The following is a 72089-nucleotide window of genomic DNA, read 5'->3' as shown; positions in this document are numbered from 1 at the left end:
GGATGATGGCCTGGAGATAAGTCTGTCTGAGGACACTTCAAAGTTGTAAAGGTATTATTCTCACATGGAGTTATTTCTCAGTGGGTGTGAACAAAGCTACTCATCAAGCTGGTGTAGTGTGAAATAGAGTTTCCTGAAAAATGATGTGCAGACATATGCAGCAAGCCACATGCTTAGTACATGCACAGACTGCCTGCCTAGCTTCCAAGTGTGGGAATAGTTGCCACAAGAGGAGCTACAAACGCAGAAGTCCCTATCGTAAGTAGCCGGGGAGAGGCCCGGCTTGGAGTCACCACCTATACGTTGGGTTCCAGGCACGCACGTGTTGGAGAATAAAGAGGGAGCGGAGCAGCTGCATCGGAGGAATAGGAGGGATCTGGTTTTACACAAGACATTGGAAGTCTTTCTATTAATGCTTGAGGACCTACCACTGCGAGGAAAACAATGTTGTTCATCCTGCCATGCACGGTGTCGCAATTTGGGGGTCACAGCCAGGTTTTATTCATCTCCGCTGCTGAATGAAGAGATACACGTGCAGAGGGACACCCACGCCCGCTGTGCTGTGTGTCTGCCGAGCAAGTATGTGTCCCAGGTCACACGTGGCTCCCCAGGCCCAATGCATTTGTATTAGATTTGTCTGCACCTCTTCTCCAGATAGCTCAGGCGCTGCACACAGACCTTTACATGAATATTTTTCTCAGCTGCCTGGCTCTCAGTTCGGGGAGTGGCTAGCATGACGTATGATTTTGAATAAGACATAAATAAAGCGATCTACCTGGAATGGGGGTGGGGCTTGGGAAAAAAATCCAAGTGTTTATGTATTTATTTTACCCCACACGTTTAAAAAAGTTTTCGAGTGGCTTACCAAAAAAAAAAAAAAGGTTATGTATGCCATAAGGCCTATGCAAATACAAACAGAAAATACAAATTTTGAGGAGGTAGACTCAAATATGCTAACCACGAGGGTTAATGAGAATAACGATGACTCATCTCACTACACAGATGGAGGTTTACTTCTGTGGTTTGGTTGGCAGGTGTGCCGACTCCTTGGTGTTAATCTCCAGGTTTATCGTGTGGGAGGCCCTAGTCAACTCTTTCCTTCAGTTAGAAAAGACCCAGAGAAAGAGATGCAACTCGGTAGGAATCCTGAAACTGGGCAGGTTGGGGGTCAGCTGTTGCTTCATATTCTAGAGTTGTCACTTGCTGTTCTGCGAGGCTTTGATTGCCGGGCGACAAGAGGCGGCTGACCAAAAAAGTATATACCGGGGCAGTGTTTCTCATTCTCGTTGGCATTCGTTTATTTTTTTAAATAGCTTTTAAATTATTGAAGTAACACATGTTCCTTGCGTAAGCCCAAACAAAAGTACAAAGATGAGAATAAAGATCTGTAAAGCACTTAGTCAGCAGCCACCCTGTTATCTGGGGGGACGCGTCTCTTGTGCTTGGGGCTTCTCGTATGCGCACGCACCTGCTTAATAAAAACCTCTTTGACTCTTCACTTTCTCTCGCACCCAATATCCAATGTATCCTGCTTTCTTGACCTTCATTATTCATAGACTTGGAGCACTTTTTCCCACCCCCGTGCTGCTAGCACCTGCTCTGAGCCATCATCGGCCCTGCCCCAATGTACCCTGCCATAGTCTCTCTTCAACGCTACGTCAGAGCGAGGCTTTGAAGATGCAAGTCAAATCCTGTCTCTCCCATGCTCAAAAATCTCCAATGACTTGCTAATTCATGCAGAGAAAAAGCCCAAATTCTGCGTTATTGTAGCCTTCTAGGTCCTACACTATCTGGTCTACCCCACCCATTCCCAGCTGGCATTCCATTGTATTTTCATTATCGGTGACATAGTATTCCAGTTAACAACTGTGCCATAGTTTAGTTAACCAACTGCCTATTCATTAATAGCCTCGCTTCTAACTTTTTTCCTGATATAAACAAGGCTGAAACAAACATATTGGCGTGCACCTGATTGCACAATTCTGCAGTTTTGCCTCCCTTTGTAGAAACTTTATACCAGTTGCACTGCTCCCAACCTGCTTCTTTTAGAAGCCGACTCTGGTTATAGTTCAGCATCTCTGGCGGCCAGGGCAGACTAAGCAAGTCTTGGAATTTTGCATCTGAATTCCTATTTTGATGGTGGTGAGATTTTGAACTACTGTTGGCATCGAATTCAGTGCCAGTCTTCCTGCTTTGCCTTGTCAAATTGGACAGGGAGACGGCTGTCTTGCAAAAGTGGAATTGTCACTAATTGGCCACAGAGGAAAGATTCAAAATCTTGCCAAAAGTCTTCTGCCTTCTAAGGGAATAAAATCCTCCATAAAACTTTCCCTCTCATTAAAAAGAAACCAACCCACTATGAAAAGCACTTTGTAAACTCGCAGGTAGCATAGAAATGCAAGGCATTGATATTCTCATTGAGGTGCCGCTGGTACAGCCCCTGTGTGAGGAATGCTAGTGGGGCTCACGAATGCACAGATCAGGAGGCCTGTCTGTCCAGGTTTCCCTTTTTTTTTTTACCAGCTTGTTATGTCCTGTTAAGAAATGTCAAGGAAGAAGCAACAGTAAATAACTTTTGACTTCACTTTGGCGTTTACGTTTAGATTAAAGCTGAGCATTTCAGGTGCAGTCTACATGCAAAATGCATGCTCTATAAAATGTTTTGTCACTTGTAATGTTTGGAATTCAGGTTGGTTTTCTTTATCATGACAAAATGAATTTAGCGAGAGGTAAACATCGCTTCATACTGAGAATGACAATGACTTATTTGTGTCCACTGAGTAGATATGGTGGAAAAATTCAGGTTCCATAAGAAATAGAGTTAAATCATTAATTCTTGCTCCTAAGTAGCATGAATTCGGTAGTATTTTATTAAAAACGTTACATATAATTTATAAAAATCAGGCCAGATGATACTCTCTTGAATATTTCAGAGAACCGGATTTTAACAAATCTATTTCTGTTTAAATTTAAAAGAATGCAAATATGTTTACAAGTTGAGAAATATGTATGTTGGAGTTTAAAATGTGATTGAATAAATTTTCAGGAGTTAAACCACTTATTTTTAGAATTTAAAGTAGGTTTTAATTTTAGATTTTCCTAAAAGGAAACAAAAGACAAATGCTGCCTTTATAAGATGTCAGAGTTTGGGGGGGATAGTTAATCTTTGAATTATTCACTGAGATAATAATTTATATTAATATATAAATTCCTTGCTTTTGTCTTATTAAAAAAATTTTATGGCAACTCTGACTTTGACTTTGGATATCTCTTGGCTACACCTAGCAGGGTATCCAGCTTACCACAGTCCATTCTTTTCAACTTCCCAACATCAAAACTGGAAAAGGAAGGGATGAAAAAAAATAAGTGAAACATATGGGAAGGATAAACCATGACATTTGTTTTGGATTAATACATATTCCTAGTCCAATAGTTATGATTTAAATAACATGCAAGATTGCTAAAGATCCCTCTCCCCATTGTTTCATTGTCAAGTTTTTGCGTGCAACCGTAAATAATCTTACTTTGGAGAATTCTGAAAAGTTCGTTTAAAAAGTAGTTTGAAATTTTAGATTAAAATAAAATAAATCTTTTGTTTTACTTCATGAGCCTTTAGAGATCAGAAGAATCTTAAAATAACCCATTCTGAGTTTCTGCCTGATTAAACTCAACTGTCCATCCCTCCCAGCCTGGGCCAAGGGAGCTGAAAGTTGATGGAGGAAATGACACCATCAGGATAGCTGAAATCACCTTAACTTCATGGCCATGAATATCAACTAGGCACTCAGCACTGCCAGAAATTACACTTCCCACCGCCACCACCACAACAAGACAATGACCTCCCTCTCGCCAAAGACAAGGTTCGATACTCTCTTGTTCGTTCAACAGCAGATGTTGGCCCTCTCTTCTTGGAATGCATTCTTATATCCAGAACTAGGAGACAGCACATGCCTCTTCTCTTCTTTTCTACCGAATTCTCTCTCCACTTCCTTTGCATCTTTTGCTCATGCTCTCTTCTAGACCTGCATGTTGGCAAGTGTTAGTATTTCTCTTCAGCTCTTTTATTTTCTCTGCATTCACTCTTTTTCTAGTCAAAGCCATTTAACTCCATGGCTTTTTCTATCAACATTCTGATGGTTCACAAGAGGAGACAGACTCAAGAGGTGATTCCCAGACTCTCCCATGAGCTCTAGACTTATCGAATCCACTGCCCCCTTCGCATCTCCATTCAGATGTCCAGTGATGGCTCAGTCTTAAGGCTGAAACCTCTGCAGTCAAATCCACACCCTTGCCCAAGCCTCTCCCACCTGTGTTCGTCCAGTGACTCAGGTTCAATGCTTAGCGATCATTCTTGATGAATTTCTTTTCTTCACTCTCTACATCTAATGTGCTGGTGATTCATTTTGGCTGTACCTCCAAGACATACCTGACTTACTTCATTTCACTGCCATAACACTGCCCAAACCATTGCATCGCTCACCTGTACTATAGAAGTATCTTCCTAAATGGCTTTTCAGCTTCTGCCCCCTTTAACAAAATCCCTCCTCCATATGGCAACCAGGTTGAACTTTCTAAAGTATACAGCAAATTATGTCAACTGCCTAAAATGCTGTGATGTTTTTGTGTTGCAGCAGAATAAAATTCAAACTCCTGCAAAGCCCCGTGTAACGTGCTGCCTGCTCGTGTCTCTGACCTCATCCTTCCCCTCCCCCACCTTGTCACTCGGTCTCAGTCACTGCTGTCTCCTTCATCCTCTTTGAACACACCCAGAGCATTCCCGCTGTAGTGTTTTTGATGTTTCTTCCCCTTGGAACGTGGATACAAAGTTTGCCTCTGTGTCCAGTTCTGTTCTCAACTGATGTTTCCCTTCCTTGGAGAGGTCTTGCCCTTCTACCTGGGCTGAAGTATCCTCCCTCCCTCATCACTATCTACAGTATCACTTATTTTATTTTCATCATGGCATTTCCCAATAGTATCTGAAATCGGTTTCTGTTCATAGATTTATTGTCTGTTTATTCTTTCTCTCCTTTCTAGTGGGGATGTAAGGAAAAGGGGGCAAAACTCTAGTCCTGTTCACCAGTCTAAAACAGGGTGGAGAATAGTGCATGAAAATATAACTGTAACTAACCATTCCATCTCCTAATTTTAAAGAGCAGAAAACCAAGACCAACAGAAGTAATTTGCCCAAATTAGTGAACAGAGCTGTTATTTAAACACATAAGTAAATTATTGATTCAAATAGAATTCGAATAGAATAGAGAGAGAGGTGAAGTTCCGTGGGCACTCAGGGTGAGGAGGCATTGCTGAGTCTGGCGGGACAGGAAATATGTGTTGATGAAAACTGCAGGAAGAGAGGCCACGTGAGCTGTCACGAGGTTGAGGAGGGTGTTACAGGCAGGAGGTACAGCCTGTGCACAAGCCCGATGAATTGAGGTGTATGGGTCCTAGAAGAATGGCACATACTCTAGTGGTTTTCATTTAAGAGAGTGACATGATCAGAGCTGTATTGTAGACAGATAAGCTTGGGGCATAAGAGCTTTTCAAGATGTCAAAGAAGACAAACGCTATGAACTTTATTCTTATGTGTGACGACAGGACGTTTTAGAGCCTTCATGGAAAATACTGGTCACCTAGCAGGTACAGGGAAGAAATACGCACATTGTGCCTTGATAGCTGGGCAGGATGAGGACGGACGCTCTCCTCCTCAAGGACGTGCTCTTCTAGCTGCTGTGAATATACATCTTCATTCTGGAATCTCTTTGGATATAACAAAGAGTAACCTCATCTTTGACTGAGTATTGCATTCAAAGGCAGGGCCACCCAACAGCAGAGCCCAGGCAAGTCCTGTTGGATTTACACCCTGGGCAGTTTGGATCTGGGTCAGCCCCACCATGACCGGGTAGAACTCATTTCACGTTCCTGATCTGTCTTCTGTAAGCAGTCATATAGCAATTGTCTTCCAGGCCAACTTATTGAATGTATATTTCTCCCTTTCTGCATAATTTAGTGCTTATCTGAAATTAGAAAGGAACCCACAAAGAGAGGTCCTCAGGAGTGCTGAGGGATTTGTCTACCTGCTCTGATTGAAGTCAAGAGAGTTACTTTTCCTCTTTGATTCAGGGGGCAACGCATCGTCTTTTATCATCTGAAAGGGAGCTGCGTTGAGAACCTCTGCCAGTTCTTTCTTTCCAAGAACCTGTCATCACTAAACCTCCCTTAATGAGAGTCTGTGTGTAAATTTCTCAAATTTTTACTTTTATAAATTCCAACCACAATGCAAATTATACATTATATATATCGTACACATTCATGCCTTGATATAGTATTATCACATTTATTTTTACTTTAGATAATTTGTCATATGTTTTTTGTTATCTTAATTGTCAAGTGTTTAAAAAAACCTTTGTGAAGATTCTATACAAAATATTCTTCTGTCCTACAACATATGTACTTTACTCAAGAACCTGGGGTCTGTGTAGGCAAGAAAGACTTAAGTATCCCACAGATTTATACTTTGACTTTGAATATGTTTTGGCACAAAAGGAGCATATAAGATTGAAAGTAATTTTGGCTTCCACACTTGATTTATATTTGTTTGTGAACTATGGTTCCATTGGCTGAAATGCTTTGAAAACTGATGCTAATGAGATTCAAGTCCCTGTGAAATCTGATTCTCAGATGTCATCATGTTCTAGAGTGTGATTTTTCTTTCGATTCTTCAATTTTTATTTTGAAAATAATTATCTTAATCTATTTCCAACAATCCAAAAGAGGCTACTAGCTTTAATTCCATAACTCTTTATAAGACAGGCAAGAAGCAAGCATAATTAACCCTTAATTACTGTCTTAGAGAAATGGAGCAAAGATCAATAAAAGACTTTTCCAAGTGAAGTATAATATATACATATCTACAAGCAGCGTTAATAGGTGATCATTCTAATAGATAATGTTCTCTTTCACCTTTAATATAGAAAATGACCAGGTAGTTGTACCATATCTTCGTGTCCGTGCTTCTGAGACTTTCAATGGACAGACATTTTGGAGAATTGTCAATTCTATATCTTTTGAAGCTGCATTAAAAATAACAACTTAGGGGCTTCCCTGGTGGCACAGTGGTTGAGAGTCCGCCTGCCGATGCAGGGGTTGCGGGTTCGTGCCCCGGTCCGGAAAGATCCCACTGCCGCAGAGCGGCTTGGCCCGTGAGCCACGGCCGGTGAGCCTGTGCGTCCGGAGCCTGTGCTCCGCAACGGGAGAGGCCACAACAGTGAGAGGCCCACGTACTGCCAAAAAAAAAAAAAAACTTAAGTAAACATCTTGTCTAACCAACAAGACAAATTTTGACATGCTGAGTTTTTGTTTATTCAAGAAATACTTATTAAATATTTATTATATGCTTGCCTGTTCTAGCCAATGGGAGCAGAGTAGCAAACTAAACAAAATTTTACCCAGAGTTTATGTGTTTTGTTTTTTTTTTTTTTTTTTTTTTGCGGTATGCAGGCCTCTCACTGCTGTGGCCTCTCCCGTTGCGGAGCACAGGCTCCGGACACGCAGGCTCAGCGGCCATGGCTCACAGGCCCAGCCGCTCCGCGGCATGCGGGATCCTCCCGTACCGGGGCACGAACCCGTGTCCCCTGCATCGACAGGCGGACCCTCAACCACTGTGCCACCAGGGAAGCCCGAGTTTATGTGTTTATATCTAACCAGATCTCCTTCCCTCACCCTTCCCTCCACAATTATTTGTTTGTTCAGCTATGTCTCATGCTGAGCATGTAAAATCAAATAAACATGAAGTAAAAACTGTCTTGTTTTGTGAATTCTTACTCTCTATTTCCCTTTTCCAGCTTATACCTTCCAAGTTACATGTGAATTGAATTACACTTTTATGATGATATCTTCCAAGGCTAATTTTAGACCATAAAATACTCTTTCTTATCCTTTTTCAAGATGGCATCTTTAGAACAGATATAAAGCAATCCCTAATCTAGAACTTACATGACTGTATCCACCTTTTATTTATTTTGTTTACTTAAAATATACAGTTTCGGGCCATATCTGAGGCAGCCCTGATACCACATACCCCTAAATTCAGATCTGAATGTTGGGACTTTCATTTTGCTGCCCGTCCTGTTTGGCTTGAGATGTTTTGGGCAATAGGATATTTGACTGCTAGGGACTCAGAATTGACTACCATCTTCACGGTCACTCTTAAGAGAACCAGAATTTGTATCTAGAATCATAGAAATAAAAGACAAACATGTAAACCCAAGGAAACAGTTAGCTTCCCATTACAACATTTTATCATCCAGTCCTGTGTAGGTCTGTGTCAACACAGATTGACAGAGTCGTAGAATTTTATTAGACAATGTGAAAACTCATTTGCGAATTTTATGGCCGTCCGTCACTGCTGGCATTCACAGTCCAGAGGCTCTCCATTGTGGTGAATAACAATTGGGAGCAATGGCTGGCTATGGCCAACCTAGATGTTGCGATTTCTCACCGCCAGGTGTTCTTTCCTAATTGCCTCCGTTAGTTCCTGTTTATTGCAAGACTCCATGTCCTGATTCGTATTCTCTTTACCGAACACCAAACCAGAACTAACAGCTCCAATGTGCAGTGAGACAGTCATCCTCCCACCCTCCACGGACTGTTTCAGTCCAGGGGTCGTTGTCAACAGGACTGTCCTGAGTGTATGGTCTGATGCCTAGTTTTCTAACCTGGGCAGGACTTAAGGCTGCAGGGAAAAATGCTGCCAGTGGAAAGTCAAACCAAGAAGTCTGTAATCTGTGAAAAGTGCTAATGAAAAAAGACACATTCTTTGGAGGGGGTGGGTTTGAGCTGAATGTCCTAGAAAGCCAGACCTTCACTGCCACTCAACAAGAGCAAACAGCAGTTGTCTTGGGGTGCAGATTCTGCAGGTCATCTCAAGGCGATGCTTTTCCTAAGTATTCGAGCAAGAAAGCATGGCTTGTTTCTTGGATATTTGTTCAATAAGCAGAGGCCTTTAACAGTATTTAAAGTACCATTTTTATAAATCATATTTATTTATATAAATTTTGCATTGTATATACTGCTTTCAAACATATTATATAACTGCTTCCCTATGAGTTCCTATCTACTTTTCTCCCTCCCTTCCTTCCTTGTCTTGTTTTTTCCTCCTTTTTTTTCTTCCTTCTCCTCCTTTGTTAACAGATAAGGAAAGCTGAGGGTCCTGTAGGTCAATTCATTTGCCTGAGGCTATACAACTTTTAAGTAGATGAGCTGGGACTAAAATCCAGCCCGCTAGATTCCAAAGACTATACTTTTTCTGCGGTCCCATAGGTCCTATTCCATAGAATGTTTATCAAGGAAATGATGACAGCAAACATACAGCCTGTAACCTTCATGTATCTAAGTTCTTGAGTATCTGTTACTACACAAGGGAAGCATAGAAGTGACTGACTATATTTTTTATTTTCCTGTGAACAGGGTCTGAATTTGATCAGTCTTAAGTGTTATACTCATGTATAAGGCTAAGTGCTATACTCTTACTGAAGTTCTACATCTTTTTCTTTTCTTATCCAAGGGTACCATTTCTTCAGCCATGGCCCTGCTCTTTTAGGAAGTAGGTCAAGGAGAATTACAAGATGAAGCACAAAGGACTAAAAAAGTGAAAGTCAGGTTTCAACAAGGAGTCAGACATCACAGTATATTGGGGTCAGAAATTTAAAGTGCCAGTGTTTGGAGGTGTTTTGATGTTACCATCGCAAAGGAAAATGCTATTTATTCAGAGCAGTTGGAGGGGGCAGAGGTGTACAAGTGGCATGGTTGAGTCTTTGGCAGTGGCTTCTCAAGGTCATGTCGAAGACATTGCTCATTCTGGGACCATGAGTTTTTAGGCTTTGCAATATAACTCTCATATTAAGTTACCGTACTGCTATATTTTGCTGTTTTTATTCTCTTGGTATTAAAAAAAAAAGTCTGGTGCTGTGTGCTTACCTGAGCTGCCACAGAACAAAATTCATTATGTCTAAATCAGTGATTAGCTTAAAATGGGATGTGGAGTCAGGCTAGCAGGGGGAAAAGAATTATAGCAGGGAGTGGCAGGATGTGAGCGTGTGAATGTCTGTTTCTCTACCTTTGACTTATGTGTCGCAAGACCAGAAGTCTTTGCTGTTCCAGCAGTAATGTCCTTTCAGTTCCAGTACTATTCCTTACAACTGCTATGACTCCTTTTTGCTTGTGTGGGGAACATTAAATGGATATAAATAGTGCACATAGTAGAGTGGGTTGCCTGCGGGATGTCCTCTCTTAAGGCGGCTTCTTTCCCTTTCTCATGCTTCCTTTCATGATGCTACCATCCTCCCCAGCTTCTCTTACTGCCTGACATTATCCTAGTTCCTCCACTACTGCTCTGGTCCCCTCTGTGATCAGCCTACATCACAGAATAGCTCCCACAGAGAAGTCCTCTAGTTAGTTTAACCACCTGCAGAAAAACTCTACTGTTTTCTCTACTGGTAAGCTTGTTATGTTCTGGTTTATAACTTCAAAAATATTTAGAATTGTTTAAAGGAGGCTCAGCCCCTTTAAAAAGCCGCTTCAGCAAGCAGGATGACACAGGCAGTGATGAAAACCAAAGCTGTTGAGAGCTACAGCTGTCTGGTCCTTTCGTATGCAGATTTATGGAACGAGGAGGGGGGTTTGAGAAGGAGATGAGGGAAGACTCACAAGAGAGTCGGCAAACACACAGTGAAGAACAGGGGCTCGGGCTTCAGTCTTCCAGGAAATGCAGGCAGACTCAGGGAACCAATAGTGTTTACCGTTGGACAGGACTTTTATAATCCCAATAATGTGATCTAGTCCAATCTCCTTATTTTACGGAAAGGGCAAATGTTTTGCTGAAGGTCACAGAGCTAGCAAACACAACTTCAGGAAGCTTCTGAGGCCAAGTGTCCTGTTCTTTTCACTCTCTCTCGCCCTGTGCTGGACACATAGTAGGTTGTCAGTATTTATGTGTCTAATGGATCAGTGATTGGATAAAAGCATTTATGATAACCAATGGGTGTCTTAAACATCTGGCATCCTCCTGTACAATTTTAAACAAGTTAGGCATTGAGCTGAGAAAAGGTAGACAAGTAAGTCTTGTGGCATTGGCATTTTTGTCTAGATAAAGTCACATTTATTTGATGGTTTCATTAATTAAAAACCGGGAGGGTTGACTTCCCTGGTGGAGCAGTGGTTGAGAGTCCGCCTGCCGATGCAGGGGACACGGTTTTGTGCCCTGGTCCAGGAAGATCCCACATGCCGCGGAGCGGCTCGGCCCGTGAGCCATGGCCGCTGAGCCTGCACGTCCGGAGCCTGCGCTCCACAACGGGACAGGCCGCAGCAGTATGAATGTGAATAAAGGTAAGCAAGCAACTCCAGGTTAAAGTAAAAAGATTTTTATAAATATGCTTCCCCAAAGCCACACGGTTCTTTGATTTTAGATACCTTTAAGATGGCACCGCATTTTTTTTTCTTTCCTGATGGAGTAAAATGTCTTACTTATAATCATGTCCTGCTTATTTCTCAACTTGATCATTGCAATGCACTTCTGATGCCAACTACCCAGAGTTAGGACAGAAGTCTCCTCACTTCAAACACCAGCTTTAAATTCAGGGGTTCCCAGGCCACTCACATTTCAGACCAACTGGTTACAGATTTGGGTGTTTCCATTACCCCTTCAGGTTTGTTAATTTACTAGAATGACTCACAGAACTCAAGAATTCAGGATTACAGCTTTGTGGGGTTTTTTTTTTTTTTTTTTTTTTGCTTTAAACAGCAGAAATTTATTTCTCACAGTTCTGGAAGTTGGTAAGTCTGAGATCAAGGTGCCAGCAGATTTGGTGTCTGGTGAGAACCCATGTCCTGGTTCATAGATGGCCATCCTCTTGGTGTGTCCTCACATGTTAGAAGGGACAAAGGAGTTCTCTGGAGTCTCTTATATATAGGCACTAATCCCATTCATGTGGGATCCACCCTAGGATTACAGTCTTATTATAAAGGTTATAAATGCAGACTAGTCAAAAGAAGAAGTCTGGCAGCATCCCAAATATGAAGCTTTCATGACGTCAGGCTGCATCTCCTTCCCAGAACATCAACATGTATCACCAACCAGGAAACTCATCTGAGCTTCAGTGTCCAGAGTTTTTATTTGTTGTCTCACTATGATGACATAAATGACTGAATCATTGGCCACATGTTTGAACTCAATCTCCATCTGCCCTCCCCTCCTGGAGGCTGGGCTGATCTCATGTGGCTCAAAGCCACACCCTCCAATCACATGATCGGTCTTTCTGATGTGGCCAGCCCTCATCCTGAGTCACCTCATTAACATAAACTGCCTGGGCCCGTTATGAATAAGAAAGACACCCTTATCACTGGGGAAAGTCCAAAAACTTAGAGGGTACCTCCCAGGAACAAATTCTTTATTATACAATAGTCATGTTAGTCTGTCAGTACAATATTAAAAAATACTTTGTTTAGAAAGAGGAAAAAATAAATCTGTGTCAGTAATGGTCCTGACCCGCAGCCCTTTGAAAGGGAAGACTGGCCACTTGCTGTGCTGCCCGTTAAGGCAGTTCTGCTCTCTAGTCCCAATCGTTGGAATTTATAGACACCAGATCCCTTGATTATTAGAAAATGTGGGGCCCGTGCCTTGCTGACTCACCACTGCAAATGACAAAATACCATGGTACCAGCTGGAAGATTTGGTACTGCAGCTGGGAGAAGAGGGGGTTCCAGGAGAAGAGGGGGTTTTACACCTCCAGCCGCAATGCTCTTGTACTTCTCTGGCATTCTCTTCCTGTCCTAGGTTAACTCTTACACAGCCCATTTCATCAGCTTTGTAAAATAAACAATAAAGTTATCAAATTCTGCAACTGTTACAAAGAGCTGACATTTATTATTCACTTACTCTGCGTAAGCTTCTGTGCTAAGTTCAGCATATACTTTAGCACATTTAATCCTCAAAGCATCCTTCTGAGATGAGGACTACTCTTATCCTTATTTGGCAGATGGAGAAGTGCGTGTCTCCAGAACTTAGGAAAAGGGACCCAGGTCCCTGAGGTAGTAAGTAGCAGAGCTGCCAGGGACCCAAGTTCTCATCTGGCTGATGCCAGGAATCTATTAACCATGTACTATACTGCCTTCAAGAGACTGTACTGGGAGGCCATATAAGAGTGTAAATCATATGTAAGAGACAAATTTTACACAAAAACGCTACTCACTTTGGTTATTATCTATTTCAAGTTTCTATAGTTATTTCTAACTGTTAGTCCTAATTCACCTTTACTGCTAAGGGCATTATAGTGTACTAATTAAGAGCAAGGACTCTACTACCAGATTATTTGGCTTTACTTAATAGCTGTGTGACTTTGAGCAATGTTCTTAACCTCTCTGTACCTTAATTTTCCATCTGTAACGGCATAATAGTAATATTTGTTACATAAGGTTGGTGTGAGAAAATTTGATGAGCTCTTAAATGTAAAAAACATAGACCAGAATCTGGCAGAGTAAACACTATGGAATTGTTAGCTATTGTTATTTTTTCTCCAACATTCCAAGGTGGGACTATGTAACTTTAATATTTTATAACTTTATGTTTCTAAGCATTTTGACTTTTAAGAGGAAATCATTTTTTCCTTGTCCAGAGCCAGAATGTTGTGTTAAACCTCTCTCCTCAAAACTATCCCCACTACTCCATCTTTTCTGTTAATAAATTCCTTTTCAGTCTTTCAAAATCCAACTCAACTGTCATCTTCTGTAAAGCCTTCCAGACTTTTCTGCTACCCCTGAAGTCCCACACAGAATGCATTCCACCCTCTACCAGTCACACAGCTCTTTGAACACTCACTATTCCTGTACTTGTCATGACGTATTTCTCATCGATGTTGGTTTATAATCTGCCTCTGCCAATGGAATACAGGCTCCAAGAGCCAGATCGTATGTAATGCGTGCCTCCAAGTCTTCAAGGCTGAACACGATAAGGAGCACGAAGTAGATTCACAATTAAATTCACAAAGTTTCGTCTAAAAATATGGCCTAAATTAGACTCATCTTTGGGCAAAGGGTTCTCTGCTCTGTGAGGCTACTATAGCTCTAATACTTTTTGCTCCCCGATTATCTCTCTTTGATTAATCTCACCTTCTATTTCATATTCAGTTGTAACACATATTTATTGAGTTCCTAATCTAGAGGGCTAACAGGGGAGCCTAAGTATTCACATCCTGGAATGAAAGGATGGTCTCCTAACCTGTGGGCATAATGACCTCTCCGATAAAGTATGTAGTATCAGCAGCAAAAGGCCTAGAAGTGATCAAGGAGGAAAGGGGATGCTGATTTTTTTTCCCCATCCAAGTGTATAAAACAAAAAGTGACACATACTTTGGATCCAGTGGTGATGTGCCAGACTGGAGGGGTGTTTTATATTATATATATATATTTATATATATATATAAAACACCCAGTTTTCTTCATTATTAACAATATGTCAGATACTGGACATTTGTCTCTCTCCTGAATTGCCATATTCCCAGTGTAGAAAAGTGAAAGCATCATAAGGATTTAGAATCAGGCAGACCTTGTGTCTTAGTTTAGGTTAGTTCTGAAGTAGACTCTGAGACAAGCAGTTTATTTGCAAGGGGATCCCAGGAAACCCTGGTTGGGGTGGGGCACAGTTTTGGAGAGTAAAGGTATCCAATGAAGGGTATGCTATCAAGTAAGTTATCACTATGGGAAACAAGTTTGATTCCACTAGGGAAACCTGGGAGCCAGTGTTATTCCCCACAAGAGTGAGAGAGCTGGGGTATTTGTATACCAATTCCCGTTCGTTGTTGGTCGAAAGCTGATCCAGAGGGGAGTTATTTCCCAGGCAATTCTGGCCTGTGTCAAGAGCTGGTAAAGCAGGGAACAGAGGGAAGAGAAATCATCAGGAAAAGAAATGCAGTTGTGGGTTGGAAGCTGGAAGTCAATGATAGGATTAAGAGGATATCAACAAGGCGCCAACAGCCTTTACTACAACTAAGTTTGAATCCTGGTTCTGCCACTTATGACTTTGGACAAGTTAGTTAATACCTCTGTGTCCCGGGTCCTTGCTTGTAAAAATGGGGATGAGAACATCTGTGTTACAGCAGTGTTTGTTAGGATTAAATGGGATCCTGGGTGTAAATTACCAGGCATATAGTGAAGCCTCAGAAGTCATATGGTCTTATTAAATCAGTGTTTGATGTGTGAGTATTTCATTAATTGCCTGAGTAGTTCATTCACTTATCAATTACCTGCTTTTCCAGGAGGATTATTACCGAGCAGCATAAATATTTCAATAGTTTTAGGCTTTAGGCTTTGGGTGTCAAGTTCTGGAGCCCTGGAACATTGTGATGTTTAGTTTGGAGTGACGGATGGTGTGGCACCATCCCCCGTACTTGAGGGGCATGTAGCAGGCGTCACCTGGGACGTTTGGGATCTGATTTCAGTTGTAGGCTTGGGTAGAAATATGTTTTCCCCAATTTTCAGGCTAACATCGCTTATTGGTCATTTTTTTCCCACTGATTGCTAGGCCCACATTGTTAAGATTTTGCCACCTCAAGAGGTATCTGAATTTAAAGGAAGAATTACTTCAGCTTTCCTCATTTCCTGGGCAAAAAGAATGCCAAGAAAGAGCAATTTACCTGGAATCCCCTCGGAGAAAAACTTTTCTATAGCCAAGTTATAATTACAAACAGAATTTAGTAACATAATCTCAAATGGCTTATTGAAGATTGGAGGGTCAGTGATGACCTTGAAATGCTAAATTGTGGGAACTCTATGTTGACTTTTGTGACTACTAATCTAATTTACTATAACTTTATAAACATTGAACACTAAATATTGAAAACATTAAGAAAAATGAGCCACATGACAAATTGTCTTTGCTAGTCATCCCAATTAGCAAGGTCCTGAAAGTAATTAGTCTAGGCTGAACAGAAATCAGGCAACAGGGGAGTGAAATTTTTAATCAAACTTGAAATTCTGACCTATTAAACTAGAACAGGTTTAAAACCTCTGATTGTGCTACTTTTCACTTTGGAGCCTATTTACTTGAATAGACCTGCTAAATTTTGCAGTGAATAGATTTTTAGACGGCAGAGTTTTCCATTCCATGCAATTGGTTTCGGTGCCCATTCTGTATCGTAGAGTCTGTCCCATAGATGCAGACTGCAAAATCTTGACATATTTTGGAGCTTTAAATGAAACAACTCACCCCCAGCAATTCCTGTAGCCTGTGATTAGTCACCCCTGGTAACTTTAAATTTCTTCCTTCTAAGTTTTCTTTTTAAATTTGTTTTCCTCTCCTTTACAAAGGAATTTCACTGTTGCTGGACTATATAACCTCTCAGTAATTCTGTTTGTAGAAACAGAAATATTTCTGAAAAATGAAACAATAGAAATTGAGCTATAAACATGGTAAATGAATGAAAAATCCTTGTTAATCTTAGTGCTATTTATTTAGTTATGTTTCATTTTTTTAAATTTTTATAATTTTCATGAGATTTTCAAACCTATATAAAATTAGAGAGCATAGTATAGTGAATTCTCTTTTACCCAACACCAAATTTCAACAAGATGTATTTTAAATGTGAAAAGAGCCTCTGTAAATTTTCATCTCCATCTCCCAAAAGTAAAAGCCTGCAATTACATTTTTCAACCCTATAAAAATTTCTTAATTCTTAGAGATATTACATTTTCAATTTGTTAATTGTCTATGGATGTGTTAGAATCTTATTTATTATTTTTTTCCTGGGTCAAATACCATCTGTGTCTCTGCTTCTATGGCTTCCTCTCTCTCTCTCTTGTTGGCTGGTTCAGTCTTATACACCTGGGGCTTTCCATGGATTAGAAATGGCCTAGAACACATTACCTTCTCCTGACCCATGGAATGCTCCAAATCCCCCTTGATATGAAGACAGCAGCTGGTCAAGAAGAAATGACCAGAATGGCCAACAACCTGGGACAGATTTCCAAGGTCACTGAGGAGAGAACCGTATCTCTTCAAACTTCGCTTAACTCGAGGGGGAAAGGTTTCCAGATCAGTGAAGAGTTTCCATTAGAGGCTGGAGATGACTCTTCGCTTCTTTGGGGTAGTTTAGCCATTTGCCCATCAGAATATGTGTTTATTGTGAGTCATGAATGAGAGAAAAGGAGTTGGGGACGCCAGAATATTATTCTTGTATTTCACTGGAACTATTTATGCTGAGCTGCTTTCACTTACTACCTCCTGCGCTGCCACCTGCCAGAAGCAGCCTGCCTCATCGGAGCGCCGTCTGCTATTGCTGGAGCATGAGGGCCTTGGCCTCCCTGCGAAGGTGCTGTATGTTGGCACCGCGGGCCAGCAACCCCTCATGCTTGAACGTAGTTGGCACCCACAGGATGAACAGGAGTCATTTATTTTCTGGTCCAAGTATTCTAGCTAAACCATATCTACTTACTATGAAATCACAGAGTGATAGACAAAATATGCAGCCTTTTCTGAAATGAATATATCTCGCTATTTAGAGAGTAATGTGTAATTTATTGGTGAGCTAGCATAGGGCTATAATGTGTGTGTCTGTGTGTGTGATAATGGCAGCTTTATTTTTACTTCTATCAAAATGTATTTAAGTGTATTTTGGAGACAGAGTGAAAGGGACTTTGAAAAGCATCTTCCCAGTCTTTTGAGGCAAATTAGTAGAAGGTGGAGAGAAGAGCTATAGGTGAAAACAGGAATAAAATAGGTTTTCTGATACATTTTGACAGCTACTCTGGTTAGGTCTAGACAAACTTCAGCCTCAACAGTGAGCCTATGGCAGTTTGGAAAAGTTAACTGTATTCAGTTACTCCCCAGCTTTGGATTCCTGAATGCAGGAAAAAATAATACTTCTATAAATGATCATTCACTTTTGCTATCATTTATTTGACTATAAACATCTAAATGAGAATGAAATCTTTGATTTCGTGACGTTTGGTGTTTTCTAACAAAAGCAGTCATCTACTGACTGCAGGTAGTGGTGGTTTATGACCCAAAAGGGAGACTTCTTTTTCCAACATTCAGTTCTGTCACTTAGCATCCTAAGGTTTCCTCTGTACAAGGTGCAAAGACATTGATTAATTTGGGTAGACTTTCAGTTACAATAAATAGACCAGAGATCACTAATGGCATATGCGGAATAGAAGTTTATTTTTCATTTCTATAAAAAGTCCAAGACAGATCTAGATGAGTAGGGAGCTCTACTTCACACAGTAATTTTATGACATTTGACAAGGTTTCTGCTGACTTTTGATGACTTTGTGGATGTCACATCCAACAGCAGGGAGGCTCTCTCATAAGAGGATTTTATGACCAGGCTTGGAAGAGGCACATTTTGAGTGAGTTACTTCTCTCATACTATTGGCTGAAAGTTAGTCATGTGGTCTTAACTGCAAAGGAGGCTGGGAAATGTAGTCTAGCTGTGTGTCCCAGCAGAAGAGTTCATCTCTGCCACACTATCTTTCCTCAGTCACTAGGATAGGAAGAATACGAGGACACAATCAACTATAATATGAGGTGGAAAGTTGAAATTCTACATAGCAAATAATTGGTAAGTACGTACATTCAAGGCCGTGTGCTCGCACCAAATAGAATACAAAAGATGAATAGACGCTGGAGTTTACAATTTAGGAGGAGGGAGACTGTAGTCATGCTGGCAGTGCTGGGATGAAAACAACATGAGAGCAGGGCTCTTGTCTGAACTGTTTCCAGGTGAGTCCTCGATGTCCAGCGTGCTGCATGACGTATATTAGAATTTAGTAAATATGTGATAAATAACGAATGAATTCTAAGTCAAGGTAGGTCATCCCTCAAATTAAAAAAAAAAGGATAGAATAGACATGATTGTATTAAATTAGCTTTTGGAGCTGACATCACAACCACGCAAAAGAAGGCAGCTAAAATCATTTACTAATGCTGAATTTTAAAAAACTTATCAAGGACATGGTTTTTCTTCTTCTTAATGAAAGCAAACTTTTCTGGACCTTGACTCTACCTTTCATGCAAACTGAGAAGCCTCCCGTGGAGGTGCTATAGTGAAGGTAACTTACTCAGTGTTTTCAGGCAATAAGCGTCTTCTCTTATTGCTTACCACATCAATAATATTTAAAGGACCCTCTAAAGGCATACTTATTAGTAGACAAATGAGGTAATAAGAATTTCTTTTACTTAAGCATGGCTACAGACTGGATTCATCTCCCCAGCATGGGTCATTACCAATGTCATAAGTGTTTACAGAAAAGACTTCTGCCATCATTACCAAGTCTTTATTAGCACTTGCAGTGTGGGAAATGTGACAACAGATTTTCTGCTCAAGTCTGGATATTTCTCATCATCCCATATCCTCAGTGACCCCAGCTCCAAGACCCTCTTTGCACTTTCCAGATTCTAAAAGGTGTTCACTCTACTTTCTAAGCAACATTTGTTAGGTCCGTGGTACCATAATCCAATGCACTCAGGAAACGCATGGTTTGAAGTTGTGGGTGTCATTGGAATGAAGGAATAAGGATCAGAATTTGGGAAATTTAATCTCACTATTTCTTCATTTGTCTCTAGAATATAGCACAAGTGGAATTTGTATGATTCCATTCAGGATGGAGTTGAGAAGTGTTTTCAGTTTGGAGTTCAATGTAAAGTTTATTTCAAAGTGACTAAATTAAACCTTCAAATGGCTGCTTTGGGATTTTGATATAAAATAATCTCATTCATTGAAATTCGGTCAATAAAAAGAAAAATCACTTTAAATATCCAAGCTGATTCAAGCCTTGCTGACTCTGTATGTTTGTGTCTTTGATCAGGGCTGTCTCTCTTAGAAATCCTACTGTTCCACATCTTTGACCACATCCTGTCTGCTGGGCAAGGCTCATGGTAAATGCCTCCACCTTTCCCAAAGCCTTTCCAGATTGATCTCTTCCTTTTTTAAATATGGTTCAATCCTGTTTGACAGTTATTTTCCTAATTCTCCCTCACCCTGTTACATCATAAAGTCTTTGTGGATAGGCATTGTTTCTTCATCTTTTCCTTTCTCCCAGAATCTAATCACTGAACCTGTCATATAATAGTGATGCAAATACATGGTCAATTGAACTGAAGCAAAAGGATTTGTATTTGAAATGTGGACAGTTTTAAAAATTCAAGAACACAGACTTATGGGGTCCTCATTAGTAAATCTAATTACAGCTCCAGGATCTGATTACACTTATTGGGGTAAAAATTTGACTGTCCTTATTTGTACTGCTGAAAGAAAGACGTGAAACTGTGTACTCAGGACAGCCAAAGGGAGAAATACCATGGAAATTCCAACCATACGCTAAAGAAGCAGCACCTCTTGATGGGTATTTCTATAACATTTTTTCCCCAATAAAGCACACCTGAAGGATGTGAAGCTCTCCCATCAGTGGCAGCTGTTGAGTAATGACTCTCAAATGGAGAGGCACACACCCTATCAAGGGGCAGATCAGATTCACTTTTGTATTTTTCATTTGTTTCCCATATGCATATATAGTCCACAGGCACAGCTGTAGAGTATATGCTACATTGAATATCATTTTCACACTTTATATCACATAGCAAACAATATTACAAGAATCTGGTAATATTGGCTTGGTTCTATTTATTTAGAGTCCAGCACTCTGGTTTCCCATGTTCTGTGTATGAATGTGAAGGAATGAATGCAACTAAAATAATTATTCATCACAATATCTTCTCGCAAATCCATTTTTTTAACTCCACTTCTTAATTCTGCCTTCTAACCTGTCCTATTGACTGAACTAAGATTTCTCTCCGAGGTTTCGATGACTATTCCAGTCCTCACTTCCGTGACTTCCTTGGAATATAGTTAAGTCTATGGTTTCTTCTTCTTTGCTTCCTCCATCAATGCAAGGTGGTACAGCCATTAAAAGCAGCGTTTGGCAAACTACAGCCTGTGGGCTCAGTCCCACAGCCCGTTTTTATTTAATAAAATCTTATTGGAAAAGAGCCACACCCATTTGATTATGTATTGTCTACAGCTGCTTTTATCCTACAGCTGCATGGTTGAGTAATTGCAAGAGAGACCATTATGACCCACGAAACCTAAAATATTTATTTTTCTGATTCTTTACAGAAAAAGTTTCTGAGCTCTAGTTAACAGTGTAGATTCTAAAGACAGGCTGCCTAGGTTCAAATCCCAACTCTACCACTTTTTATTTACTTTTATTTTTTAAAATTTAATTTTATTTATTTTTTTATATAGCAGGTTCTTATTAGTCATCCATTTTATACACATCAGTGTATACATGTCAATCCCAATCACCCAGTTCATCCCACCACCACCACCGCCCACCGCGGCTTTCCCCCCTTGGTGTCCATATGTTTGTTTTCTACATCTGTGTCTCTATTTCTGCCCTGCAAACTGGTTCATCTATACCATTTTCTAGGTTCCACATATATGTGTTAATATATGATATTTGTTTTTCTCTTTCTGACTTACTTCACCCTGTATGACAGTCTCTAGATGCATCCACATCTCTACAAATGACCCGATTTCGTTCCTTTTTATGGCTGAGTAATATTCCATTGTATATATGTACCACATCTTCTTTATCCATTCATCTGTCGATGTGCATTTAGGTTGCTTCCATGACCTGGCTATTGTAAATAGTGCTGCAATGAACGTTGGGGTGCATGTGTCTTTTTGAATTATGGTTTTCTCTGGGTATATGCCCAGTAGTGGGATTGCTGGGTCATATGGTAATTCTATTTTTAGTTTTTTAAGGAACCTCCATGCTGTTCTCCATAGTGGCTGTATCAATTTACATTCCCAACAACAGTGCAAGAGTGTTCCCTTTTCTCTACACCCTCTCCAGCATTTGTTGTTTGTAGATTTTCTGATGATGCCCATTTTAACTGGTGTGAGGTGATACCTCATTGTAGTAAAGGTAGAAAAAGAGAACATACTGTGTGATTCCATTTACATAAAATTCTAGAAAAAGCAGACTGTAGTGACAGAAAGAAGGTAAATGATTGCTTGAGAAGGGGTGGAGATTGCAATGAATTATAAAGAGGCACAAGAAAACTTTTGGGGATGGAAATGTGTGTAGTTTTGACTGGAGTCTGGTTTCATGGGTGTATATGTATGTCAGAAGTGGTCAAATTACCCAACCTGTATAGCGGCAGTTTATTTTACTTCGATCATATCTCAAAAAGTTGGGAAGTGTTCCTCAATTAACTAATTATATACTAACAAACTGGTCTCTTATTCCTTTTTTGGGTGGCAAGGCATTTGGTACTTTTCCCTTGTCCTCTTCTCCTGGAATGTCCTTCACCTCCCAATTTTCGTCAATCTTTAACTTAAAAAACTCCATACATTTGATTAATCTTCTTATTTTAGAAACTTTATATTCTCCTTCTGCTGTTCTGATATCAACATTTTTCCGATAGTATTTGTAATACTTCTCATTCCACTAGTGGTGAGTGTTTGTTTGGTTCCTACTTTAGTGTTTATAGCCTGTTCTGCTAAATCACAGCTTCCTCAATTATGACTTCCTCCAGTCATGTCTCAATGATGTGAACGATGTGGAGAATAATTTTTGCAGACAAGGTGGTATATTTTCCAACCATTGACAAATCTGAGAATACCCCCCCTTTTTTTTTCATATATGAATGACAAGTTGGAAAGGAAGAGGAAAGGAAAATACATTTAAATATCTACTATATTTTAAGCACTTGAAAAAGCCATTGTCTCATCTGTTTCTTCTATCAACCCTGTGAGATAAGTATTTTCTCTATTTTACAAGTGAAAAATTGTTAATGCTTGGAAAGATGAAGTATTTTGTTTTTATACCTAGTAAATCAAAGAACAAGGGACATGATTTGAACCCTGGTTGTTGTACTCCAATGCCTGCTCTTTCCTCTCCATCGCACTTCACCATGACTTGTTTTCACATGTGGAGGCATCGATCGGTTAGTCCTTGCCTTCGTCAGGCCCTCTCAGCATCAGGCATGTATGTCTTCATCCTGCTGACTCAGAACCAACCACTCACAGATCCTCACCAGGCAATCTGTTAGCAGCTTCTCAACGAGAAGAAGCTGGAACAATAATAGCCATCATTCATGGAGCATCTACAGTGCTAGGTATGCTGCCAGGTGTTTTACTATTTAGGTACATACTCTCTGTTTTCCAGATAAAAAAACCGAGACTGCCTGTTATCATCTACGTGGTCAGTGGTAGAGGCAGGATTAGCCTGTGTCTCTGCAACTCCAAAGCCCATGTCTTAACCAACATGTTACTTTGCCTTCATAGAGTCAGTAGCTGGTGTCCTTGGGCACACGTATGCCTACCTAATCAAATTCTTATTTTCCGTAGTGTTGGCTTATGAAGAAGACTGGTTGAATCTCTACCTTGGCTCTCTCATGAGCTCTCAGTTCCTCCTGTTGAGTTTGGAAGTTTACCCTGCATCTCAGCCTGTTTTGTTGAATGCCATGTCTGACCTGCTTTCTTCTTGCCATTATTTTTCACTGTGCTTTACACCTTCAGCCGTTGACTGGGGGCACTGGATCTGGTACGTGCTGCTACCTGCTTGTCTTCTAGTATCTCCACTGGCTAGAATTTTTCCTTCCGTGATATAACTCCCAGATTGGACTAGCTTGAATATCATGCCAAGTTTAGTCTCCTTGCCTTTGTTCTCCATGTAGTCAGAAATAAGTCTTCCTGATAATTTGAAGATAAGATGACCCTAGAGCGTGACTAGTAATAATGAACCCCAAAACTATTTAAAGCAGAAATACACATAGATTCTACATGTCAGTGGGTTCACAAGGATGACTAGTCCTAGAGAGATATCAGTACAATTATTTGTAAGATGAAACAAGTTCAATTAAATTGTGCATTGAGAGAGAAAGAGAAAGTAGTCATCTACAAGGTATCTAGGATAGGAAAATCCAACACCCAAGAATTTGTCATTGTTTATCCAGCATTAACAAAAGGGGAAAGATAAAAATATCTGGTCATTCCATTGAGGGCTTGAGGTAGTTTATCAGGGTTTACCCCGTCTTGATGAAATTACCCCTGTTGACTATGACACTTCTTTTTCTCCAATTCTAGTTACAGAAAGAACCTTCTGGTTATGAAATTAGACTCTCAAATGTCTTAAAAAAAAAAAAGGTAGAGTCTAGAGAAGGCAGATACTACAGGCAGCGGCAGAATGTTTCTTGTACGTTGATGAATTGGTGTTCTCACATATATAGAAGAATATACCTCAGTCCTAGGAAGCCGTTTGACTTTAGGTATTGTAACAAAATTGCATTTGAGAACCAACAAGGCAGAGGTTTAGACACCGAGATACCAGTTACTACCGTTACTATGTCGGAGTATTGCCACTTCATGGACTGTCTTCTGAGTGCCTATCCAATTTCCTTCCATTTACTACTCTCTCAGTTCTCTCAACAATGAAAATACAACCCAGTAGAACTCACGTTCCTTTCTCCACCCTGCATTGCCACTGGGGGCCCTCAGTGCTTTGCGCTTAGGTCCATGCGAATCATGAAGAAAGTTATGTGCGGAGACATGAAAGCACGTTCTGTGGATCTAAGATGAAGTATGAATTTATATTAATAACTAGATTCTAGCTTAAACTGGAATGGCATCTTATTTTGCAGTGTATCTACAGCACTGATTCTCAGATCTCACAGGGCTCTCTTGACCTGGGACTCTTTAAAAACCTCTGTTAGAATATTTCTGTACTTGACTCTTCAGAGCTCTTAGTTATAATGGCAATTTAATTTTGTTTCTAGTGTTATATGATGGTGAGAATTATCATTCTTTAATTTTGACATCATTTCTTCCTTGGAGCAGAAGTTAATCCTATGAAAGTTTTCTTTCAAACCTCAAACATAAACATTGAAAAAGAAAAAGAAACTTAAATATTGAGCTAGAGAAATGTAGAGGCTGAGGGCATCCTCTGGTCCTGCCTTTGACAGAGGCGAGGACTCAGCTGGAGGTATCACTGTGGTCAGTCCTACCCTTCTTCGGGCTGGGTCCATAGTCTGATGCTATAGCCACCTGGCTCTGCTAGCTCCTGGCACCCACTGATTGGCTGAAAACATGAATCCTGGACGATAAATAGCACAGTGCCCCGAGAACTATCTTCAGACACTACTTAAATGTCACTTTGACTAACTGAACAACTTGACTCAGTGCTATTTGCTTTCTAAGAGGAGAACTGAGCTTAAAGTTTCATACTACAGTAAAGAAGTCATTACCCTTCAACCTCTTTATTCCTTCTAACCCCAAACATCCCAACCATGGCATCAGCACCCTCGGAACACTCTACCTTCTGACTGATATGGTGTTACCTAGGAAGGTTCAAGATTGAGGAGGAGAGAAGGAGCAGGGCTGGAGAGTTTCTAATACTGTCTTTCCCTTATTGAGATATTTCACTTGCTAAGTCATTTTCATGAACACGAGGAGGAATAGGCCTTGTTGAATGAAGAAAACCCATTAATTGAGAGTGTAGATTCTGACAGCATGTCATGAAGTTAAATATTTGAAAATCTGAGTGTAAAATAAACATGCCATTTTTCTAGGTTTCTCTTCTCACAGTATATAGCTCTACATAGCATTCATGATGTTGAAATTTATTAATATTTTGGTCTAGTTTTCAAGGATGTGAACTCCTTAAAGAAGCTAAACACTGTTTGGATCACTGCTTTATCTCCAAAGACTCACTCAATAAATGTTTATTGAATGAATCACTCTAAAAGGAATATCCTTACAAGGCAAATAATTATAAATATTTAAACAATACCTCATTGCTAGCTTTTAAAGTAATTTCTCAACAGATTTAGTGAATGAGACAAGACTGTTGAACAAATTATAGTATTCAACCCTAATTTTCCCATCCTTAGTGCTCTGTCTTCTTTTTGGAACCATGTGCACTGATTTGGTAAGCTTTTCCACGAACTTCAACCTTTTGTTAATTTTTGTAAGAAAAAATTGTGGAGCACGGTTAAAATTTGAATCATGGCATATACTTTAAGAATTCTAGGCTATGAATAACGGTTTTCCTATAATATATTCATAGTAGTTCTCAGGTTTGGAAATTTTATAAAATTACTTATTTGCTCTTTGGATTAGTATGCTACTGGCACCGTAACAGATAGCCACACGAATCTATCCTCTTATAGCTCTGGAGGTCGGAAGTTGGAAATCAGTTTCACTGGGCTGAAGTCAAGGTGCCACAGGGCTGGTTTCTTCTGGTGTCTCCAGGAGACAATCCATCCCTGCCTCTTCCAACTTCTGGAGGCTGCCTGCCCTCCCTCCTTCATTTTCGAGGTCAGCAGGGCAGCGTCCTGCTTCCCTTATTGCATCGCCATCTTCTCCTGTAGTCAAATCTTCCTTTACCTTCTTTTATACGAAAACTTAAATTACATTTACTGCCCACTCCTATACTTCAGGATAAGCTCCGCATCTCAAGATCTTTAATCACATCTGCCAAGTGCCCTTGGCTATATAAGGCAACAACCACAGCTTCCAGGAATTAGGACCTAGATGTTTTGGAGGGGCTGTGAGGGTCCATTATCCAGCCTACCTCACCCTTCTCTATTAATTTATTTTCCGTACTGAACCTATGATGCTCTTCTAATAAAAAAAGTTTTTAAATATGTACTAAAACATTTATTTTTATTGATGCCATTCACTACTTTGTGTTTCAAGAACAAAGTAATTTCAGTGACAACACGCTAAATTACATTTTCACAGGAGATGTAAATTTTTATCAAGGTGTCATCTCCAACATATCCTGAGTCTGTTCTTAGTGGTGGGACTGTAGAAGGCTGTGGGAGGTCAGAGGGTTGGAGAGTGGGTTAGTTTAGTCAGCGTGCTCTTCACACCTCAGAAAGCAGCAACAGAAATTGATATTATTTCTTTCTTTCCTCTGATACGTCTCCCCTTCTGTTAGCTTTTTTATTCGTGAAAGATGAAAATGTTAAAAACAGAAAACATACATTACTCAATTTTACATTCCCACTTGGACCACAGCATTGTTCTGAAAATGCCACACCTTCTAGAATGTCCTTCGCTTTCCTAGGCTGGCTCTGCGCCTCTGAAAAGCTCTGTCATCTGTCTCCTTCACCGAGAGCACTTTCTGAGCCTTCAGAACATACCTGGGGAAGGAATCCCTGTCTTGGGAAGCCTCCGTAAACCCCTCCCACGTGAGCTCGGCTCACCTGGCCCAGTCACCTTCCCGTCACTCATCATCCTGAATCGCAAATACCTATATTCATTGGTCTGCCTTTTCTTCTAGAGCGTGGGCACCGTAAGAGTAGAGGCTGTGCCCTTCACACTATAATACGTAATGTTCTACCTGGTACAGAGTGGGTGTTCACTAAACGTGCGTAATAAATAAAGGCTCCTTCAGTAACTGTAGGCTGACGGAATAAAATTTCATTTACTGAGGAGTTTCCTAATTTCACTAACTTTTCTAACATTGCAACTTTTGACACCTGCCCATTCCATAGAGTGTGAAGTGTAGTAAGAAAATGGGGAAAGTTTCTCATTTGTCAATGCTGATATTATAGAAACATAAATCCGTAAACTGTTTTGTATGTCTTGGGGGTGGGATCATATGGATCACATCATGCATGAATTTGTGGTTCTGTCCAAATGGGGTAGTCAAGATGGAACAAATATGTGTCGTTATCTCTCTGCAAACAGTATCAGCCTGTCATACAGATTCCACCTAAGAACTCTGACCAGGGAACTGTTTTTACATAAGGGTACTGCAGTTACATCTGTTATCACACATAGCTAAATAAAATTTTCCTTCCAGTGAAATCACTTATTGTTTAATGCTTTGGTAGCTAAACCAATAAATATACTTTAAAATAATCCTTGTAGAGTCTCCAAATACCGGGACTGTGAGTGACTATAGAGATCGTTGATTTTACTGTGTGTGTCATTTTTAAGATGAGGACACTATGCCGATAGGAAATTGGTTCGCCCCAAAACGTAGAGTCACACGTGGAACTAGAATCCAGTCCTCCTGCCTGGTTAGTCTATTGCCATCTCTACTACGCCGTAATAAAGTCATTTAAACAAAGTTTTCAAAAATCATTAGGTCTTCCCAAATTCTGAACCAGATATAGAATTTGCATTATTCTCCACCTCGTGGTGAGAAGCCGTGAAAAGAACACCAGGTTGGGATCACACAACTTGGGTACGTGGGTGGAGGTTCTGCGTTGCAGCCTACAGAATTCACCCTAGCCAACAGAGGCGGAAAGGGAGGAAGTTCCCCAGAACGTTGTGAAGCAGCCCCTATGAGGCAGCTGCCGCCCCTGCCGTGCTGCAGGGTCAGGACTCCGCCTCTGCCTTGAACAGGAAGCTGCTGAATTAGAAAACTGCTTAAGAAATCAGGAAGTTGCCACCACGGCTACTGGCTCCCAAATCCTGCTGCTTCTGTCACAGTCTGGTGCCCCCAAAATGGATGCCCTGCACCCTGCCTCTCTCTCCGTGCAACTCAGATCTCACACATATGCATCCGAATGGCAGTGCCTAAACCCTGCGCAGAACCCTTGCTTCCACAAAGGAGTCTGGGAAATGGTGTTTTCAGCGTCAGCGAGAGACCCGCTAGAGTGGCTGGTGAGTGAGCCAATCCCCGGCACCCAACACACTGGTTTTCATCTTTCTTGGATATTCACGGGACAAATTTAACCTCTCTAAGCCCCAAATAAGACAATGGATGTGAAAGCAGTTTGTTGTAAAAGATGCAAAATGCCAGTCATTTAGTATTATTCTCCATGCTATTTGTACCCTCCTAGTTATTCCTCCCTCTGTTTAGCTTATGTGGAGTTCTAGTAGGATGAAATACAACTATCTTACTAGAATACCACTCTTTTATCCAATCCCTGAATATATCTGCCCATGAAAATAGTACCAAAGGGAATGGGGAATATATCTTTAGCTTGGACTTATTTCCATGGCTAAGTTTAGAAAAGTGTTTTAATGAGTGTTCTTGTTAGCAGGCTATAGCTTAATGCCATTTGGCTCTCCCTGAAGACTCTCCTAAAATTATTCCTGATCTTGAGACTTATTTTACTTTAAAGTAAGCTGGCATGCTCTGAGTCTTCAGCTGGTTCATTAATTGCCTCACCTTAGAAAACTTAATTGGTGTCCTTTAGCAGCAAAATTTTGGCTTATTAAGAATATTTTAAGACCACATTGAGGATCTAAGTTGCTGGCCTGGGGAAACAGACCCTCCATATGGACACTCACCATTTTCTAGCACTCTGGGCTGTTTTGTGCCCTCTCTGATGGTCCATCTTGATCTCAAGTTGCTGCCCTTTCTTCACACCTGCCTTCCACCACCTTCCCACAGTCTTTGCCATGACCTCCCTCACTTATTTTTATTTCTAGGGCTATGTAAAATAAAAATGTCAAGTACATTCCTGTATATGCTCTTTAAATTCTCTTGGATAATGAGCCATCGTTCTTGTAAGTGAGAAAGATGAACACTGATTCATTTTGTGGGGAAAACATGACACAAATTAATTTTCAGCATTGGCAGGTATTCGTGCTTACACTTCCCTGTGCTTAAAATAATAATTCTTGCCATTTGAAAAATGTATTCAACATCATAATTTGCAAATATTGCTTGTAAGGATTATAAAACTCCCTGTAAAATGTAGGTTTTCTCAACTGGGATTGCACAGCGATAATCTGAACTCTTTCTTTCTTTTTTTTTTTTTTTTTTTTTTTTTGCGGTATGCGGGCCTCTCACTCCTGTGGCCTCTCCCGTGTGGAGCACAGGCTCCGGACGCGCAGGCTCAGCGGCCGTGGCTCACGGGCCTAGCCGTTCCGCGGCATGTGGGATCTTCCCGGACCGGGGCACGAACCCGCGTCCTCCAGCATCGGCAGGCGGACTCCCAACCACTGCATCACCAGGGAAGCCCGTGAACTCTTTCTGATGGTGCTTTGGTCCTTGGGCAGTCTCACTGGCCTTCCTCTCCCATGTGTATGAAACAAGAGGAGCTTCATCTCTAACTTTCTAACAGGCTATGAATCAATGACTATTTAGGTACCCAGTTAAATGTGATGACTCTTGCTGACCTCACCAGTCCATCCCTAGATGAGGATATTAACATGGAGGACTACAAAGGGCATGAGTAAATCCTCTTTTCTCTCTTTCTCCTCCTTCTCCTCTGCCCTCTTTCCCTGCACTAATAGATTTTAAGATGAAAAAGGTAGACCCTGAAGGGTGGTCTTTCTTTACATGATCAGAACAGGAGGTGGACAGGGCCGTTAAGATGTAAGAGTGGAATTGTTGTTGAGTCTCACTTTTCCTTAAAGGAAGTCACAGGACATACCTCACCAGAACATGTCAACAGGGCAAGTTGACACTTTCTTCCTTAGCCTGGTAGCTCATCACGACAGTTACGTGTTCAAATGAATCTGTCAGGGACAAGACTCTGGTGCTTGAGTTCCTACTCGGCCGATGACATTGATTTGTGAGCATAATGCTCGGCTGCGGGATGTGTGACAGATAAATTTTATCAAAATTAAGGCACAATTAAACATTTCATCTTCCTAATTACCGGCTGTAGATTCAGCCTGATGACCATGTGCTGTAAGGAATCAGCGACCATTACACATTTTAATGGAGCACAGCTGTCTTACAGCTTGGTAATATTTGCACAGTGCCACAGAACTGTAATTTATGATAAAAGGAAAAAATGTGTATCGGCGCTTTTTTGCCAAAATAGATTAAGGATTCATATACTTTAATGAGATTTGGACCTAGTCTTGGATTATCGTTATAAATGATTTATGTGCATGTTGGTGGACCCCTGGAGTTCAGAGTTGATTTGTGTTTGGGTCTACCAATATGGAATTCAATATTTATTCTTGAGCCAATATCTATCACTTTCCCCCTTTTCTCTCTCTTGCGTGTCTTGCATTTCTTTGGCCTCTCACAAAGAAGGACAGATGGGAAGGGAAACAAAGCAAAAAGGCAATGGCAGCAAGGGCCTTGTTGAAAAAAACTGTAGCTTCTTTAAACCTCATGGGGAGCAAGTTTAGGGAAGGGAGGAGGTGCTGCTCGTGGCAGGAGCAGAGGCGGCCCGTGGGCCCCTCTTCAGCAGCCCTGGCCTTCGGTGCAGCCACAAAGCTCCACACCCGCTGGGGCAGATGGACCCACGAGGAGGAAAGCTGACTGTGGAAATGGCCTTTGCTCTTCTGAGAAGGGGGCTGACTGACAGTTAAACTCTCCTCCTCTGTTTCTTCATTTGTAGAATAGGGTGGGGGAAAAGACTCGTTTCACCCCATTAACTGGATTCATAAGAGTACAATTGAGGACGGTTAACAGTTATTTATAATTATAGAAGGCAGCGTGGCAGAGCTGCATCTCACTACTGCTGTAAGGGCTTCTGGGCTGTGAATATGACACCGCTTGCTGTTAATCACTGTTGGTATTTGTCTCTTTATCATCATTCTTACTGAAAAAAAAAAAAAAAGAACACTTAAAAGTGCATAGACTTGTGAATGAGCTGCCTTCAACAGATTGGTCACCAGTAGGGTCATGAGTAGTCCAAAAACGCACGTGCAAAGTGTACGTAAACTGTCTGTGCCTGGTGCGTACTTGTTGTTAATAAATTGGGGAGTGAATGTAACGTGTTATATCTGCTTAGTAATTATGATGATGATTAAATGTGTCCAGGCACATTGATGCCATCATCTCCAGTCCTCCTGATATGAAAAAGATGCCTATCTCTTCAGAAATATGTCTTTTCAGAAAGCACACTGTGGAGGAGAGAAAAAGGCGAGATACCAGAATCTACATGAATCTGCTCAATTTAGGTGTTAACTTGCCTACTGAAAACAGAGAACATATCCTAATGAATTCAGAAGGCCTAAATATATATCTGCAACGGGGAAAGAAGAGCCCATCTTTTGATCATCCCGATCTTCTCCAGGCTTGATTTATTCCGGCGCTCAGATGCTGGAATGTTTCGTACTGTACCAGGTTGCATGTGCTTGTACACTAATTCTCAATTGCCGTATGCAGTTTGTGACAGCCATCTGCTTCGACCTCCCTTTGAGTTCTTTCTCCCACTCAGCCCAGCTGAAGTAAAAATATGGACAGAAACAACTTCTGGGAGATGAAAAAGTTAATAGGAGAGTTAAAGTTATACTGTGTATCTGCCTTTCGCACGGATGTGCTCCTGCAACTTATGCTCCACTTATCAAATATTTGAAGTGCAAAGCCTGACACTTAGCAGAAAGCTGTAAAAAATGCCATGTTTCCTCTGACAGTCTTGGCTGTGGAGGAAAGGTAATAATAAAATATGTACATCTAGCGCACATGCCAACGCTGGAGCCCACTGGTGCTACTCCAGCACCTAGACTCACAGTATGTAGCACCTTGTCACTTACCAGAGGGTGTGGGGAGGGGGGGCTTGGGAGTGGGCGGTGCACGGGAGGGGGACGGAGGAAGAGACAGGCGAGCAGATTTGAAAATGCCTGAAAAAATCAACACCACATTTTGGAGTTTGATTTGGAAAGGAGGGTTGATGTATATCTCCTAAAAATTATTGACTTGGGATATGGGAGAAAGGACCCCCATAATTGTGGAGCTCGGATCTCATATCTTTGTGCATGGAGCATGAAGACAGAAAACAGGGAGAGGTGTCTGAGAATTTTAAAACCGGACCTTGAGTTTGTGTATCTGTGTTCGACAGAGAGATTTTTAAAAAGTGCTTGAGTTACTAGAAAACGTACCACTGTCATGGAAGTGGTTGTATTTATTGTAAGTCATCCAATCAAAGGCACCACCAATTATATCAGACCTGATCTCATGAATGCTGAAATGTGAAATAATCATGTCTTAAAACCAGTGAAGAATCAGTGAAGAGTAATCTGTCTATTTATCATCTATCATCTATCTATCTATCATCTATCCATCATCTCTTTCTATCATCTATCTGTATCTATATACCTATATACTACATCTAATCTGTATCTGTATCTCCTAAAGTGATCAAAGGGTCAAAGTATGGTATCTAGACCTTTCATACCATGACCGTGTGTCTGTCTATACAAACAAAAGAAAAATGACCTTGGGACCATAAGAAGAATGGATGGTATGGGACATTTATGGGAGAAGAAGAAGGAAAGAAGAAATAACAGGAGGATGAGAGAGGAGGAAAGAAAAAACTGGATATGTAGAGAGAAGACTGGAAGAGCATCTGGAGTAATGCTGGTATATTCAGAAGACTGCCATCATAGCCTCTGTCTTCCCAAATCATTAATATGTCTACAGGAAAAGCACAAAGCGAGACCGTGGGATGAAATTGGCAGATAAAGAAAAAAGAGATGTCTTGGATATAGCGCTGATGAGTTTCAGATGGAATCAAATATAAAGCCTGGTGAATCATTACTAAAATGGGCAGAATACAAGTTCAGTGTGTTCTTGTGCCATCTGAACCACCAGATTCTGTCTAATTATGATTGATCAATTCTTAAAGACACAAGTCATACAAATATTGTTTGTTTCATTTTACCTTTCCCTTTAAACGTAGTGTTTTATCAGAAGAATTTCAGTGAAACTATATCAGAATCAGATTGTATGGCCAGAATACATTACCTTACCATTATTGAGATCATTTTAGAATCCTTTTAAGAAATCCAGAGGTTATAGTTAATGATCAATTATGTAATGGTTAAGAGCATGGACTTTAGAATCAGACTGGGTTAAAATTCGGGTAGTTTTGTCTCTGCCATTTATTAGCTTATGAACTTAAGCCTCGGTTTCTCTATTTGTGAAATGACTAAAAAGAGCACCTATCTTATTGTTGTTTGGATAAAGTGAGAAATGTAAATCACCTAACACACTGGTTAGTACATAGTAAATGCTCGATAAATGATAGTTACTCCTGTCACTGTCAAAAGTCTGGAGGGAACAAATGAAAAAAAGCTTCATGGGGTTGGGAGGGGAAATGCTGAGGAATGACCAAGGACAGTTTGTGGTGAATGGGGCAGAGTTATTTCTCGGGAAGATAGGGACGTGAGACGTTAAATCTGGTTATTTGAGAAACTGTGATCTTTTGTCTCATATGATGGTGAAGCTTAAATATAAGGCTAACACATGCCATTGATTCTTCAGCAAATATTCTGTGAAACCATAGCACATGGTTCCATTACTGGAAATGTAATTGCTCCTCTACCAGGCAGAACTGGTTTATCTTGTGGTTTATCTTAAGCTTTTTGCTACGTTTATTCATTAATGCTTGAGATCACCTGAAATACATGTGTGTGTGAATACACACGTATTACATATGTGAATACATTGGTACATGTATTTCTTAATATTTTTTAAAAACCTTTTGTAATTTGGATTTTCAAAAGTGGCCTCTATTTTGTTTTTCAGTCTCGTCCAGAAATGGAAAGCCTTGCTCCCCCTCATTTTAAATTTCAGCTAACTGGTTTTATCTACTTTGGTGCGTGCTGAGCAGCAGAACTTTTATATCCAGATGCCTGAAACACATAGGTTAAAAGCAGGTCAATTTCAATACAAGACTATCATTTTACAGTTTAGTGAATATATTTACAAATTCCATAGTAACAATCCTGCTGACAGAGGCACAGTGAAATTATTATCCGCAACAAATAATCGCATACAAAAATGTTTCCTTCAGACCCGGTGTACCTATCAGTCACTGATGAGAGCCCAGCCCCTGACTGTCGGGTTTATGAAAGTTTGAAGTAGAGGAAGAGGAAGCTGTAGCTTAGGGCTCTTGTTAATGACTACAGAATCCTCACTCTGCAGCCAAGGCTGGCAAAGTCCACAAGAAACAGCAGGGCTTAAATAGCTCACTGCTAGTCCCAGCAGGGTTCTTGTCAGTCAGATATATTCGCTGCATACCTATTGTGTGCAGAACACGTCTTTTCACTTGCCAACTCGGCACTGAGAGGTTGGTTTAGCTCCTTTTATCTTTATGACCTGCAGACTGGTAACAGCATTTCTAGCAGTGTGTTCATTTTAACAATAATTTATTCCAATAAAATAAGGTGGATGTTCCCTAGATATGGCCACCATATGCCCTGAATTTTCTGAGATAATCCTGATTTTATGTAATCTTATTTTCATTCCAATAAAGGCAATTGGTGAAACCCATAATGCAATGCAATTTCAATATTTTATATTATTCTGAGATTTCATATAATGAATTGGCATATCAGAAAAAAATAGTTTGCTAGATTATGTTTATGGACTTCTAGACTGGAAAATGTGAGTAGGCCATGGTATTCCTGAAGAAGGAATTTTATTTTTTTACTTGTTGCACAAAAACCGTGGTATTTCAGGAAGGTGTGCTAGCATCTATGTAATTCTGACACCATTGATGACTTCTTAACTCCTCTATCTGTTCCCTCAGGGACCACTGAGGGATACTTCCTGATACAGTCATAGATCTTACATCTGTTAGGAATCTTTAAGTTTCAAGTAACAGAGACCCCAGCACAAACTGACAGAAAGAGCAGAGGAGATTTATTAGGTCACATACTCGAAAAGGCAAGTCAGGGCTGGAATTGAGACTTAATATAGAAACTTGTATGATGTCAGCAAGGACTGACTTAATCTCAGTTTGTCTGTCTTCCGTGTTGATTTCATTCTCAGATTCCACCCAGGGCCTCTGATAACCCTCAGTTGCCTCATGGTCTCAAAATGGCCCAAGCAGTTATAGACCTTACATTGTCACACCTCACTGGCAAGAAAAGGAAAGGTTTCTTTTGGTGGCCTCCATGGAAGAGAGATGCTTTTCATCCCCGGAAGCCCCAGCAAACATTTCCTCTGCTTCACTGGCTCTGCTTAGGTTCTGTGCCCTGTACTCAACCAATTACTTGGCTAGAGGGATGGGATTCACCCGTGGGTTTAAGCCAATCAGACTCCACTTTAAAATTTGGGGGGTGAGGTCAGTTGTACCTGTGCTCTGGCATGTGATTAAAAATGGTTCTTCCAAAGCACAATCTGGGTTCTGTTACCAGGAGAGGAGAGGGATGCTGCGAAGAATAAAACAACAAACGCCTACTACAAGGCTCTGTGATTGTGCGTACCATCAAAACACAATTTCCTAAAATAAAAGACCACGCAATGCAAAAACAGTCCAGTTCTGTCATCTGAAGACGCTGAGGGGTCAGCTAGACTCCCACACTAGCTGCAGGTTCTTTTCTCAAAGGCCAGGCACATAACTCATAAGATTAAATTTCATGCCTGAGCCAAAGTGCTCTTTAGTTTCAAAATTACAAATGTTAAATCAGGAAATTCCACGTGGGCAGAACAAAGAAGTATAACAACATCAACAGTTCTTTTAATAAGCATGTGAATTCCAGAAGTCCTTTGATCACTGAACAGAGAGGAACATTCTAGAATTATGGATCTGAGGTAGTATAAACCTTTAATATGGTACAGTATCTCCCAAATTTGCTCCCTTTTAGGTGACCCCTAGGGTAGCTGGTTTAAAACATCAATGCTTGGGTTCCACCCCAAACCCTCTGAATCAGTATCTCCATGGGAAAGATCTGATAATCTGTATTTTCAAGGACAGGCAAATTGAGGAAACATTGACTTACACCTCCCACTAATCGACTGTAAAAGTCACATGAATTTATGAAGAACTGGGAGGATGCCACTTGGCATTGCCTCCTTCGTTCATTCATCCAACAAAGATCTATTTTACATTTATTCTGACACTGTGCTTCTAGTCAGTAAATGTACAGAGTCAGATACAGCCTCTGGTTTCATAGGATTTATGGTATTACAGGAATACAGTTAATAAACAAGAAATATATAGATGTATGAATACAACTGTGATACTGAAGAAGGAGAAGTCTAGGATGCTAAAAGAATGATTAGGAGACCTAGCATCATTGGGATATCCTTAAATATTTATCCAAAAGTCTGTCCAAGTATGGGATACAACTGAATCTCCAGTAGTAAATGACCAACATTAGGATAAGTCCAAGATAGACCAAACTCCATTGTAGCATGACTAGGGAAGCACACCAGCCCAGATAGTGTAAACTAAAGAACATCACAAAAAGAAGTCTTGAAGTAACAACTCCATCACTGGTGTCTATCTTTATACGTCTCCCTAATGTTTATTTAAACTGAGAGCTGGGGCTTCCCTGGTGGCGCAGTGGTTGAGAGTCCGCCTGCCGATGCAGGGGACACGGGTTCGTGCCCAAGTCCGGGAAGATCCCACATGCCGCAGAGCGGCTGGGCCCGTGAGGCATGGCCGCTGAGCCTGCGCGTCCGGAGCCTGTGCTCCGTAACGGGAGAGGCCACAACAGTGAGAGGCCCGCGTACCGCATAAACAAAAAAACAAAAACAAAAACAAAAAAATAAACTGAGAGCTGAAACTATCTCCTGATTTCAAAGACCAAATTCCTAGAACCAAGGGACTGTCGATTTTACCATCTTTGGCATTTACAACGGCAAAAGTGAGGCTCGTGTATGTAGATATAATAATAATAATAATAACAATAGCAATAATAATGTTGATGCTATGTGTTTGAAACAGGCCTTGCAGATCATTGCAGTTTAGTCAAATAAATTAAACTTTCTTTTGTTGTTTCTCCCACATAAAATTTGAATATCACAAAGGATCAAAGTAGGAGATGTTTTGTCATTTGCATTCACAAGAATAGATGACTTTCTATCCTATGTCTTTTCTGTTATTACTGTTGCAATGTAGTGATTCAATAGCAAGTGAAACAATGCTATTGTAATCCTTCTTTTGTAAATGAGAATTATTGTTGGGATATATCACAAGTTTTCATTTTAAATACAAAAGTCCTTAGGTTTGTTGATTCAAATAACAGAGTAGAAACGAATATTTTGACTTTCTGAATTTATTTTCAGCTCTTAAGTTGGTACAGAAAACTGTAATTCTATTAATTCTACTAAGTTGAGATTAACATATTGTTCAGTAAAAATGTTTTTTTTTTTGCTTTTCTTCCAGTTTTACATGATAAAGATATAGCTGTAGAAAATCCCTATACTTAAGCAAATTAACATGTTTCCCTTTCTTGTTGTACAGCTTAGATAAAGGTGACTATAATTATCTACTTGTTGACAATTATTTAACAATCTTTTGTCTCAATAGTACCTGGCTTAGAGGCTACAGTATCAGCATAATAAGATGCAATTCTTAGAGGGAAAACGTTGGGGAAAAAATAAAAAACAAAGGGCTTTCCTGGTGGCGTAGTGGTTGAGAGTCTGCTTGCCGATGCAGGGGACATGGGTTCATGTCCCGGTCCGGGAAGATCCCACATGCCGTGGAGCGGCTGGGCCCGTGAGCCATGGCCACTGAGCCTGTGTGTCCGGAGCCCGTGCTCCGCAACACGAGAGGCCAGAACAGTGAATGGCCCGCGTACCGCAAAAAAAATTAAATAAATAAAAATAAAAATAAAAAACAAAAACAGAAAAATAAAATGATCGTTTACTTATGAGTACTGGGTGTTTGGGGGTTCAGATGGTATGTCAGTACTTGCAGGCAGGAGAGGATGGACAATAAACAAAAGAAGACAATTACAAGATGAAGAGACAGAGTCCTGATAACATCATTTGAATCCCTAGATCCAGCCATGCTATATGCAACTAGTCTGCAAATTAATGAGCCGATAATTTTTTAAAAATTTAAGTTACTTTGTGTTGGTTTCTGTCGATCGCAGCTAGTCTCGACTAATATATCAGATGTTGAAAAAACTACCAATGATGCAAAGTTCTATTTGTGGTTATGAGAGAATAAAAATACAACACAGTGTTTTTATACATTCATGATCATTCGTAGCAATATTCTAAAGTTTGATAAGATATGTTATTTCCTTATGAAATGTGAATGAATGGAAAACTAGTGAGTTAGAAAATGGGTTAAAGGTGATGACAGTTTTATTGAAGGCAAAATAACAAACTAAGAAAAAGCTTTTATGCCTTTAATTTAATAATTACTTTTGTAATTACATGGTATGGGAGCCTCTGACAAAGCACATTCTGCAAACTCTTTTTATAAGAAAAAGACAAATGAACAGAATTCACTCCAAGATGTATTATGGTTGTTTACAGTGTTTAATAGAGAGTCAAATTAATGTTCCCAAACATCTGCCTCTATAACACAGATGACCCTAAATTCAGTATGTTTTGTTTACTAACACATAGAACTGTGTACTATACATCTTGGAAAGGTTGCTAGTTAAAAAAGGAAATTAAAATCTCTGAGAACTTGAACTATCCATAAAATTATTGACTCATCCCACATAACTGAGATCTTGTAGAAAGATGACAAATTTTAATGACTCTTACGCAAGAAAAATACAACTTGATACGTAAGAAGGATTGTAGAATCCTTGGAGCTTTCTTCTTCTTTAGTACTTATTGCACACGTGGAACCAATATCTTTAACATTTTAGTCCAGTGTGTGTTTCCTCACACCTGTGTCATTAAGTGACAGTTTGTATTTGTACTTTCTTTATATGCTTACTATAAAAGAGACATACTACTTTGTACCTTATTGGATAAATGGACTTTGTTTTCATACCCAACTTCACTTCTAAACCATGACCATCACAGGGAAGCAAGCCATCAGGTTCATCCCTAGCACCAAAGAGAAGGTAAAGGATGCTCAGATGTTAGAGGTAAGCTAGGGAGCCACCTGTCAATCCCAGGTTCCCTCTTTGGACAATTTCTTCTCATCTGATAAACATGCTTTCCTACAAGAGGCTGCATATGCTCCTTAAACTTGATCTATTCCCTCTGCTTTTTTTAAAAACAATCTTCGCTTCTTGCATTTCCATGTTCATTGTTAGTTTCTTCTTTCTTACTGATGATGTGGCTCCTAGTCACAGCTAATAATAAACTTCACCAATTTTTATTTTATTAATTTTCGCTTAGTTTCTTCTAACACTCACTATAATTTTTATGATTATGATTATTACTAAAGTACATGGTTAAATTTGACTATGTATTATTGGCTATTAAAATAAAAAATTATTTGGTGAATTAGTTCAAAGCACAGGATGGTGATGTCTTCCTCTACAGAGTGTTACAGGTTGAGGCATGTATAGTCACATGTTGAAATTCTGACCCCAGCACCTCAGAATATGAACTTATTTGGAAATAGGGTCATTGTAGATGTAATTAGTTAAGAAGGGATCATACCGGAGTAGGGTGGGTCCCTAACACAGTGTGACTGATTTCCTTATAAAAGGGCATAATTCGGACACAGATACACAGGGAACACGTCATGAAAAGATTGGAGTTATGCTATCGCAATCAAGGAGCTACCAGAAGCTAGGAGAGAAGCCTTCCCTAGAACTTTCAGAGAAAGCACAGCCCTGCCAACACTTTGATCTCAGAATTCTAGCCACTAGAACTGTGAGATAATAAATTTCTGTTGTTTGTGGCTCTTTGTCATGGTGGCCTCAGCAAACTATTAATACAGGAGGTATGCTTGCACTTAGGCTGAGAATGAAGAAAGCCATGCCTTTGGGTAGCAAGGACAGCTTAAGCTTAGAAGTTGATCTTCTTCAGGTCATTTAGAATCTCTCTTTCCCTCCTTCAGCAACCTAGTAGAGACCATTCCTGAGTCAGTAGTCAAAGACAAAAGCTGTTCAAGGGCAAAAGAACGCATCCATGGGAAGACCCTTCAACTCTGGATTTAGCACTGTTTTTCTGTTGCACGTTTACATGTCTGTGTTTATAATCTCAGGATTAGTGAGTGTCTCTTTACCCTACACTACTCAGCTTGAGTTAAAATATGCTTTCATGAGAAGGCCCAGATATATTTATAGTTTAATGAGCCAAATAGCTCAGTTTCCTAAAGATAGGTCATTTGATAAAAGGGTTCAATACACTTTTTCCAACCAATTAAATATTTTTAAAAATAGCTCTTTAGTTAGACAACTAAACTTAAATTTTCAGAGAGACAGTAAAAGCAGATTAATAAAGGAACAAGGCTTTAACTATAATTAAATGCTTTATTAATTGAAATTTAACTTACATTATTAACTAACTTAATTCTAGATTTTATCCTGGCTTGAGCAGAATATGTTTGCACATTTGACTGACTTTCCCTAGTCATCAGGTGACTTTCTTGGCTGCCTTTTTTCTACCTGTCATACATCATCCGTATCCAGTCATAAATGTCTACATGTATATTTCTTAGCACCAGATCTTGAACCAAAAGCAGAAATAATAGTGATACCTTATATCTGTAGAATGCCTTATAATACACCCGGCACTTTATGTAACAGAAGCTCTCTGGGACCACCTACACTTACACACTCTACTAGATGAAGAAAACTTTTCATTTATTTCTTGGCACACTGGGGACCCATGGACAGTAGCCCCCCTCACCAGCAGGCTGTTCACCGTTGTGCGCCACAGTGGAGCAATTTCTACCAAGTTCTGTTCATGTTCAAAATTGCTTAAGTAAGTATTATAATTTAAATATTACATAAACCAGTGACATAGGAGTGCAAAAGAAAAGAGAATTGTATCTATGAAACCTAAGTCAGTATTTCAGAAGGACCAGAAAAGGCAAATCACATCAAAAATTAATTTCAAATTGGTCGTGGGACAAATATAAAATTGAGAAACAAATCTGGAAGAATTCAACCCAAGTTGCTTTCCAAAGGTCTTCAGATGATTCTTCTACCTTAAAGGTACAAGCTAGAAATTACAGACAGCACACTTTATGTGTGATTCATGGAGGAAAGAAAAGTCATCTCCAATCAGCAGAACCATGCTGGCTGGACATTATCAGAATAATGTCCCCACCCGCCACCCCAAAGATGTCTATATCCTAATCTTCAGAACCTGGAAATAGCTTACCTCACATGGCCAAAGGGACCTTGCAGATTTGATTAAGTTAAGGATTTTGAGATGGAGAGATTATCCTGGTTTATTCAGTTGGACCCCATGTGATCCCAAGGGTCCTTCTAAGTAAAAGAGAGATAGGAGAGTCAGTCAGAGAAGGAGATCTGACGAGAGAAGCCAGGTTGGAGGGGTGATTGCTGGTTTTGCAGATGGGAGGGGACCATGAGCCAAGGAATGTGGGTGGCCCCTAGAAGCTGGAAAAGGCAAGAAACATTCTCCCCTGCAACCTCCAGGGGAGGCTTCCCTGCGGCCGTGCTGACACCTTGATTTTAGCCCAGTGAGATTCATTTTGGACTTCTGATCTCCAGAATTATAAGATAATGATTTTATGTCATTTTAAGTCACTACGCTTGTGGTAATTTGTTAACAGCAGCAATAAGAAACGAATACATTATAATCTAATGTATTAGTTATTAAAGGAATAATTAAAGGAAACTTTTGGCTATCCACATATGGAGAATAAGTGTATGTTCATGTTTAAGAATAAGAATAAAATTATTGTAGTATGCATGTATCATTTTTAAATGATTTTTAAATTTACCTGACTTTTTAATTAATTGACCAACTACAGGCTCCAGTTGCTATGAGAGGACAACTATTCTATACGGTATCATATTTTATCCAGTTTTGTGGAGTCCATTTCACACCCGCATTCGGAGTTCTAGTCTTGTGTCTGTCTTTGGTGACATGATTCAGGTGGAGAAAGTCATTTCAGTTCTTTCTTATTTTCATTTATGAAAACTAGGGGCTTCTCTAACACTGTATGGTTTTAAAATTTTCCTCAAATAATCTGAAGTATCTTCTCACCTGTTTAATTTGTAGCTGAAGCCCTTGGGTTTATCTGTGCTTTAGCGCTGAGTTTATTCGAAATTAAAGTCCATGTGCTTTGCAGCTGCTGGCTGCCCCTAACCAGGGAATTATGACGGAAATATTTGAAGGACAATGGAGTCAAGAGACCAGGATTTCAGAAATGATTGACACTAACTAGCCGGGTGTCCTTTAACAAATCTTTTAATCTCTCTGGGACTTACTTTTCTCATTTATAAATTACGAAGTTGGAGTCAATAATTTTTAAGGTCCTTTTTAGCTCTACAGTTCTATGATCCCCTAATTTTAATTCCAAAAAAAATCAGTTCTGAATAATGTTGAATTTCTCTCCAAGGTGGGAAGAAAGATATTAAATGGCTCATAGGCTACCTATGTTCTTGTATATTCCCATGAGTATCTCTTCTAAGGAATTGAAAGTCTTTGTTTAAGTCCTATAATGTGCCTTATTTCCCCCTTATCATACAGCCCTAAAGACTACACTGAGATACAAATTACTCTTCATTGGGATGACTCTGTCTCAGTCATGAATCTAGCCCATTCCTTTAGGCAGAGCAAGTTCCCGTGTATTATGGGCATGGAGCTGACGACTGGGAGAGCTCCAGCATCTCACCCATTGGGGAGAATCAGACTTGAAGACAGATTGACTATAATATCACCTAGAAGTGCTGTGACCGGGGTAGAACCCAATGCAGAATAAGGGCAAGGGGGTAAGTGGTTAACCTCATCTGTAGTAGTGACAACAGCTTTTAGACCTGTGAGACGCATCCTGAAGGTGCTGAAAAAGCAAGCTTGGGGGTTGGGGAAGCATTTCAGGCAGAAAAAATAGCCTGTTGCAGGTGCAGAGGTGTGAAAGGTGTGGCCTATTTTGGAAAAGGTGAAGATTACATGTTTAAATAGCAGGTGAGATAAAGGACTGGAAATAGGTGGAAGAGAAGACAGAAAAAGTACAGGCCATTTCGTTCCAGGCTAGAGGTGGCAAGGAATAAAGGAAGTTACATGGTGAAATGACATGATCAGATGTTATTTTTAGAGTTAATTCTGGCGGATATTGGGACCGTGCAGATTGGCGGGTGAGTCTTTGTGGAAGGAACGGGGAGACGAAACTTCAAGGGATAATAATGAACACTGAACTACAACAGTGTTGTCTGGCATCCATTTCAGAAAAAGAATGCACTGGTTTTATAAATAGGTATCCTTTTCCAGAGCACTGCCCTCCAACCCAGGAGGGCTGCCAGGTCACCGACTGAGTCTTGGTTTGTTCTCCAGAGCAATGAAGAATATTTCACAATGCAGAGCTCCTGACCATCACCACTGATAGCACAAAAATATATTTTAAAAACACATGTAAATGGAATTTACAAGGATTCAACGGATTATAAAGTGGTTTCTTATCTCCTCTCAAGGCTATGAATACATTGCAAAAATCTAGGGCAGTTAGATACTGTATTTAAATTCAGATGTGATATTTACATATGTTTCTTACTCTTTTTATAAAGATCTGCCTTAGTGCAATTTTATATACTGTGTGGATCGGGAGGTTGGTTTAAACTAAGCTGATAGTTTTAACCTGACTAAATTCTCCAGCCAGCCTTACAGCAGAGAGATGCATCAGAACCAGGTTTCACTACAAGTGACAGAAAATCCAGATAGCAATGTCTAAAAAAGATAGAAGTTTTGTCTCATGGGTAAATAAACATGATATGCAGCACAGAGCTGGGAGTAGGTAGAGCAGCCATCAGGAACTGAGGCTCCTTCTGTGTTATTGCTCTACCATCCTTAGCCCGTGATTTCCTCCTCATTGTCCAAAATGGCTGCTAGAGTGCCAAGCATCATTTCCTCCTTTGCCAGTAGGGAATAGGAAAGAGTGGAGACAGCCGTACCTCTTTAAGGACTTCTCAGAGTTCACTCCTGCTTACACACAATTGGAATATTTTTACACGGCAACCAGGTAGCTGAAAAATACAATCATTATCCCAGATGGCATTATTCTAATAATTGGATGGTCTGTAACTAAGATGAGCCAAATATGCATTTAAAGATAACTATACTAGCAGTCTCTATTGGAAGGAGACACTGGACAAAGTGTGATAATAATTGTAGGGACAAAATGAATTGCTTCAGTAGTCTAAATGGCATTTAGTAACCAGTTAGTTCCACAAGTCAAAAAAAAAAGTCTTAGTAGTTTGGGTACAGTTGCCTCAGAGGTCCATCACCTGGGATACTGGGAACTGAGTGGTTTAACCACTCCAAGTTTCTTACCTTGTTGAGATATGTATATGGAAAACTATTAAGTCAGTTTCTGTCTGTCCATCTATCTTTCATCTATATGGCATATATTAAAAGAAAAACATGACAATGAGAAAGGTTGGTATGGTAGTTTATCTCCAAGATGGCTGCCATCAATTCCTTCTCTCTGTATATAAACAGATGGAAAACTCTTCAATTATTTGTATTCTTTGGGGAAAAGAGAGTTGATAGGTAATATATATCCTCTTGACTCTGGGCAGATAAATATTTTATATTGTTACATCACCCTCACATCCTTGCCAACACTCACCAACCGCTATCCTCCACATCACCCCCTCCTTCCAGACCAAAGAACATCACAGCCCGAAGCTCCCCCAGGTGTCATGTGTCACACCCAGCTCTGCCCTCTCCAAGGGGCAGCTGCTCCTCCCACACCCTTTCCCTCCACTCTGTACTCTATTTACCCCCCGGGGAAAACCAAAAACTTATCTTAATAAATTGACCTGCAATTCTGGATTAAGAAGCACTCCTGTTGGGTTGGCCAAGCCTCTCTCTCAGAACACATGTAAGCTTGTGCCTGGCCTTGCACCCACCAGGAAGATGTTAGTGACTCAAATCAGAGACCCAGGAGGCTGGATAAAGGGTAAAGGACACGGCTTGGAGTGTCAGGACCTCATAGTGGTTTGAATAGTTTCCCGTGGGGTCAGGTGGGGCTCATTTATTCTTGACCATAGGCCTGGCAGGAATGTAATACCCTGTATATTAGGTAGGCAACTATTAGAAATTTTAAAAAGGGAAGAAAAGTAGAACGATGGATCCCCCAGACCACCCACCCCAGCTGGGGTCGCGTGGATCAGGACAACCCATCCAGCCAAGCCCCTCTCACACTCCTGACCCACAAAATTGTGAGCAAAATAAGTGTCTGAACTCCCTAAGGTCTGGCATAGATAGTTACCTGGAAAAGTAGGTTAAAGAAAGACTGTAAAATAGGGAAATGTGGATGGACAATAGCAAGAGGTAAGATAAGGTTGAGGATTCAAAATGATCTGGAAAAGTATGCAGTCATGGGTATGAAGCTGAATTTCAGTGAAGGAAAAGGCCAGTGATAGGGACCCAAGTCCAAAAATTGAAAGCAGGAAAACGAAGAGAAAAGTAGCTTAACATAAATAAGGACACACTCAAAAGGAAAACAAGAATCTTAGGAAAAGGGAGGCTTCAAATAGCACCACAAATCATCTGGACATACCCCAGAAGAATTGTGTATAATGCAAAAGAGGGATTTGGGGGGAAACATCTATCTCCTTGACATCATTCACATTCTATCAGTAATACCTATTTATTTGAGCATTACTATGGGCTAAAGGCTGGTGATTTATCGATGGAAGGAACATAATTCTCGCCTTCATGGAACTCATGAACATATCATGTCTAATTTTTGTCCTAGAATGACAACATGGTAACCCCTCCCATTATGAAGAAATATTAGAACCTCTAGTTTGTAAGGGAATAAATAGTAACATCTCCGCACAGTAAATATGAAGCCATGCCTTTAAGGAAAGAAGACAAACGTATTAAGAAACTAGAAAAGCCAGGCCTGGAGGCTACAGTCTGCAGACTGGAATGATGCTAACGTAGGGCTATGCCTTCCAGGAAACCTAGTAAAAGTTTGTCTGTAATTGATGGTGAGGTTTTGCAACACTGGGGATGTAAGGAAGTTACTCAGGGAGCTGGAGGGGAGCCTGCTACTGCTTTTTTGAAAAAGGAAAGAGGGTTTTAAACAAGAAGCACACAAGTATATCTTGCCTCCTGCATTCCTGAAAAATCTTAAATAATTGGACTCTGCTATAAAAACCCCAAAATATTTGTTGTCTAGAATCTCAGAGTAAATCTTACAGAGTATTGTTAGGAAAGCAAAAGCTCCCCAGACATGCATGCCTTCATTTTTTTTTAAACATTGATTTGGATCTTCACATTCAAAATTAAATTTGCTGAAAGTGGACTCTTCCCATATAGCAATGTAATGGGGAGAAGAATCAATTTTTTAAAACGTCAAGATTTACATCAACAGTAAAGAATATTGTGTCTCCCTTAGATACGATCACTGACGTTCCTACTCATTTGGTAGTTTTAGCCAGTTTCTTGCAGAGACTGTATTTTCCTTCCCTCTCGATCCGCCTAATCTGTTCTATAAACTTTGGTTTACTCTCGCCTTACCGCTCACCCCATCCATTGCCGCATCCCTTTACCTGTGGCATTTTACACTTGAGAGGAACTGTGCATGGTTGACGACAAAAGGACTGTTAATTGCACCAATTAAGAGGTGTGACTGTCACCCATTACCTATCAGCTTTGTTACTGAACATGCCAATTAGTAATCATACAGGTGCAGGCGTTTAAGTTCATCAAGGTTAACACTGCCACACAGCTTTGTTTTGGCTGTTTGTTTAAATATTGAAAAATCATGGGTAAAGGGCTGGTTTCTGTTGAAGAATGAACAGATGTCATTGCTATACTTTCTCAGATGGAAAATCTTTAGACTGACTTAAAGCAATAAAAGTGACCTTCTGAGAAGTGATCCTCTGTGGTCAGGTTATGAAAGGACAGGTGTTTTGGGTTCTCTTGCCCTCATGAAGGAGCAGGGAACTTGTCTTTATGTCACAGGACTCTGGAACTCCACTGGAAGGTCAGCTGAGGGCATTATACTAGAAGCCTGTAGAGTTATTTAAGGGTTTTCTGAAAGCCCAGAGTTTCTATATATTAGTCTCTTTCTGAAAGCTAAACTCATATCGTTGAATAGTGTTATAGATACATCCTCTAGACTTCCCTTTAGAAATTTTTGATAGAACACCTGGAGGAGGGAAGCTGTTTCAGAATCCCATACCCTCAATTTGACAGAAACCAAGAAATCATCCTGACCAGCCTCTAATTAGGGAAGGTAACAAAAATTCATTCTACACAGGGGACTACTGAGGTCTGAGACGTTTCATGACTTGCCCAGGGCCATTAAGTCGAGATGAACCTCGATTTGCAGAATGAGATAGATTTGGGGAAGAGCTAACCTTCCATTTTTTCTCTAGCAGAATGAGTAATTCCTATGAGGAGCTGGTAATTTTTAGCTTGTTCTCAAGCCTACTGAAATATCTTTGCTCTTTCCATGCATCTGTAAGAGCAACTGTTGTTTTCAGTCATTCAGGGGGAAAGTGTGTGGTGAGGGCCTCTTCTATTTTTGTGGTAGACTCCACAACAAATAAAGAACGTCTCTCTGGAACCTAAGCTGCCAGGTTTGGAGAACTGCTGTGTGATGGTAAAACTAGTTGATCGGTTTGAGATCAGCGCCCAAACCATGTTTGAGGGAATACACTGATCCAGTCCAGGATGAGGGGTGGTCCCCTTGCTCTTACTCAGGATGGGCCTCACGCGTTACCTGACTTACAGCAAGGGGTAAAGTGGAGATGCGAATGGCGGAAAGTCCAGGATTCTGGGCTGCCCTTCTCTCTCAACACAGGGCATAAACCCAAACCGTAACCCATTTTAAACAAACAAATGCACTCCAAATTCTTAGGATGTGCCTGGTACATTGTAAATGCCCAAGAAATGGAAGTCATTATTGTTAGAAGCTTACTTGCCTCTGGGGACATTTGCATCTTATATTTATTAACCATAAAACAGCTAACATTTCCATTGGACTTAAGCCTTTTCTTTTTCATGAAGCTGGGGACTCTTTTCTTCCCTCCATTTTGCATTTAAATTTAATTTTTGGCTTCTTGTTGTTTTGCCAAGACATGAAATATTCATTATAGGAAAGTGTAAAAATACATGTCTTTCAATAAAAAAACTTATAATCATACCTCTCAGGGATAATTACTATTAACATTTTGGTATATAGCTTCAAGGATTATATTCTGTACATGCATAAACATTTAAAAAATTAAAATGGAAATGATGCAAGTTAGTTTGGAAATTTTATTTTCATTTATTATTATATTTAATCATTTTCTTTAAATATACCTATTGTTTCCATCATAATTTTTGTTAACTGAATAATATTTTCTTTTGTGGATTTTCCATTATTTAACACATTGTCTATTTTTGTGTATATTGGTTGCTTCTGATTTTTCATAATTAAAAAAATACTGTGGCTAAGTTTTTTAGATAAATTCTTAGAAGTAGAATTTTGGGGTTAATACACACGTATTAGTATCTACTGCTGCACACAAATTACTGAAACTTAACAGCTTAAAACAACACACTTTTGGGATCTCAGTTGCTATATGTTAAGAGTCTGGGCATAACTTAGCTGGTCCCTCTTCAAGGTGTCAGTCATCATTTGGGGCTGAGGTCTGCTCTGAGGCTATCTTGGAAAACATCCACTTCCAAACTCAAGTCGTTGGAAGAATCCATTTCCTTGCTGTTGTAGGACTGAAAGCTTCATTTTCTTGCTTGCTATAGGCTAGAGGGTACCTTCAGCTCCTAGAGATAGCCTGAAAGTTCATTGCTATGTGGCCTCCCAACATAGGCAGCCCACAACACGGTGGCTTGCTTCTGATTCAAGCCAGCAAGGGAGAGAGAAACATACTCCAGCAAGAAATGTTAAAATCTTATGTAACGTAATCATGTAATCATATATGTCCTGCTTCGTTTGCAGTATTTATTCTATTGGCTAGACATAAGTCACAGGTTCCATGATACGCCAGGGAAGAGCATGACCGAAGGGCGTGAATACCAGGAAGCAGGGTCGTGAGGGCCATCCTAAGGACCTGCCCACAATAATCCACGTTTAAAACTTTCGTTAAATATAACCAAACTTCAAATATATCTCTATTAGTACAGAATTAGTGTGCACTTTTCCCTACCACATTGACCAATTGGTAGGAAGTAAATTGCCATTTGATTGGAAAAAAGATATATTTTAATTTGAATATATTTGTTTATGAAGACAAATACATACATTCTTACGTTCTTTGGTTATTTGCCTACTTCACTTTTGAAAATTGCTTTCCATGTTCTTTGGGTAGAGTATTAATATTTTTCATTGTTACACTTGTTGCAAGTATTTCCCCCCTTTATCTGTTGGTCTTTGTATTTAGGGCATATTATTTAGGAATGTGGCTTATTTATTTTATTATAGTCAAATCAGACATTCTTAACCTTATTGATATTCTCTTCACCACCATGTAGAGTGTTTTCCTGCCCCAGGATTACATAAATATTCTAAACTGTGGGATCTAAAAAATAATACAAGTGGAATCCACACACAAAACAGAAACAGGCTCTCAGACGTAGAAGACAAAGTTATGGCTACCAAAAGCAAAATGGAGGAGGGAGAGGGATAAATTAGGAGTATGGGATTAACAAGCTACTATACACAAAATAGATAACCAATAAGGATTTACTGTGTAACACAAAGATATTCAATCTTATAATAACCTGTAATGGAAAGTAATCTGAAAAAAACACATATTTTAACTGAATCACTTTGCTGTACATCTGAAACTGACACAATATTGTAAATCAACCATACTTCAATTTAAAAAGTTATAATTTTATGGTTATTTAAAAGTTTACATTTAATCTCTCTGATATTGATTTGGTATAAATATAAAACAGAGATGATTTATTATTATTTATTTATTTTAACCAGAAATGGTGGGTAAATTTCAACTAGAAGAAGTGGTTAGAAACTGATCAAGACTAAAAAGCTTGAATGATCTGAAGCCATGAATTGGGACTTGTAGAATTGGTAGCATCATGGGGGCACAGAGAACAGATGTTTATTTAGGAAATGGGAACTTAGGTTATTCCTGTGGGAGCTGTCTTCTCTGTGTACTTGTGCCACGAGTTGACTTTTTGTCTGAGAATGTAGTAGAGGGGTACTGTAATCCATCCCAGGGTAGTCACTGTGAGGTCAATCTGACAAAGTGTGGAAGACCTTCCACGGGTCCCCTTCTTTCCTGGTGTGGCAGAAGTGGCTAACTGTTCCCCAAAGTGAATTCTCCTCTTCTTCCTCTTAATAATAAAACCTCTTGAGTTGGAGCAGGGCTCGTGAACTTTGTATGGTCTGGCCCCATAAGAAGGCTGCTGTCTTGCTTTCTGTACATCCACTGCCTGACTTGGCCCTGCCTCCCCTCCTAAGCTGAAGGTTTAATCAGTAACTGCCTGGTTGATTGCCAGACCCCTAGCTAATGATTGTTCTATTCCTCAGACCAGAATGGCTCCAGTATGTTCGGTCATCAACAGGAAATATTGGCCCTCACAAAGGTTGTTAACTCAAAGATCTTTGGGGGGTGCGTTCCTTCAAGCAGTGCCCCTGGCAACCAAGGGGCCCTTCTGACACCATGCTCCCTATACTATAGTTGATAGCCTCCGCCTCCCCTGTGTAGTGAAGATTGCTGCCCTGTCCTGCCTGCCCATGGGCCGTACACGGTGGGGTGTTGTTCCGGGACCTTTGCCTCTGACTTGTAAGATTCCCTGTCCGGTAAATCACAGATGTCTCTGTTGCTGACTCCAGGCTCCTTCTTCCGTCTCGCAGCTGGGCAGCTGCAAGGACTGCAGGACTGTGGTGCACAGCCCAACAAATGTCTACGTTTCCCAACTTCTTTTGCAGCTGGCCCTGTGACTAAGATCAGGCCAAGGGGAAATGAGTGAAAGTGAAGGGTACAGTTTCTTGATCATATACTTAAAAAGGCTTTTCCCCTTTTCTCTTGCTCTGGAACTTGCATTTGCAGGAGATTCAGCTTTGACCATGAAGGCAAAGACAGCACAGCAGAGTGTGGTTCTCACTGTGGGGTTTCCAAACCACCAGTATCACCATCACATGAGTACTTGTTAGAAATGCACATGCTTGGGTTCCACTCTGACTTACTGAATCAGAAACTCTGGGGTGGGCTCAGAAAGCCCTCCAGGTGATTCTGATGCTCTAAAGCAGGGACTGCGGCAGCTGGCTTTTGTATGGTCAGTGAGCCAAGAACAGTTTTCATATTTTTAATGAGTTGCAGCAATCAACAACAACCAAAGAAAAACAAAAGCAAAGAAGAATATAATTGAGATTACATGTGAGATGCAAAGACTAAAATATTTACTATACTGTCCTTTACAGAAACAGTTAACCAACCTCTGCATTGAAGTTTGAGAACTACTGCCGTAGTAGTTAGTACCAGTCAGTGAGCGGGAAGGAGCTTAGGTCCCTGAATAACTAACACTGTGGAGCAGACGTGCTCTGTCGATTTGGTCTGTGCATCTCTGGACTGCTAAGCAAAGGAAAAATAAGCTTCTGTCTTATGTGAGCCTCATTATGTGAGGTCTTATGTTAGAGCCGCTGAGCCCATGCCCTAATGGGACAGGTCAGAAGAAGCTGCTATATAATACATCGATTTCCCTTTGCACACCTCACCATTAGCCAGTGGTCTGTGGTTTGCTCTTAGTTTCCCACATCACATCTCTCCTGGTGGCCGTCTTCAAAGATTCAGATGTTTGATTTGTCTAATTGTCTTCCACATACTTGCAGCCCCAGAGGCTCAGAAAAGTTTACTGGAGCTTCAAGGTCAGGTTCAACTTGGCTTAAATGTTTTCCACGGAAATAATTCCTTCAAAACAATCAGTAATCTTACAGTCAGTAATCTTGTGCTTCCATAGCCTTATTTTGATATACTGAGTTAGAATGCTTGGTGTGTCAGCATTGAACAAACCATGGTGACCCATCCTCTGGCTTGCAAGCGTTCATCCTTGTTTGAAACGGTACATTGAGGGGCATCCCCTCCTAACAGATGGGATTGGATGGTGGCTGTGGGCTGTGGGGTTTCTTTGTAAGAGGGCAGTTATGATTTAGGCCAGACACAGAAGACGATTGCAGTTAGGGAGGTCACTAAGAAAGTAAATGACCTTGAAAAGAGAGGGGTCTGTATTCCCGGCTATCCGTGTTCCCGACCGTCCCGTCCCCAAGGGGAGATGGTGCATCGGAGACTCAGTCTCAGGAAGCGTTATCAGAGGGGAAGGAAGCGAGAGGGTGGTTTCCAACGACAAAGTTCAGTTGGCAAAGGCAGCTCTTCTCTGAGTCCCTCTGGAGGGGAAGACCCCAAAGAGCGAGCACGGCGCCACAGCCTGATTTCCAGCGGGAGCTCTGTGCCCCAGGTAGGGCGCGGCACGCAGGAACAGAGCTCAGGTTTGGGGTACGGTGGTGGGATGCCGGGTGCGCGGGCTGGAAGAAGGGGTCGGGATCGCAGGCCGAGGCAGCGGCTTCGCCGCGCTCGGTCAGCGCGCAGTGACCACAGGCTCGCTCGTGGCATTCTGTGCGCAGTAATGAAGCCAGGCGAGAGGTCTCCGGCTGGCCCCGAGCCGGCTGTTGTCCTAAAAATGCAAACCATCGCCTCGGGCCGTGGAATCTGGAACCGGCGGAGGACAGAGGCTCCGGCTGGGCGCCCCACTGCTCGCCCTCCTTTCAGCACTCGCGACTTGGACGAAGGAAGCTGGTCTTTATCCTTGTACATAAGGACACAGAAGAAAGGGATTTCTTTTTTTTTGAGGAGTCCCAGAGGCCAGTGGTTTTATCGCGACTGTTTGCTGAGCTGATATTAAAGACGGGGGAGGGGGGATGCCAACCACCAATCCTCAGGTCCCCGTGTGTTTTCTCATGCAAAATAAGCCCTTTGAATTTGAAAGCTGCATTTGCGCCTGGTTCTCCAGTGCCCCCCTGCCCCGCCTCCATCCCCTTTGTTTTCTCTAGAGTGTAGGCGAGTCAATTCGCAGCCTCCCCCGCCAGTCTTTTTTCGAGGATGGCTCGTTAATAATCGGTGGGCCGGGCGCACGCTGGGTTTCCCAGCCCCGGGGCCGTGGCCGCCGCAGACCCCCCGGACACCGAGATCCCGACCCGCTGGAGCCGGGCCGGATCTCCAGCAGCTCTGCCTGGACCCCGGTCGGCCATGCAAACGAACTTGGCCCTTTCTGCAGTGCTTGTTTGTTTGTGGCTTGTTTTTGTTTTGAAATGTTGCCTTCGTGCTTCCCAGGCAGCCTGCCGGTCCCGAAGCTGCAGAGACTCGGGACCGGCGATGTCGGTGACCGAGCTCGTCCCCTGCCTCTGGGGGTCTTTGTTGCTCGCTGCTCACGTTTCAGAAATCCGCTCGTCAATCTCCTTGGAAGCAAACCCTGAAGTTGGGGCGGGGGTGGGGGGCGGAAAGCACTTTTCCTTGTGTTTTGAGGCATCAATTATTTCTATGGAATTCTTGACCGACAACAAAGGATTAAAAATAAAAAAAAAACTGTGGATTTTCTGCTGTCAAGGAAACAGGCTGTTCTCCGCATTTCAGGCTCCCTTTTGGTAAACGTGGCGAAAACTTAAGAGGTGACGACCACAGTCTCTCAGAGAACTCACTTGGAGTTGTTTCTAGAGCTTCCGTACGCGGGGGGAGAGCCTGGGGAACCCAGGACTGTGGATCCTAGCTCTCTGGCGAACGCCCCTGGTTTTCTGGAAGGCCTGGGGAAAGGGGCGGGGCCAGGAGGGCCTTCACACAGAGGATGGCCTCCTGCACCCCTGGACTCAGTGGCAGGAAGGCGCGGCTCTAGGTCTGTGGAGCTCAGGGGAGTGGAGGGTAGAGCCCACCCAGTCCGCTGCCCCAGTCAGGTTGCAAGTTCTGACAGCACAGAACCCCTCCGTTCTCGGTACTTCTCCGTCTTCGTTTTGCACACTTCCCCCTCTACTCTCCATTGCTTAATTGCTCATCACCTTCCTTAAAATTCCACCTTCCCGGCAAATTCAGCAGGTAGTCCCCGCTTTTCCTCCTCACTGTGCTCACATCCCCATTGACTGTCTTTTCCTGGTTAAGAGCCGATCTGTCCCAGGAACCACCCTGACTTCAGTATAATTTAATCAACTTGAACAGTGACCACGCTGGTAGTACTCTGTCTTGTTCAGAGTGATTTTAACTGTTGTCTTACTGGACCCGGTTAAAGGTAATTCGCAAATTCAGACCCACGAACTGGAGGTGCGGTCCCAGGGGCCTGGCCCAAGTCACAAATCTAAACCTAAATCCTCCGGCGCTTGTTGAAAATATCTCAGTGTCAAGGAAGCTACCACACACCAATCACCATCTTCCCACTCGGCTTTAGCGAGCTCACCTTGCCCTAGAAAACAGGACCTGCCGGTCTCAGAAGGAAATCCCCGACCTCCCAGCCAGTCGCGCCCTGTTTTCATGTTGCTGCTTCTAACCTCTGTAAAACTCACTCTTTCTCAGTATCCCTGGGGAAGAGTGCTTCACTGCTTGTGAGGCTCTATACTCCCCAGTCTCTGGATTGTTCACCTTTGAATAAAGGATATCCAACTTGTTACTAAATTGCATTATTGTTGTCATTTGACAACCCTCACAGCAACCCTGTGAGGTAGGGATTTTCTAGCTCATTCTCGAGGAAGGCAGTTAAAGCCCGAGCAAACTGTGAACTTGCCCCTCCCTCTTGATCCTGTGCTTCTCCTCCACTCCCAGGCACCTGCCGGGCAGCTGGGCTCCGTTCTCAGATGCACGAGGCTTATCCTCTATTTTTGTGAAGCCTGTACACCAGTAGATAACCTGTGATGTGCAGGAAAAACATGTAATTCAAGATAGAATTGTATTCACATGAAGAGAATATGAACCGAGTACTATACTGTTTCAGAATAGGGAGAAATTCTTTTTGGTGGAAGGATCACATACAGCGGTTGGTTAAAGACATGGTCTCTAGCATCCTAGGGCCCCGGGCTACATCAGCCTCGCTATTTGCTGGATGCTGTCATGGGACAAATTATTTAACCTCACCGAGTTTCAGATTTATCATCTGTAAAACTGGGTTTCTTATACTTGTAGCACTTCCATGGGATTAAATGAGATAACGTATGTAACTCTCAGGGCCTAGCACAGAGTGAGAACTCCACAAATGGTAGTAATTATTGGAATTCTCTGCATGCCTAGGATTTTGACAGCTAGAGATGGGATGGATGATGGCATTTCTTTTCTTTTTTTTTCTTTCTGAGTGTGATAGAATTTTAAGAAGGGGTAACCAGGTCACATTTACATTTTATATAAATCACTTTTTGACATTTTTGTAGTCCTAAAATTGCACTGAGTGATACAAGTTGCTTGCAAAGAAGGTAATTACAAGATAGTTTACAATCTGACCAGTACTTCACAAAGCACTTCCACAACTTCTCTACAACAGTGTGAATAGAAATTTCTGTCTATCCTGCTCAGGACTTCCTTCTTTGAGACCATCCTGGGTGTCACATTTGCCTAGCACTTACAGTATCCTAGGCATTGCTTCCAGCACTTTTACATTTTAAGTCCATTAATCTGTACTGCATTTCCTGGAAGAAGGTCCCAACATTATCCTACATTTGAGGGAATTGAGGCACAGAGAAGGTAAGTAACTTGCCCAAGGTTTCACAGCATGTGCTGGACCTCTGCATGGCACTGTTCCCAGGAAATTGAGCATCACCTGGTTGTGTGCTCTGCATTCTCCAGTTGCCCTTCTACGATTCCTTCCACCTTGTTCCAAACTAAAGAACCAGCCTGAGGTGCATAGGTAGTCAAGAGGCGCTCGCAGCAAAAGGCAGCTCACCTCGGCAAGGAGATGGTGGCGGCCAGTGTTTGAGTTGCACGTCGCGGTGCGTTTCCAGGCTCCCTTCGATGAGGAGCGATGTGGCCCGGAGGCTGCACACATGAAGGCACTGGTGCAGCTGGGGTGGGGTGTAACATGGGATTTGGAACAACAGACTGGGATGGAGACCAGTGTAGCCATGGGGACTTGCTTTTCTGGAACCTTAAGCACATCACTGAAAATCTGGGGGGGTCTTAGTTCCTACATCGGAAAAAACACTGGGGGTCATAGGAACACTTTTCCTACGTGCCTCACACGTTGTTCTGAGAATAAAATAAAGCGATGAGTGAATATGCAATTGAAGACTCTAAAGTGTATATAAGTATGAATCACCAAAGGACACAAACTACTTTTAATATCAAATAAGATCCTGATGTGCCTCATTGGCTAGAAGGGCTAGTGGATATAACTAAACCCAGACTAGATCTCTGGAGACCAACCTTCTTTTATCCCACCTTGATGTTTTAATCCACTGAGTTATTAATTTAATCCAATTGAGTTATTCTCAGTTCCATCTAAGTAGGTCTTTAATGATTGCATCGCATTCCTAGCCTTAGGAGAGGATCCAAACCCATGGGTCTCTTCAGTTTAATGCCTTTGTCCAAAGAACAAAGAGGAGATGCTTTCCCTGTTCGTGACGTTAGTTAATAACTATAGTCAGTGTGCCTCCCTCACCAGGTTAGGGTATAGGATGAGGTCACAGTTATTTTATTATTCAAATTATAATAACTGCATTTCATCCAGTTTCCTCTTTCCGGTGATGTTCCGTGACAAGGCCAAGACCCTTAGGAATTTGCTCAGTCCAAAGAGCTTAGTCTGCATGGACATATCACCTTACAGAGGAAGAGACTAGAACATTCGGCCACACTGCAGAAGAGCCCCTCTCTCTGCTGATGTTCCTACATCAACAGCAAACCCCAGAAGTTTAGAAGCTGACACCCTGCCTATTGACATACCACTCTCTCAGGATGGTCCTGGGGTCACTGGTGGTTTCTCAGCATTTGGACCAGGGAAGGGCGGACAGCATACCCAAGCCTCCAGGCTTAGAGCCCCCTGTGAGCCACTCTCTCGGCTCTCACACCTGTAGCCCTGCCCTGGGCACACAGTGGTTCCAGAAGGGCATTGAGCCTTGGCCACCTCAGGGCCTCGCACCCGTCCTCCCCCCTGGCAACCCGGCTCCTAGAGTTTGGTTATCAGTTTTGGACCCCCTTTTCCTCTTAGGAAGTCCTTTGTCTCTCCTGCAAGTAGCCTCTGTTGGAGTCACCCTAGCCCAGGGGTCATCCAACAGCCCAGGGCCACGTCCAACCTGCCGCCTGTTTTTGTAAATAAAGTTTTATTGGAACACAGCCATGCTTATTTGTTTCCATATGATCTATGGCTGCTTTCACGCAGCAGAGTTGAGGACCTGTGATGAGACCCTGTGCCCACAAAGCCTAAAATAGTCACTGCCTGTCCCTTTATAGAAAAAAATGTGTGCAGACACCAGTGACCATCAAAAGTGTTCTAGCAACATTGACTGTCAAAGTAAAATGTCCTTGGTCCTGTTTCTTTCCCTCCTACAAGGTTCTATAGTCAGATAAATGGATGCATGTAATTAATGCATGTGTGAGGGATTGCTCCAAAGCAGCCACACCCCAGGTTCTTGTCAAACCACCACCCTCACCAATTCATTTATACTTTTTGTACAGAGAAATAATCTTTTTCCCCCCAGAACAAAGAAGATGAGCTCCAAGTTGACTTGATATCTCCACTCCCAGAAATAGAAATAGGTAGCCAGTTTTTTAAAAAGAGAACAGTCTGACTCATGAGTATCCCAAGCACACTCCCAAGGAGAGGAAGTGCTCTCACAGGAAACAGCCAATGGCTTTTCAAAATAAATAAGTACCAGTAACAATAGTGGCTTTGGGTGACTTTGGACCATCCAAAGATCAAGAGACATGAAATCAATCTTTCTTGAAAGATTTTGTGAGCGGTAATCTTTATATTGAAAAACATTCATGAGATAAGCCTAGATTTTAAATAGCACTAGAGTTATGTTGACCCAACTGATTAAAAACGAGAATATTCACAATGTAGCTTGGCTTTTCCTCTCTCCCTTCAAGAGCCTTGTTGTACAACAGCCTGAGCTAAACATGCTGTGTCAATCTTATCTTTTACATTTCCCGGGTGTTTTCTTCTTAGATCATGCAACAACCCTGTCATTATTTTAAATATTTTTGCCTGTAAATTTCGGAATACTTGATCTGATTTTAATAGGCCCCATGTGTGAAATCCTTTATTTTTTTTTAAATCTATCGCTCTAAGTCTTTCTGCTCTTTAGTACAGCACAGCTTGGTAGCACTAGGTACGTCTTGTTGAAAGTATGTCCATAAATATGTCCCTTGCAGCACGGAACAGCTTGTTAAATTGGCAGTCCTCAGCAGTTTGCCTAGAAAAGTTTGCCTCACTTGCGATAGTCCAAATGTAGGGCAGAACACAGCGTAACTTTTTATCTAATTTTACCAATTGACATATTCTTCAAATTTTTAACTACCTCGTGTCTTTTCCTTCCAGTGCCACCACCTGACTTGAAAGTGGCTAAATGTTCTCACAACTGCCACACGTGGATAGGGAAATTACCTTTTATTACTGGATACTAATTTGGAGGGAAATTAAGGAAAAGAACGCTGTAATCTAAAACAGGATGCTAAAGCCACTGTGGGGAAAGCATCCTGACAGGCGGAGGCCACCGATTTCTGTTCCTGAGGTCGGATTGGTACCGTTCTTCCTTACGGCAAGGGTGGGGCTCGCCAATTTTAGTCTTTCAAGTTTTATTGGTGTGCTTGATTGGTTTAGAATACCTAATGAAACCCCGTTATTGATATATATATTTGATATATACACACACACACTTTGGTATTTTATTGATGTGTCGATATACTCTGATTTTCATCTCTCTCTGGTCAGGATCCTGTTAGAACTAGGGAGGACAAGTATAGAGGACCCTCAGTTCAAAACTTAATGTCACAAGGATGAGCCTCGATGTCACAGCTCTCTGCTCTCACCTCTGTGAGAGGAAGCCTGCTTCTCTCCGTCCCTAGGTGTATATCAGCAACACCGCCTCTGTTTCCAGGCCTCAGAACATCAGGGAAACCTTCCTCGTCAGCTTGTCATCGTCACTGTTTAAAACTTGCCAAACCTTGTCCTGGGGGGAAACAGCACAACAAAAGAAGACGAAACAAAGCACGTGTCTGAATGCAGCACCCGTGGAGGGACTCAGGGCTTGGGATGGAGCACAGCACAATGGCTGTGTTCAGTGACCGTTTTTTGGTGGCCACACCCTCCAGATGGTCCTACGTGCTTTTGGGTGCGTGGCCTGAAGAGAATGCATTTTCTGTGCTCAGTTCCTGTCTGCAGATTTTACCTCCCAGTAAAAGATTTGCCTATTCCTGAAGAATCTATTACTTTTGGAGCCATTCTTGAAGAAAACCTTTTTAAAAATTCAAAGCGGATTTTTTAGAAATGACATCCGACTTTCTATTCTCTTCTTAAGCACGCTTTCCTAGCTGCAGGTGGGTAGGGATATTTTCATGGGTGAAAGTTTATAGTTCACACCTCTCTGAAGATTAAGAGAGAATCTGAAGCTCTGTTTCAGCAGTTCTCAAAAGTGGGGTTTAAGTTCCTCTCATTTCAGAATCACCCTGGATAGACATTACAAGCGCACACTTCTGGGGTCCACTTATAACTCAGTGAAACAGTTGCTAAGGTAGAATCTAGGTGATTCTGATACACGTGAAAAATTTGCTATCATCACATCTATCGCCCTGTACGTAGCTGGTGTTCAACACATTTTTTTGTGGAATGAATCAAAACAATTCAAGGGAAGAAAACAAAACCATTCAATCAAACACAGTACATTCCTTTTTTTAATTAAATGTCCTTCAGGCTTTATGTTGATTTAACCACGTTAAAACTGTGACCAAAGACATTCTAAATTGTGGATCTGTGGATGATAATTGAAAGAGAAAATCTCTTGGCTGGTATCTTGAAGAATATTTTCTTATACTCCTGGAGGGGTATGTAAAGCACATCTAAAATAGCTATTCCGGATCATTCTACTTTTTTAATTAAAAAATTTAATTATTGACAAAAGCTATTTGCTGGAATTGTGTAAAACATGTTTACAGATGCCTTAGGAAGTAAACAGCAGAATGTGGAACTAATTGTGTTGATTCAAGGTAATTATGAAACACAAATGACCGTTACTTACAACAAGTCCCCTGATGATCAGTGGTTGACTCCAGGGATCAGGTGCAAATGAAGGAAAATAAAATAAAATAAAAAAAGAGTGGCGATATATTTATGCGGTTATAATCAAACTAGAAAGTGTGCCCTATCCCCAAGTTAATAAAGGTCTTTCATGACATTTCAGTATTTGAATTATACATGCTATATTGTTACTAAGTAAAGGGTTTTTTCTAACTTCAAAGGAGCATGGTTCTTTTTTTTTAAATCTTGACTTCTTATCACATTGAATTCTGGGAATAAGAGGTGAATGAGTATTCTATTTTCTGACTTCCCTTTACAGTGGAAAGTGACATATTTAGGTATGAATTGTTTTCATTTCTTTTCCATCCTAGGTGGTCAGTGGGCTTTTTTTTTTTTTTTTTTTGCGGTATGCGGGCCTCTCACTGTTGTGGCCTCTCCCGTTGCGGAGCACAGGCTCCAGACGTGCAGGCTCAGCGGCCATGGCTCACGGGCCCAGCCGCTCCGCGGCATGCGGGATCTTCCCGGACTTGGGCACGAACCCATGTCCCCTGCATCGGCAGGCGGACTCTCAACCACTGCGCCACCAGAGAAGCCTGGTCAGTGGGCTTTTATGCCCGTATAGTAGGAGGAAGCCCAGAAGAGATCTTCTGGATGTTGCAAGACGTCTTGGCACAAAAGTCCTGAGCAACTCGAATGTAATTTAGATCATCACAGGGACGTGCAACAGGCTGTCCCCCACCTACATGAGCCTCTTGGTCTACTGTGTTGTGACCATCCTCTATTTAGTGTGGAAAGGTGGAATTAAAAATGTAGAAAAGGCTAGAGGTTTCAAGTGGGAATCGCCACTGACAAGAAATGCTAGGGGACCGAATGTGAGTCTTCAGTTGAACAGTATCATTTAAGAGAGAGAATCTTCCACCATTGCAGGAAAATACCAGGCTTCGTTTCACATTACCAGCTGAAAGAGGGCTATAAATCAACATACAAGTTCTCAGACCAACATTGTCTAAGAGAAATAGAAGGTGGGTCACAGATGCCATTTAAAATTTTCTACTAGCAACTTGAGAAAAAGTAAAGAGAAACAGGTGAAGTTAATTTAATAATAATATATTTTATCTAACCTAGTATTTCCAAAATATCATTTCAACATTTAATGAATATCAGAATTATCAATGAGACTTCTGAGATGCTTTTTATCTTACTAGGTCTTCACATCTCAACTTGAATTAGCCACATGTCAAGTGCTCAGTGACCACATGTAGCCAGTGACTGCCATATTGGGCAACTTAGCCCTGGACTGGTAATCCTCCAACCACATATGAATTCTCTAAGAGGGACTCTTGTGAAAAATGAATTATTTCGAAGGCAATAAAATGTTGTCATTTCCATGGTGATCTTCGGGCCTGAAGCTGTAAGCATAAGTGGATAAGTGACTAGAAGAAGGAGTGAGAGTAGGGAAGTCTAGTTTCCATTGATATATGTGAAGGGTGTCCTTGAGTTTGCCCAGGCTGCAGAGGCTGGGCTTTTCCAGAGAAGTCACTTGTCATTTGCTGCATTTACCAGGTTGGGCTGTCAGTCATTGCAGTTTTCCGTGTTCTATGGTCCTGCAATACTATTGGATTATTGGGTATTACTCTAAGTTATCTTTACTGGGTGTTACCCCCCTTTGCTGCCTCACTTCATCTTGCCATCTAGCAGCTGCTTGTGCATCCTGTTAAAGATGCTGAGCCTGTGGACCGGTCCCGGTCTAGGCTCTCGGTGTTGGCTGGTAACCGGAGAGATGTCTCAAGGAGCCAGGTGGGATGTTCATGGCAAATCCAGGTGTCACAGGCAGAGTAAAGTTTAAGCAGTACCACAACTTAGTGCTTAGCTTTTAATCTCAATCTCAGGTGTGCCTCAGCGATAATGTCCTATTGCCCTAGAAACTTACCAGCTTTCTTGGACTGTTGTAGTTTATTTCTGGATTTCAAGTACAGAAAGTTGTTAATTATACTTCTTAGCCATGACACCATATCATTAGTTTGCACAAGCTTCCTTCTTGACTTATCTCACTTATATGTTATCTATCTATCTGTCCGTCCATCCATCCCGCCATCCATTCATCCATCCATCTTTTTATCTATCTATGTATCTATCTATGTATCTATATACCTACCTACCTACCTATCTGTCAGTCCACCCATCTATCCCTCCATCCATGCATCCATTCATCCATCCATCTTTTTATCTATCTATGTATCTATCTATGTATCTATATACCTACCTACCTACCTATCTGTCAGTCCACCCATCTATCCCTCCATCCATGCATCCATTCATCCATCCATCTTTTTATCTATCTATCACCTATCTATCTATCATCTATCTCATTTGGCCTCCATTTCTCAATTGCTCACTGCCATTCTCATTCGTCCCCCTACCACAAGCAGTCATGTGAATGTGTTTGATGATATCCTTTTGTTTTCATGTGTTCTTATAAAACACTTGTTCATGTATTCTAATTTATACAAGTATCATTATGTTAGATAGCTCATTCTGTTTTCTCTTTATTATTATTGCCTGTTGTTTCTAAGACCTACCCATGTGGCTGTGTAAACATCGGCTCTTTGCTTCTGATGGCTGCAGAATACTTTACAGTTGGCATCTACCATGTTTTACTTACCCACTAGTGACAGACACCATGATTTCCTCCCACCATCACAAGCAACACTATGATAAGTGTCATGGAGCACGCCCCCTGGTGTGTGAGAGTATTTTAAAAAATTATATTCAGGAACTGTACTGCTTATTATAGTGAATGTTTAATTTAACTAAATATTACCAGGTCGTTTCCAGAATGTCTGCACCAGTCTATGTTTAAATCAGCAGGCACGTGAAGGTTTCCACATACCCATATGCCCAATAATAATGGCATTATCCATCTTTCCAATTTTAATCAATCTAATGACTTTCTTGAATTTTTTAATGCTATTGTGTCAAAGTGAATGGTAAAAACATATACTTGGGAAGCAAAACTAGGTGATAAAGTCTAGTTTTCTATTCCTTTTTCAAATATTTGACACATGCTGGTTGCTATAGTACTAGAGGCAAGTAATTCACTAGTATCCGGTTTTAGAAGAACCATAGGCTGATACAAGGAAATACACTGAAGATGTGTTGTGGCCACTAGCCACTTCTGCATCTCAGCCTAGAAAGTGGACGAATGCATCCTTTAATAGTCACAGGAAGCCTATTCTTGGTCTGGCTGGTCTTGGGGAACTGGGGGTCCTCTAAGGATCAGTCAATTCTAAAAGAACCTCAAAACCAATAAAATGTCTATAACCCACTTCTGCTTTCTTACATTCTTCAGACATCTGCTCCAATAGGTCCTAGTAGCATAACTCAGGAAAGACTGTCTATGAGGACATTGTCAGCGTGAGTCAAAGGGAACAAATAGGATGCTGAAACCAGATGGGCAACGGGGACTGACCTAAATATTACGCTGTCTCTCGGGCACTGAAAGAGTGACCAGTATGTAAACAACAGTGTGCAATGGGTCACAGTGAACTGGAACAGGATCTAGGTCAGGAAAGATGGTCTAATCTGATGGTTGAGGTGTGGTTGGAATCCCCCAACGGTGGCTATTCCAGAAGTTATGAGGATGGTAGTTTCTTAGGAAATCTTTCTGTTTTAAAGGAAGCTATAATCGTTGACCAAAGGTATGGAAAACAGGGTCCAGGACCATCTAAGAAAGGACTGGTAAGAGCTAGGCAGGGTTTAGGGGCTTAGTCAGTTGGACTATTGCTTGGAGGGCCTGGATGTTGGAACTGAAATCAAGCCTGGTTATTTAGCCTGAGCAAATGTAGATGGTCTTAGAGAAGATCTGGTGCTCGATGGCCATTTGAGGACTCAGAGCCCACCCTAGACCCCACATTTATGAACATGAAGATTTGACCACATTAGACATCACTGACGGGAGGAGCCCAGCTTGTGTTCTCTCCTGCTCAGAGCTTGGATGGAGCTGAATCTGCTTGTCTAAACCCCCATTGCCTAGAGGCGAAGGGCTAGCGAAACAGACCGATAAGAATCTAAGTTCTGGATCCAATGTAAAAATAGGCTCTAACACCCTGTAATCTGGATTTCCAATTGGCTCTGGAATTCACTGGAAATAGATTTCAAGATCTTGAGATTTCCTAAAGGTCACTCATGCACTTTTCCCCCTTCTGCTACTTTAAGACCTCCTGTTCTCTCAGCAAGGCCTCTCAAGATTATATCAGCATATATGGCCTTTTTCAAGAGTCAGTAGAAACTCAAAGGAAGAGGTGGATCTGAAGCCAGATGAACGTGCACCACCACCGTAAGAGGAGAGTGGGATGGCTGTGACCCTCATGCATTATCCTCACCAAGTATGCTTTTGTAATGGTCTTTTGAGTCTCAAAGAATGAGCTAGATGGAGGTTGAGTGACTTCACATTGCTTTTTGGCAAGGCCTCAGCACATGTAACATCCATGATTCTGTGGTCTCTTTTATGGACTCTACGTGGAATATACCACGGGGATGTCTGGATCATTTTATGGTAGTCCTATTTTTAATATTTTGAGGAAAGTCCATACTGTTTTCCATAATGGCTGCACCATTTTGCATTCCCACTAACAGTGCACGAGGGTTTCACTTTCTCCATTTACTTGACAACACTTGGCTTTTGTATTTTGATAACAGCCATACTGTTGGGTGTGAGGTGATATCTCATTGTGGTTTTGACTTGCATTTCCCTGATGATTAGCTGAGCACCTTTTCTATACCTGTTGGCCATTTGTATGTCTTCGTTGGTGTTACTAATCAAAGGGCATAAAGTTTCCGTCAAGCAAGATGAATAAGCTGGAGAGATCTGCTCTTCAAAGTTGTACCTAATGTCAACAAGAATGTGTTGTGCCCTCAAAAATTTAAGCAGGTAGAGCTCATGTTAACGGTCCTTACCACAATAGAATAAATTTTTAAAAAACAGAAAATTAAGTGACTTACATGGAAGAAAAGAGAAGGGAGGTAACATATTAAAAGGGCAAGCAGATAAAAACACAAACGTAGAAATGTCGAGGCCTGAGGGGGGGAAAAAAAGGAAAAAAAGAAAGAACTAGGAGAGAGAGGCGAGAGTAATGTTAGAAAAGTCAAGGGAACCAAGACTTTGCAAAAAGAAGACACAAAGTAGAAGGTGACCAATTAGCATAGTGAGGGCAGAGGGCAGATATCAATGGTTAAAAAGTAAACAGGAAATGAAGAACATGTAAAATTGTTAAAGATGGGAAGAGAAAAGGAAGTAGCTGGGGGCAGAATAGGATCGCTACTCTGTATCATTTTAAATCATAGCATCTTGATGTCCACGCACTAAACAAACTTTCAGTAAACAGTTGTTGAATGAATGAATGAATGAATGAATGAGTAGATGAATGGCAGAAGAGAGGGCTGTTAACTTATATGCCATGTAAAGGCAAAAGAGTGCATCTGGTATTCTGTAATATGAGTAATCATGATTATGAGAAGGTAAGAACAGGGTCTAAAGACAATCAATTAGAGGATACGTAGAAAAAGAAAAACAACAATACAAATGGCACAATTTATATGCATATTCTCTTAGATGTTGATTCATAATTAGGTTCATTGTAAAATAATTTCAGAAATGATCTTACACAGTTGGTAAACACTGCTCTGTGAGCTTTTACGAACAAAAGCACAGTGGAATCATTTCACAATTTGTTACCAATATAGGATTCATCGTCAGGCACTCACTCCTCAGCCCCACAGTTCATTCATGGAGGTGGTTGAAAACTATTCTCCATTTCCCAGTCAGCTCTTTAAAGTCTTAAAAGAAAATCTGCAGAAAACCTTAAACCTCCCCTTGTGACTTTGGGTCACTCTCAGTCCAGAAGCTGTGATGGGGTCTGTGGTCCTCAGGGCCCCAGCAGTGGTCCTGCCCTTCAAAATCAGGCGATCGAATCTCTACCTCTCTTCCCAGACTGGCACTGATTCTGGAGCTGCACTCAGGGCTGAGAGGGGTCTTCTTCCTTTGCCTCATTTCCTCACATCATGAGGAATTAAGGGATAAAACAGACTTTCTGCTTTTAAGGGTTGGCCAGTACTTGAGTTAGACCAGATCCCCTTGACTCATGTTAAATTAGTAAGTGAAGAAGTACTTGAGTGGCAAATTAATGTCGTCCAGCAGGTTTGCCTTTCCAGTAGATATCAGTGAAGGTTTTTAGAGGCAGGGGATAATTTTCATAAACAACTGATGCAAAAAATATTTCAGGCAAATAAATTTACAGCACATTCTGGGCTATGGACGTTAAAAACTTCTGATTGGCCTGGTACGTACATATCTCAGTCAAAAGTAGGTGGTCAAATGCGCCAAGCAAGCAAGTCAATCGGTTTAAAAGAATTTACTTTCTTACTTGCCTTGGGTAGCAGAAGAGTCACCACTATCCCCTGCCTCCGCACACTATCTTATCTCATTGTTATTTGAATTCGGTGCATGATGATAAAGCAGCCTCAAGTCACTTCAATTCACTTGACCTGGCCAAAGCTAAATGCAGGAACGGTTGAAGCGTGGTCCACGGACTGAGATTATAACAGAAGGATGTTCATTTTCCTGTTTATGTGATTCTGCAAAGATACTTGGCAATTTTTTGCTTCTGAGATAGTTTTCCAAGTATAAAATAAATATCTGATTTTAAACACTTCTTCTCTAGAATGAAATGAGAAGCAAAAGGCAGTATCCATTAATTTATAATTAAACTGGTTGGGAAAAGGGAAGCACATGCTAGCAGATTGGTCCTCCGTGACTGATACGCTCCCTGCTGCAGAGCCACTGCTGGAGGGTGATTTATGATTTTTTCCTAATGTTTCTCATTCTCTCGTTTCAGCTGAGAAGGTCACCCACAAAAGACAGGATGTGGGAAAGAGGTGGCACAGTTTGACTTTGGGTGGCTGCCTTTTTCTCCTTCCTTTCACTTAAATTTCGGTGTTTACAGCTTACCAGTCTTAAATTTGACACTCAGCAGACGTAAATTGTATTCTTGAGAGGATTAAAGGATTATTCACTCACTAACTTAATCAGATGAATCAGAGATTTTGAACAAGATATCTAATGCCACTCACAAGATGAGACGTGTGATCACTGCCTGCTAGTTGAATTTGGTTGGAACACACACACACACACACACGTACATCACAAATGTACATGCACTCATGTACACACAGATATATACACACTAATTTTTATTTTACTCATTATGATTTATTATTGAAAAATACTTTCTTATAATCATGTTCAATTAGCTTCTAATACCTACTTTATCTAATGACAAAAAGGAAAGGTTAGGTGCCTGTTATGTTTCCTAATGTTATTTAGATTTGAATTACTTTGTTCATTATAGGTTATTTGAATTTACTTTTAGAACTGCCTTTTTATAGTCATACGTTTCCTTAAAAGAATCTCTGGAACTTTTTAAGGAGAAATAATTATTTCTATTGTTTGCATTCATATGAAGTAACCCTTGAAATTTGACTATCACTAAATTAAATTACAGTACAAGAATAAGAAATATCCTGAAAAATAGTGTTATTGTTTTCTGTTATTATTATATGAATTATTGCTTTTCCATTCCTATTAGGAGCTTAAATTCTATTCTACGTTTATTTTAATAAGCTCCTTTTTCTGCAGAAACAGGAGGCAGCAAAGACCCTTTGTACTGCAGACATATTAAACCAGGATTGGGACCAACTGTCCCATTGTATGAGCTCTTATTTTAAAGCAGCCTGAGTTAAGCAGATTTTGTTGGATTTACTTTTATTTGGGTCTTATGCTATTTGGGGGATAGACATCGTAATATTGGAAATATTCTCAAAGAGAGGAAGAAGCAAAATTAAAATGTGAGTCCTATTCGTCCATTATATTAATCAGCATCACTTGATCCAGGAATGCCTGAAACCCCTGGGAGCAGAATTTCGATGTATCTCCATATCAGCATTATGGTTTAGAACACAGTGAATTTTGATGTCCTTGCTTTCCAGCTAGACTCGAAGTTATTTCTGATAAAGTCTTCATTAATCTGTTTATAACACTCACGAATGTTTGGTGGTGAAGCCGTCTTTAACATATAACACCAACACCTGAAATTTAAGCCTGTAGAGTGCCTCATATTTTTCAAAGACTTCACAGATTTGATCTTTACAGCAACCCCATGAAATGAAAACACATTCCGATACCTGTTTTACAAATGCAGAGAGAATCCGTGCTTTACCCAAGGTTAAGTGATGGAATTAGGACCAATATCCAAGTCTTTTCATTTTGAGTCCAAAATAATGCCACTCCTTTTCCTATTGTACTTTGAGGTGTTTTCCCAGTAACAGCTGTGGGTTTGGAGAGCTCCAGCAGCACCCACCCTGCATGAGTGTGTTTGTGTGTGAGCATGTGTGTGTGTGTGTGTGTGCATGAGAGAGAGAGAGAGAAGTGATACAGCTTAGCAAGTTTATAGGTATGGTTTGTAGCAATGAAATAAAATAAACAATAGTTCCAACTTAGCAAACACTGAAAACCAAAAACATCAAATAAAAGTGAACAATGGATTTTGGTCAGTTTCCTGGGCTTCTGAGGAGCAATAAGATTTTATTGCTACATCCCAGCCAAAAGTTAGTAAAGGATGAAATCATGAGCTACTATTTCACAGGCATCAGAGCACTCGGAATGCCGGCGAAGTTTTATAGTGCTTATAATTTGCCAGGTACCTATTATCTCATTTAATTCTGAGATGGGTTTCCTATCGTTTCCCCCTTTTTCAGGTGGAGAAGCTGAAACACAGAGAATTTCAGTAACACGGACAAGGTCACGCCAGTTACCAAATGGCAGGTGAGTGGTGGCGGTGTTCTTTTCCTCATCACCTGCCCCCTTTGCGCCATCAAATATGCATTGACCATTCTGGCTGCTTTACAAAATATGGTTTCTACATTGCCACCTAATAATCTCAGCTATTGCATTGTATATGCATTTGCAGCACTATCTTTTAACAGAAATGGTGACGTTTGTTCTGGCCTAATCTGAGCTGTCAAATGCTTTAAAGGCTTAGTACATGCCAGATACATGTGAGATGTTTCCCCCTTCATGGCAGTTAATCCTCACTTGGGAGATAGGAATTGTCTTTGCTCATTAGCAGACAGAGAATATGAGGCTGGGAGAAAGTAAGTAACCTGTCCAAGGACAAGGCCAGGTGAAGAGGCTGCAGTTCAACCCTAGCCTGATTCCATGCCCTCCGGCCTCTCCCTGCACCTGAAGCTGAGGCCAGCGCTGGGGACACTGCATTGAGCTTCTGACCCCAGCCTCACTAGAAGTGCCAGAATCAGAAATGGAAATAAAAAAGTTCAGTGTTTCAGACTTGCAGCATTATCTTCTCCCCACGTGGGAGCCAAGAAGCCTTCCTGTATCTTACGCACAATTCATCAACAGGAAGTCATCAAACCCAGTTTCCCTTTCCTTTTCCTGGGCCTTAGCAGTATTTTTCACCTTACAAGACCACATTTTTATTTTTAATCAGATTCATTATGTTGTTTCTGATGATATTCTTTCTTTTTGAAGACTGTGAGCTGTGTTTGGTGATTTGGTTTTCAATGCGCCTCCCTATACATGGTTTTTGCTCCAAAACCACAGAAGAGGGTGACGTTACAAAGGTCAGGATAATCTGTTTACCCAGGTAGAGCTAATCCCAAACTTATATTCCTCTCTGTGCTGGGTAGAAAAATGAGACATACTGAGGAGAATGCTGGAAGTCCGTGCGTGTGCTTGAGTAACAATCTACCTGAGGTTAATGTTCAGGGAACAGAAATTCTTTTTGATAGGCATGACTGCTTTTTCTTGTTTGTGTCTTTAAATATCACTTGCAAAATATCTCAAGTATAGTGAGCACACAAGCCTATCAAATATACACCTTTCCTGCACACACTCAAATATTTACACAGTGTCATGGACACACACTTCCTGATGCCCCAAAGTAAAAAAAAAATGTTTGAGTAGGAGCTCACCATAAATCCCTCCTCTGAGAACATTTGTGTTGGATTACACACTAAATTTCTTCCTCTTAAAAATATTTTGGTAGTGACTATATTCTATTATAACAACTGATTTTTTAATCGTAGAAAATGTAAACAAAGTAGCACCGTCATGGAAGTTGATGGATTGAATGGTTTACCAAAAAAATAGAGTTAGTCTGTTTAAACATTCTATTCTGATATCCACTGGAAAAGTCCCTAATGTGTCAACCAACTTGTGGAATAACTTTTGGACTTGTGTTCGGGAAGAGACTTGGACTCTGTTACTTTGGGAAGAATATGGGTGTGTGTGTGTGTGTGTGTGTTTTCCCGGTGGGATGGCTTATAGTCATTTTTTTTCACAACTACTCTGTGGTAGCTTATCCTGTACTCCCAACAAAGGCTGATACTTCTGGAAGAGCCAGGCCCTTGAAAAATGGTGTGTAAGAGAAGGCGGACTTATCATTTCACGGATAGAGAAATCCCACATCATTTTAACCTAAACCATAAGGTATCGTGTGACTGTGCAAGCAGGCACAAGGATCACTTGGATTCAGTGTCTGAGCAGAGATACTGGATTTCAGTAACTGCGACCATCGGGTTATGCAGGGGAACAAAATCTGGCATCTACCCATCCCAGTGTTTGTGGATAGAGGGCGTGTTCCCAGAATAGGGCTCCCCCCAGAGAGAACTGCAAAAGAATATGAGCTAAGCAGGGCGGGAGGAAAGTCAGGCAAGACTTAAGGATGAGAGTCCCCTCTGCGTCCCACTGTCCCTGCAGGGCCCAGCAAACAGTCTTTTACTAAACATTTGTTTGCTTTTCCATCTCCAGGTCAATTGCCTTTCTCCTCTTTAAAGACCCAATGCACCACCCCGAAGTTCCTCTTTTGTCTTTAGCTGAAGATGTTATTTAGGGCGAAGCTTTCAGCCATTTGCTGAGTTACTCAGTTTTCCTGGGTCTCTCCCGCATATACGTGTTGTTAAACTTTTGCTTGATTTTCTCCTTAATCTGTCTCATGTCAGTCTAACTCTTAGACCAGGCAGAGGAACCTAGAAGGGCAGAGGAAAATTTCTTCCTCCTTGACAACTAACACGGCAGTTATTCTAAATGAATGACCCTTGTAGGCGAGATTTCAAGA

Source organism: Phocoena phocoena, chromosome 17, assembly GCF_963924675.1.
Source record: "Phocoena phocoena chromosome 17, mPhoPho1.1, whole genome shotgun sequence".
NCBI lineage: Eukaryota > Metazoa > Chordata > Mammalia > Artiodactyla > Phocoenidae > Phocoena > Phocoena phocoena.
This window is presented reverse-complemented; position numbering follows the sequence as displayed.